General features: G+C 37.0%; 2 protein-coding genes across 13 annotated transcripts; one reads left to right on the top strand and one right to left on the bottom strand.

Moving 5' to 3' along the window:
- Window positions 1–40,355: 40,355 nt before the first annotated feature.
- LOC110890142 lies at window positions 40,356–46,734 on the bottom strand. Of its 12 annotated transcripts, none has more exons than XR_002564269.2 (12): window positions 46,379–46,734; window positions 46,195–46,294; window positions 45,482–45,610; window positions 44,498–45,382; window positions 44,153–44,280; window positions 43,970–44,087; window positions 43,724–43,809; window positions 43,532–43,641; window positions 43,372–43,451; window positions 42,577–42,702; window positions 41,776–41,873; window positions 40,356–40,999 (listed from the first exon to the last, which is right to left on the bottom strand). XR_002564269.2 is itself a non-coding variant. In XM_022137711.2 (4 exons), the coding sequence occupies exons 1-4, from the start codon at window positions 46,504–46,506 to the stop codon at window positions 45,275–45,277; spliced, it is 465 nt and encodes a 154-aa protein (XP_021993403.1). In that variant the 5' UTR covers window positions 46,507–46,725; the 3' UTR covers window positions 45,175–45,274. The 12 variants fall into 12 exon arrangements, 1 of the variants encoding a protein (XP_021993403.1); XR_002564270.2 differs by having other exon boundaries at window positions 41,776–41,864; window positions 42,577–42,695; XR_004871576.1 differs by having other exon boundaries at window positions 40,356–40,996; window positions 41,776–41,864; window positions 42,577–42,695.
- Window positions 46,735–53,447: 6,713 nt separating this feature from the next.
- Window positions 53,448–54,011, top strand: LOC118484008 (ADP-ribosylation factor-like protein 6-interacting protein 4). Its single transcript, XM_035979871.1, has 2 exons — window positions 53,448–53,706; window positions 53,749–54,011. The coding sequence occupies exons 1-2, from the start codon at window positions 53,448–53,450 to the stop codon at window positions 54,009–54,011; spliced, it is 522 nt and encodes a 173-aa protein (XP_035835764.1).
- The last annotated feature ends 18,078 nt before the right edge of the window (window positions 54,012–72,089 follow it).

Genomic DNA, 72,089 nt, shown 5'->3' with positions numbered 1-72,089 from the left:
AATCAGATGATCCCATTAAATTGGGTGATGGTTTAAAGTACCAGGAATTGACGGAAAGAGTTGAAAAACTGGATACATCTGTTGTAGAAATCAAAGAAATGCTGCAACAGTTGTTAACAGTTCAAATGGTACCATCCACTGCTGTTCCACCTCAAGCACCTGCTCCACCATCAGCAGATGTTACAAATGAGCTCTGGAATCTTTTTCAACCATTTCTCCACCAACAACAACAGATGGCTGAGCAGCAGCATGAAAAACATGTTCAAGAGCTCAGAGAAGCAATGGAGTCCAGTTTCAAAACAACACAAGCAGACATCAAGGCTCTGAAAACGCATCTGTTGGCAACCACTGGCACTGCTCCTCCAATAGTTCTGTTCATCGATGAAATCCCCTCAGATAATGCCAAAAAGGGGGAGAAAATGAAGGAGTGGATAAAGAAAGGGATTGATAATGGGGTGTATCTTGAACCAGAAAAGGATGCAATGCTTAGAAAAATTCCCTTGCCAGATGGTAGCAAGAAGGTTGATGTTACCCAAAATGCACTTGATGATGGTGTCATAAGTGTAAAAAGGGATAGAGCGGCAAAGGATTTGTCAAGGTGGAATGAGGAGAAAAGAGCTTTCATGAAGCTGAATGAGCAGGGTTGTTCTGGTGAAAAGGATGATCAAAATCCTGTTCCAAAAAGAAATCTTACTAGAAAAGTAAGGAAACCCAAGTCCATACCATCCAGTCTTCCAAAGCATACTTCAAAACCACCATCCAAAAGCCACCAACATCAAACCTCCATCCAAACAGTTGCTGAAACTCCTGTTGTATCAACATCTGCTGGTACCTCAGTTGTTACAACAACTGCTCTCACTTCAACACACACCACTACCACTGCCTTACCACCACCAAAAACAATATCTCCACCATCAGTTCCTGCCTTAAAGCAGAAGACAGCAGATGTTAAAACATCTGTTGTAATGACAACAGTGGTTGAAACACCAGTTGTTTCAACAACTGTTAGTCAGTCACAAACCATTACCATTCAAACCACCTCCACTATTCCACCCAAAACATCATCTGCCTCTCCTAAAATAAGAAGGAGAAGGGTTATCATATCAGATGATGATTCTCCATCACCACCACCAACAGCTTCAAAATCCCAAGCACTTGTCACAATTTCAAAACCCATTCCTCTCTCTTCAACTCAAATTCAAAAGCCATTACCTCCTGCATGTGTTGTGTTTCCTTTAGAACTCATAGCAGTTAGAGATGAAATCAAATCTTTTTACTATGAGGATAACCCTGGCAAAAGGAGCTTGCCCTCAGTTAGAGGATATCCTAGGCCAAACATCATTGAAAAATATTTAGAAATCAAAGCCAAGCAAGCAGAGGATATCGCTAACAAAAACAAACAAGGGAAATCTGATAGGGAATTTCAACAAAACTATCAGTTTCTTCTTACACGGGTCAGATCAATGGAACAATTTGCCAAAAATGTTAGTCAACAAATTTCAGAAAGGGCAGATGAGACCCTAAGAAAAGACTACATTGAAAATATCATGACCTACAAGAAATACAAGGGGGAGAAACACATGTACAAAAACTGGACCATTCCTGAGCTTGAAAAAGAAGTAGCCAGGATTCATGAAATGATCAAAGATAATGTCCAGCAAACTCCTCCTGAAAAATTCAAACAGTTTGAAGCTGACAAAGCCTTAGAGTTGAAGAGAATGAAAGAGGAGCTGATAGTTGCTGAATATGGGTCAAGGAATTCTGTGTCAAAGTGGGGAGAAGCTAGGGTCAGGGCCACCTATAAAAGGTTGGAGGAACTTAGGAAGAAAGATCCGACAGCTCCACAAAAGCCTGACTACTCCAAAGCAGAGGTCTCAAAAAGACCACCAAAGCTGCAAGTCAAAAGAACCACTGCTCCTACTGGTGCTGCCATCTACAAAAGAAGGAGTCAAAAACAGTTGGATGCTGAAACAACTCAAGAGTTAATTGCTGGTGATGACCTTGTGAAAGAAGGCATAAAAAGCTTGATCTCTAGGATTGGCATGCTAAACATGGAATAACAGGCAAAATCCTATTTTTCTATGAATAAAAGCATTAAAATGTTTTCAGAAAATCAAAAATCCATCCTTAAAAATAGCTAAAAATGAATTTTTCATTAAAATCCTAAAAGTCTGCCATAACCACTGATGGGTTCAAAAGTCTGTTCTACCTCAAAAATCTGTCCACTGCTGAAAGTCATCCCCTGTTCTCATTTTCCTTTGATAAACACTGATGTTCAAAATCAGTGTTGTATCCACTGCTGAGCTATCTACTGATAGTTAAAAGCATCCACTGTTCTCCACTACCATTACAACTACTGTCTTCACCAGTTGTTTTCACAAAATGTACTGTCCAAAAGTATTGTCCTTCATTTCACCAGGGGATGGCATGCGGACAGTACATAGTGGTCAGACCTTTTGTAACCGCTGCCACGTCAGCATTCACTTTTCCTCTATAAAACCCCCTTTCCAAAGCCCAAACAGGGTTTCACTGTCGAATTGAATTCTTAAAAATTCTCTTCTCAAAGCAGTTTCCACTCCATTCCATCAAATTTCTTCACAAACTCATTTTCGATCCTCATCTTTAAAATGACAAAATCAAAATCATCCGCAAAATCTTCCAAAGGGGCCTCTCAAAAGGCTACCTCCACAGAAATCCCACACAAACCATCTCATAATCTACTGGGTCTTCTCACAAAACCCGGCAACATCGATACATTTGATTCCATCCTCGATATGATCAACGCATCAAAGTACAAAAATTTGTTAACCGTTGATGCACCCATTTACCTGCAAACTCAGAGAGAGTTTTGGAAAAATTGTACCCTTGAAAAACAAGGTGAAAATGTCATAGCCATTAACTCTACTCTGCAGAAAAAGGCAGTTCAAATAACACCGCAATCCATATCTAAGGTCTTTCAGCTCGCTGATCAGGAAGGTAAAGATTCTTTCCCTAAAAACGAGTTAAAAATTGACTTTATTGAGAGAGGGTATGCAGACACAATGATGAAGAGGGATACCTTACAAAAAGGTTTCTTCCCTCTTGCAACAAGATTTTTATTCCATACCCTTCTCATGTATGTTTCAAATAAAACCACCTCTTTTAATGAAATACCAATGAAAATTCAAAACTTGGGATATGCTATTTTACAAAAAGAAAATTTTAACTATTCCAAGGTAATTTTCAATGATTTGGTTAAAAATGTTGAAACAAAATCATTCTTACTGTTTCCAAGATTTTTAAGTTATTATTTTGAGAAAAAAATCAGTAAGGATGGTATTGCGGTAATAAACCAAGGTGACTCTTTTCAGATAAACAGCTTAACTGCTGAAACATTTACAAGAATGTCAACACCTTGCAAAACACAAGCAGAGGTGCCTGAGCAGACTTTAGCAGCAAACACTGCTCCTCAGGTATCTGCTGCTGAGCCCACTGCTCAAGGTGATCAAGGTAGCCAACCAACTGCCTTGAAACCCACACCTAAAATCACCAAAAAGCCATAGAAAAGGAAAAATCAAAAGCCCCCCAAACCCATCAAAAAGGCAACTCTGGAGGATGAGATACCAGAGCAACTGCCTGTGACAGCACAAAAGTCACAACAAACCACTGCTGCTACTTCCTCACAGCAGTTGGTAAAAATATCTCAAACCCTAGCCGAAACTCCTCCTGTCTCTTCACAAAAAGAACAGGTTGTACAACAAGGGTCACTACATCATGATGCTCTGGAAGCACTTGTTTCCATCATCTACAGCCCAATACCCGGGGAAACATCTCTTTCTACACCCAAACTCACATCCCCAATTCCCCCAAACACCAAACTACTGTTGGATGCAATTGATTTGAACCTAGCACAAACCAGTCCTTCTCACTCACCTGTTCAGGAGAAAATACCTCAACATGAGACTGGGCTTGATGTATCAATCTTTGCTAACCCACCAACACAACCTGAGGAGGTTACACGCCTTGAGTTACAAGTAACTCTTGGTGGTATCCCAAATGAAGCAGCTACTACAAGTGTTGAACCTACAGGTTTACACTTGGACAGTGGTTACATCAATAAGACTTCCTTGGAGGCAATTCCTTCCATAACACCTCTGTTATCTGCTAGTGAGTTTGTATTAACCACTGGTTCCATCAAAAGATTATCAAGTGTTGAAGGAAGAAGACCCCAGTACCAAGAAAAAGGGGCATCAGTTGTTGATGTTTGGAGTACACTCCCTACCTCAACATCTGATAAAACCACTACTAGTGGGAAATCAGATGATCCCATTAAATTGGGTGATGGTTTAAAGTACCAGGAATTGACGGAAAGAGTTGAAAAACTGGATACATCTGTTGTAGAAATCAAAGAAATGCTGCAACAGTTGTTAACAGTTCAAATGGTACCATCCACTGCTGTTCCACCTCAAGCACCTGCTCCACCATCAGCAGATGTTACAAATGAGCTCTGGAATCTTTTTCAACCATTTCTCCACCAACAACAACAGATGGCTGAGCAGCAGCATGAAAAACATGTTCAAGAGCTCAGAGAAGCAATGGAGTCCAGTTTCAAAACAACACAAGCAGACATCAAGGCTCTGAAAACGCATCTGTTGGCAACCACTGGCACTGCTCCTCCAACAGTTCTGTTCATCGATGAAATCCCCTCAGATAATGCCAAAAAGGGGGAGAAAATGAAGGAGTGGATAAAGAAAGGGATTGATAATGGGGTGTATCTTGAACCAGAAAAGGATGCAATGCTTAGAAAAATTCCCTTGCCAGATGGTAGCAAGAAGGTTGATGTTACCCAAAATGCACTTGATGATGGTGTCATAAGTGTAAAAAGGGATAGAGCGGCAAAGGATTTGTCAAGGTGGAATGAGGAGAAAAGAGCTTTCATGAAGCTGAATGAGCAGGGTTGTTCTGGTGAAAAGGATGATCAAAATCCTGTTCCAAAAAGAAATCTTACTAGAAAAGTAAGGAAACCAAAGTCCATACCATCCAGTCTTCCAAAGCATACTTCAAAACCACCATCCAAAAGCCACCAACATCAAACCTCCATCCAAACAGTTGCTGAAACTCCTGTTGTATCAACATCTGCTGGTACCTCAGTTGTTACAACAACTGCTCTCACTTCAACACACACCACTACCACTGCCTTACCACCACCAAAAACAATATCTCCACCATCAGTTCCTGCCTTAAAGCAGAAGACAGCAGATGTTAAAACATCTGTTGTAATGACAACAGTGGTTGAAACACCAGTTGTTTCAACAACTGTTAGTCAGTCACAAACCATTACCAATCAAACCACCTCCACTATTCCACCCAAAACATCATCTGCCTCTCCTAAAATAAAAAGGAGAAGGGTTATCATATCAGATGATGATTCTCCATCACCACCACCAACAGCTTCAAAATCCCAAGCACTTGTCACAATTTCAAAACCCATTCCTCTCTCTTCAACTCAAATTCAAAAGCCATTACCTCCTGCATGTGTTGTGTTTCCTTTAGAACTCATAGCAGTTAGAGATGAAATCAAATCTTTTTACTATGAGGATAACCCTGCCAAAAGGAGCTTGCCCTCAGTTAGAGGATATCCTAGGCCAAACAACATTGAAGAATATTTAGAAATCAAAGCCAAGCAAACAGAGGATATCGCTAACAAAAACAAACAAGGGAAATCTGATAGGGAATTTCAACAAAACTATCAGTTCTTCTTACACAGGTCAGATTAATGGAACAATTTGCCAAAAATGTTAGTCAACAAATTTCAGAAAGGGCAGATGAGACCCTAAGAAAAGACTACATTGAAAATATCATGACCTACAAGAAATACAAGGGGGAGAAACACATGTACAAAAACTGGACCATTCCTGAGCTTGAAAAAGAAGTAGCCAGGATTCATGAAATGATCAAAGATAATGTCCAGCAAACTCCTCCTGAAAAATTCAAACAGTTTGAAGCTGACAAAGCCTTAGAGTTGAAGAGAATGAAAGAGTAGCTGATAGTTCCTGAATATGGGTCAAGGAATTCTGTGTCAAAGTGGGGAGAAGCTAGGGTCAGGGCCACCTATAAAAGGTTGGAGGAACTTAGGAAGAAAGATCCGACAGCTCCACAAAAGCCTGACTACTCCAAAGCAGAGGTCTCAAAAAGACCACCAAAGCTGCAAGTCAAAAGAACCACTGCTCCTACTGGTGCTGCCATCTACAAAAGAAGGAGTCAAAAACAGTTGGATGCTGAAACAACTCAAGAGTAAATTGCTGGTGATGACCTTGTGAAAGAAGGCATAGAAAGCTTGATCTCTAGGATTGGCATGCTAAACATGGAATAACAGGCAAAATCCTATTTTTCTATGAATAAAAGCATTAAAATGTTTTCAGAAAATCAAAAATCCATCCTTAAAAATAGCTAAAAATGAACTTTCATTAAAATCCTAAAAGTCTGCCATAACCACTGATGGGTTCAAAAGTCTGTTCTACCTCAAAAATCTGTCCACCGCTGAAAGTCATCCCCTGTTCTCATTTTCCTTTGATAAACACTGATGTTCAAAATCAGTGTTGTATCCGCTGCTGAGCTATCTACTGATAGTTAAAAGCATCCACTGTTCTCCACTACCATTACAACTACTGTCTTCACCAGTTGTTTTCACAAAATGTACTGTCCAAAAGTATTGTCCTTCATTTCACCAGGGGATGGCATGCGGACAGTACATAGTGGTCAGACCTTTTGTAACCGCTGCCACGTCAGCATTCACTTTTCCTCTATAAAACCCCCTTTTCAAAGCCCAAACAGGGTTTCACTGTCGAATTGAATTCTTAAAAATTCTCTTCTCAAAGCAGTTTCCACTCCATTCCATCAAATTTCTTCACAAACTCATTTTCGATCCTCATCTTTAAAATGACAAAATCGAAATCATCCGCAAAATCTTCCAAAGGGGCCTCTCAAAAGGCTACCTCCACAGAAATCCCACACAAACCATCTCATAATCTACTGGGTCTTCTCACAAAACCCGGCAACATCGATACATTTGATTCCATCCTCGATATGATCAACGCATCAAAGTACAAAAATTTGTTAACCGTTGATGCACCCATTTACCTGCAAACTCAGAGAGAGTTTTGGAAAAATTGTACCCTTGAAAAACAAGGTGAAAATGTCATAGCCATTAACTCTACTCTGCAGAAAAAGGCAGTTCAAATAACACCGCAATCCATATCTGAGGTCTTTCAGCTCGCTGATCAGGAAGGTAAAGATTCTTTCCCTAAAAACGAGTTAAAAATTGACTTTATTGAGAGAGGGTATGCAGACACAATGATGAAGAGGGATACCTTACAAAAAGGTTTCTTCCCTCCTGCAACAAGATTTTTATTCCATACCCTTCTCATGTGTGTTTCAAATAAAACCACCTCTTTTAATGAAATACCAATGAAAATTCAAAACTTGGGATATGCTATTTTACAAGAAGAAAATTTTAACTATTCCAAGGTAATTTTCAATGATTTGGTTAAAAATGTTGAAACAAAATCATTCTCACTGTTTCCAAGATTTTTAAGTTATTATTTTGAGAAAAAATTCAGTAAGGATGGTATTGCGGTAATAAACCAAGGTGACTCTTTTCAGATAAACAGCTTAACTGCTGAAACATTTACAAGAATGTCAACACCTTGCAAAACACAAGCAGAGGTGCCTGAGCAGACTTTAGCAGCAAACACTGCTCCTCAGGTATCTGCTGTTGAGCCCACTGCTCAAGGTGATCAAGGTAGCCAACCAACTGCCTTGAAACCCACACCTAAAATCACCAAAAAGCCACAGAAAAGGAAAAATCAAAAGCCCCCCAAACCCATCAAAAAGGCAACTCTGGAGGATGAGATACCAGAGCAACTGCCTGTGACAGCACAAAAGTCACAACAAACCACTGCTGCTACTTCCTCACAGCAGTTGGTAAAAATATCTCAAACCCTAGCCGAAACTCCTCCTGTCTCTTCACAAAAAGAACAGGTTGTACAACAAGGGTCACTACATCATGATGCTCTGGAAGCACTTGTTTCCATCATCCACAGCCCAATACCCGGGGCAACATCTCTTTCTACACCCAAACTCACATCCCCAATTCCCCCAAACACCAAACTACTGTTGGATGCAATTGATTTGAACCTAGCACAAACCAGTCCTTCTCACTCACCTGTTCAGGAGAAAATACCTCAACATGAGACTGGGCTTGATGTATCAATCTTTGCTAACCCACCAACACAACCTGAGGAGGTTACACCCCTTGAGTTACAAGTAACTCTTGGTGGTATCCCAAGTGAAGCAGCTACTACAAGTGTTGAACCTACAGGTTTACACTTGGACAGTGGTTACATCAATAAGACTTCCTTGGAGGCAATTCCTTCCATAACACCTCTGTTATCTGCTAGTGTGATTGTATTAACCACTGGTTCCATCAAAAGATTATCAAGTGTTGACGGAAGAAGACCCCAGTACCAAGAAAAAGGGGCATCAGTTGTTGATGTTTGGAGTACACTCCCTACCTCAACATCTGATAAAACCACTGCTAGTGGGAAATCAGATGATCCCATTAAATTGGGTGATGGTTTAAAGTACCAGGAATTGACGGAAAGAGTTGAAAAACTGGATACATCTGTTTTAGAAATCAAAGAAATGACAGTTCAAATGGTACCATCCACTGCTGTTCCACCTCAAGCACCTTCTCCACCATCAGCAGATGTTACAAATGAGCTCTGGAATCTTTTTCAACCATTTCTTCACCAACAACAACAGATGGCTGAGCAGCAGCATGAAAAACATGTTCAAGAGCTCAGAGAAGCAATGGAGTCCAGTTTCAAAACAACACAAGCAGACATCAAGGCTCTGAAAACGCATATGTTGGCAACCACTGGCACTGCTCCTCCAACAGTTCTGTTCATCGATGAAATCCCCTCAGATAATACCAAAAAGGGGGAGAAATGAAGGAGTGGATAAAGAAAGGGATTGATAATGGGGTGTATCTTGAACCAGAAAAGGATGCAATGCTTAGAAAAATTCCCTTGCCAGATGGTAGCAAGAAGGTTGATGTTACCCAAAATGCACTTGATGATGGTGTCATAAGTGTAAAAAGGGATAGAGCGGCAAAGGATTTGTCAAGGTGGAATGAGGAGAAAAGAGCTTTCATGAAGCTGAATGAGCAGGGTTGTTCTGGTGAAAAGGATGATCAAAATCCTGTTCCAAAAAGAAATCTTACTAGAAAAGTAAGGAAACCCAAGTCCATACCATCCAGTCTTCCAAAGCATACTTCAAAACCACCATCCAAAAGCCACCAACATCAAACCTCCATCCAAACAGTTGCTGAAACTCCTGTTGTATCAACATCTGCTGGTACCTCAGTTGTTACAACAACTGCTGTCACTTCAACACACACCACTACCACTGCCTTACCACCACCAAAAACAATATCTCCAGCATCAGTTCCTGCCTTAAAGCAGAAGACAGCAGATGTTAAAACATCTGTTGTAATGACAACAGTGGTTGAAACACCAGTTGTTTCAACAACTGTTAGTCAGTCACAAGCCATTGCCATTCAAACCACCTCTACTATTCCACCCAAAACATCATCTGCCTCTCCTAAAATAAAAAGGAGAAGGGTTATCATATCAGATGATGATTCTCCATCACCACCACCAACAGCTTCAAAATCCCAAGCACTTGTCACAATTTCAAAACCCATTCCTCTCTCGTCAACTCAAATTCAAAAGCCATTACCTCCTGCATGTGTTGTGTTTCCTTTAGAACTCATAGCAGTTAGAGATGAAATCAAATCTTTTTACTATGAGGATAACCCTGCCAAAAGGAGCTTGCCCTCAGTTAGAGGATATCCTAGGCCAAACAACATTGAAGAATATTTAGAAATCAAAGCCAAGCAAGCAGAGGATATCGCTAACAAAAACAAACAAGGGAAATCTGATAGGGAATTTCAACAAAACTATCAGTTTCTTCTTACACAGGTCAGATCAATGGAACAATTTGCCAAAAACGTTAGTCAACAAATTTCTGAAAGGGCAGATGAGACCCTAAGAAAAGACTACATTGAAAATATCATGACCTACAAGAAATACAAGGGGGAGAAACACATGTACAAAAACTGGACCATTCCTGAGCTTGAAAAAGAAGTAGCCAGGATTCATGAAATGATCAAAGATAATGTCCAACAAACTCCTCCTGAAAAATTCAAACAGTTTGAAGCTGACAGAGCCTTAGAGTTGAAGAGAATGAAAGAGGAGCTGATAGTTGCTGAATATGGGTGAAGGAATTCTGTGTCAAAGTGGGGAGAAGCTAGGGTCAGGGCCACCTATAAAAGGTTGGAGGAACTTAGGAAGAAAGATCCAACAGCTCCACAAAAGCCTGACTACTCCAAAGCAGAGGTCTCAAAAAGACCACCAAAGCTGCAAGTCAAAAGAACCACTGCTCCTACTGGTGCTGCCATCTACAAAAGAAGGAGTCAAAAACAGTTGGATGCTGAAACAACTCAAGAGTTAACTGCTGGCGATGACCTTGTGAAAGAAGGCATAAAAAGGATGATTGAAGAAACTCTTGAGTTGGACCAATCTGCAAGTACTGCTCAACCAGTCATGAATAGGCCAGCATCACCAAACTCCTCGTCAAATAAAAATCTCCCAAGAAACCCATCAGGCTCAAAAGTATTAAAGTAGAAAACTGATAAACAGACCCACGTATTGACTGTGTTCAGGTCTGATGGCGAAGTGAAGAAACTAACAAGGGAACAAGCTCTTGGCCTGAGTCTTGAAGATTTGCAGGATCTCCTTGATCTTCCACTTAGCAGGGATGATAATGATACAGATGCCTTAACCTTTGAATTACAACTCAAAGGGCAAATAAGGGAACTGCTGATGAGGCAATAAAGATCTACCAATAATGAAGAGTTTTGGCATTATCTGTTCCAGGGGGAGATTGTTGGGATTGAACCCTGCCAAAGGAACAGATAATGAAAGCCAAAACTGGATCAGAGCAGTGGATCCAGAATAAGCAGTTGTTTGGTTGCAAGTCTCTCCCCTTGAAAGTGATTTCAACATCTGCTGACCTCCTATCTGCTGATCATGCAAACTGCTGACCTACAACTACTGATCAAGACAAGGTCTGTTGAAGAACTAAAGCTCTGCTGCTCAATCTACTGCCATGGTTCAAGCACTGCTGATCATGACAAGTACTGCTGGGTTCACAGCAGTGGAAGGATGCAGCAGCAGTTTATGTTTGTTTTATGTATTGAAATGTAATATCAGTAGTTAGCATAGCAGTGTTTGTATAGATCAGAGGTTAGAGTTTGTTAGGAGGTTAGATGTCACTTTCATGGTGACGTCAGCTTAGATGCTCAGTGGTTTGCAAGTGCCTATAAATAGAACAGTATTCTGTACTGTTCTGTTTAGCTCTTTCACCATCTTCTTCCTGCACGAACAAACACTGAGCTCGGGCTGAGGGGGAGTTTGCGAATCATACATGCATTGTAATCAGAGTTTAAAAATAAATTTAATCATTTGATTCTGTGTTGAAAATGTATGATTGAAAGCATTTCTTCTGTTTGCTTGTGAAAAGTTTGCTTCCATTTAAATTCCGCTGTACTACTCTTTCATTTGTTCATCTAAATTCAAACACAAATCACAATCAATCCAAACTCAGATCCTAACACCCTCAAGTCTCTAAAGTTTCGAGCTAACACCTACATGTTACATTGAGATCATCAAATACGTTTAAACGCGTTTTTTATGTTTTTTACGCATTATGTAACGATTGGACTAATACATTCGATATTTGCGATGTACTCGCGCCGCAACGCGCGTGGGTCATATTTTTTCATATTCTTAGCGCATTACGTAACGATTGGACTAATACATTCGATATTTGCAATGTACCTGCGCCGCAATATTCTTTTGGACATACTAGGACTTTATTTTTTGGTTTCTTTTTTCGGTTGCTATAGTGAGTATCGGTACCATAATAAGGCATAACAATACCAATCGAATTCCTCTTTCGGTTGTTACATAAAATGTCGGTATCATACTAACTGAATTGATACCGATAGAAAACCCGCTGCGTAGCGCGGGTTATCCCTCTAGTTAGGTTAAATTTCACAACTGATAGTTAATTGAGCTTTAAATTTATTCAAGAACATAGAAAACTTGAGTAAGTTGAACCATGATATTGGACATGCAAATTATTAGTTACGAGATCTAGTTAAACTTAAATATGTAAAACATATACCAATCATATTATAACACGAAGGTTGGACGCAAAGGCTTGCATGTCACATGTCTCATTAACTTAAAGAAACCGATATGGTGATATGTTATTATTTCTAAAAGGAACTACCATTCGTTATCAATAACTATGTCTATGTTTTCAAGATGTTAACCGCTAGAGGCACATGTATGCCTAACGCACAGAAATCCAATTTTTCTACTTTTCTTTAGATCGAGTTGTGAAATTAAATATATTATTGTTATAGGGGAAGTTTTAAATGAAAACCACTAGTTATTGTGAAAACTGGAAAACTAATTAAAAAAGCCAAAAAAAATACCAAAAGTTATTTTTTATTATTTTTTTTTGCATACCAGTTTTCGCAGGTTTATGTATATAAAAAAATTTCAAAAAAAAAAAAATTTGTAGTGCACATGTGTAATATACTACACATGTGTATTATTACACATGTGTAATACAATTTTTTTTTTTGAAAAAAAGTTTTTTTTATATATAAAAACCAGCGATTTTTATAAAAAAAATTGAAAAAAAAAAATTTGGTGTGTTTTTAGGCTTTTTTTAGTTAGTTTTCGAGTTTTCACAATAAAAGTGGTTTTCATTTGAACCATCCCCTATTGTTATAATATTTAATCTTGTAGCCATTATAATCATTTATATTATATAGATCAAAATATATTAATAACCTATTAATAATTAGTTGGTAATTGTTGATAGACCATATTACCCTTATTAACTAATTAGGTTTCCTCTTGGGTGTATATATAAGGAGATTATTAGAGAGTTTAAGGGTTACACAAGTTAGACAATTACACAATTCACACAACCCTCATAACATCAATTTCGTCTCTCTCTCCATAGCCGAAACCTTCCCTTGTTTCGGTTCATCACTATCATAATCTTACACCCTAAGGAGGTACCAGATCATCCTGACAAGTATGTCAAACTCAATGGCTGCATCTCTGACTGGATTCTTTGCTGGCCTGTCTGCTATAACAGGTATGTTATTCATGTTTTCCATTATGTTTAAACAGAACTGATCAACATGTGGTATCAGAGCATATGTTGATAAATCAGTTCTGTTTTCGTATCCATTATTCTGGGATCAAAATCTGGAAAACAGAATTTTTTGAAGGTTTATAAAAATCAAGGCTGTTTCGAGTACCTTTGTGCCGAAATCACTGTTTTCGGAAGATGTTGTTCAATATATTGACTCGAAACCATAATGGGTAATTAACATCCGAAATCTGGTAATAGAAGTCTTAAATTTAAGGTTTCGGATCCCAGAATTATGCTTTATTTTTTTAGGGTTCATCACTTGTTCTAAGAAAACTCGAAAATTCCTTAAGTTTTGGAATATGATTTGGATTGGTGGATGTTTTTTTTTTACTGTTTTGATCTGAATTAAATCTCTTAAGATTTTCGGAATCTGTTTAAAGATAACCAGTTATAATTTTCGAAATCTTTGATAAGTTTAGATCAACAATAAAACAGGAAACATTATCCCACAATCCCTAAAATTTCGAGTTTTCAGTTATTATTACAATAACAGCTGTTAACAGTGGACTCGAGACCATCAGATTACGACTCGAGACCATCAGATTACGACTCGAGACCATCAGATTACGACTCGAGACCATCAGATCTCGACTTGAGATCACAAGGTCTCGACTCGAAATCATAAGGGTCCTCAAATCTTTACAACTCGAGACAAAGGTCTTGACTCGAGACCATAAAATTTCAACTCGAGACCACTGAGGTTTCGACTAAGGGCTTCAATCTTCGCAACTCGAGACCGTGGTTGCGACTCGAGACCTCATTATGAGTCGAGATCTCATAAAATACAGTAGTCGAGACCATGGTTCCGACTCGAAACAACAAGGTTGCGACTCGAGACCTCATAACTGACTCGAGATCTCATAACTCAGTCGAGACCTGACTAGAAACCTCATTATTTTAGGCTGTTTCATGTGAACTAAAATTTAGCGTTAACAGGTGGTTTGCTATTAAATACTTGGTTTTGTAAACACTTAATTAACTAATCAGAATCAGATAATTTTCACAAAACCAAAATAGCTTAACTTGAATGAGCTTCTGATGTATCATTTCTGGCCAAAGCTGATTTAATACATCTATTTATTGTTCAAGTATTATAGAAGCTATGTTGAGTATGCATTATAAACGTGAAATGTCTTAATTTCTGGCCAAAACTGATTTAATTCATTCATGTCTAGCATACTTGAGAAGTGCATAACTAAAGTGATTGTCTTATTTTTTGCCAAAGCTGATTTGTCACGATTACTTTGCACACATACTTAAATGATTACACTTCTGGCCAAAGCTGATTTGTTTTCGTTTAAGTAGAATTTTAACTAAGTCTATTATTTTGATGTTAGTAATAGACAATATCACAACTTCATAATTAAAATGGTCATTATTTATGCATGCCTTAGTATAACATGCACTTAGATCACATTAGGACTTCTTTCTTAATATCATAACTTGCTCATCTTATTTCCACTATCAGCACCCAATTGCGGGATTCCACCTTTGACTGGTGATAACTTTTCTGAATGGAAGGATGCCCTTATGCTTACACTTGGATTGCTGGAATTTGATTATGCTCTTAGAGAGAATAAGCCAGCGGACCTTACTACTCAAAGTACTGCTTCTGAGCAGATAGTTCATGAAAAATGGACTAGGTGTAACCGCATGTCTTTCATGTTCATGAAGCAGTCCATTCATAATGCAATTAGAGGAGCTATTCCTGATTCTGAGGATGCTAAAACCTACCTGACTTCTGTGGAGGCTCAATTCAAAGGAACATCAAAATCACACGCTAGCACTCTTATCCTCAAGCTGGTGACGACTAAGTATGATGGGAGGAGCGGCATTCACGAACACATCATGATGATGCATGACATGGCCAATAAGCTGAAAGGGCTAGAGATGGAAATCAGTGATGGTTTTTTTGTTCACTTCATCATCACTTCGCTTCCTTCATCCTATGAAGCATTCAAGATCAATTACAACACTCAGAAGGACAAATGGACGATGAGTGAGCTGGTCGCTATGTGCATACAGGAGGAAGAGCGTATGAAGATGGATCGCACTATTGATGTTGCTAACTTCACCACCTCTAGCTCTAAGAATAGGAAGAATAATTATCAAAGAAAGGATGCTTCCAAAGTCTAAAAGCCAAATCCTAATACAAGTACACCTTCCAGCTCTAAGAGCTCCTTAGGCAAACCCTACTGCTAGTTCTATAAGAAAACAGGACATAAGCAAAAGGAATGCCCTGACTTCAAGGAGTGGCTGGCTAAGAAAGGTAACAATTTTTTTATTATACTTGAGTCCTTTAATTTAAATGTTCCTGCTAATTCTTGGTGGTTTGATTCTGGTTCTATGGTTCATGTAACTAACTCTACTCTGGGATTCCTTTCAATCCGGAAGCTGGGAAGAAACCAAAGAACACTTAAAGTTGGGGATGATCGGGAATTAGAAGTGAAGGCCATAGGAACATTACAATTATTTTGGAAAACTGGTTTATGTATTAAACTTTATGATACCTTATATGTTCCTGAACCTTGTATCAGGACCAAAGTTAGACATGGACGGTTTTGTCGTTTCCCATGGTCATCGCAAACTCTCTATTCTCTATGATTCCGTTGTTTATGGTACTTGTCACACCCCCAAAATACCACATGTGGAAACCCCCGCGAGGCGTGTGATATACCAGGATCCAGCCGCCATTCACATTGAACTTACAAAGATATTTCAAATAAAACTTTCATTTATTAAAATAAGTGTTACAATACAAGATCTATTATCCAGCGGAAGCATATTACATTTTGTTGTAAGTTTCATAAAGCAGGTGTATTAAAAACCATCAGACTTGTATTGTGATTCCTTGCAAGTTGACCCATGACCACTCCAGCATCCCAGACAGCAAGTTCCAACAACATGTACCTAAAGGCCTGCAAACATGCAGAAAAACGTGTATCAGACAACGCTGGTGAGTTCATAGATTTGTTAAACCGTTCGTTACCGATTACCGATTCATGTTATGTTATGTTGTGTTATGTTGATAATAACTCGATACCGCAGACGACCCTTTTTGCCCTTCCCCAATGCTCTATCAAACATTGGTCATGATTTAAAGTTATTAGTTCATGCCCGTCCTATCCAGGTACGTCGTGAGGGTGTCAAACCTAATAGCGCTATCAACTAATAACGTCGTTGCCCTACAAGCAACAACCCGGTAGTATGATGGGACTTAAGTGATAGAGAGTGAGTGTATTATCCAACAATAATGTTTACTGAAAACCGTTGCATATCCCCTGCAAGGATAGCGTTGTGAAATCCGCCTCACATCCCCTACAAGGATGTGGGTATTTGAAAACTGCCTCATATCCCCTACAAGGATATGGGTTTACGAAAATCCATTTACAAGTTTTGTCTGTTTGATTATCCCCATCGGACGCATGCTTGTTTTGAGAGAAGTGGGCTCACCTTGGTTTGCTCGGTATGACCAGTTACTCGTTTACAGTTGGTCAACCAAATCCTAATATGGTTATCGATGACAGTCAGTTTCGTTAACACGTAATGCAAATTGCAACACATAATACACGAGTGACATACACACATCATCGTACAAGTTGTAACAATTGGTCATGAAATCCAATAATCCATATCATACAAATACAACATCATTGGATAGATGTTTGGCCCTCATACTAGTTCATTTACATGTTCACATTAGTTCTCATACCAATTCATTTACATGATACCATAGTTCATCAATTATTAATATCACTAACCATCACAAATATACAGCACAACTAAGTTAATCTCATATACCCTTACCTGAACATCTAGCAATCATTACAAGCCACAACGATTCAACCATATACAAAACACATACATACAAACATTAACGGCCATCATGTCAAACGAGTTCATCACCCTAGTATTATATCCAAGTTAATACATTGTTAACAGGACCGTAACACTGAATCTAGTTTCATTTAACACCATACACATCAGGTTTCCTATTCTTGATCAATGTTATTCAATCTTTACAAATCATGCAACTAATGTAAACATCATAACCTACTGTTCATGTGAAGTTCCTCGGCGAAAGATGCACTCGACGAAACATTCCCACTGTTCACCAACATCCTGTCGACGAAGGACCCATCTTTCGTCGACATGGGTGTTTTGTCGACATAAGTGTTTCGCCGACATAAGTGTTTCGCCGAAGCCTTACTGATTCATTATTTGTTCTAGCGGTTAACCCTAAATTCCCGTAACACATTCGTTTTTCGAAACGGATCAAGCTATGATATTCAATCAATTATAAATCATGATCACACACAGTTTAATAGCAACAGTTGTCCCTAAATTTTCATGCATTAATCATAAGTGACCCTAAACATTAACAGGTTCGTGACATCTCAATCCCGATTATTCAACAACCAACACAATACATCTAACCTAATACTATTTCAACAATCCAGAATTATCAAGCCGCATAGTGATCACGAACAACACAAACCCATCGAATTCTTATCATGCATCTTCTAGTTATCAGACATAGTTTCTAACATGACCCTAAATCCACAGTAAGTCATAATTAACACAAAATAATCAAACAGTGAAACAAGCAGATCTAATCGGATAATTAGATACTGACCGGTTACAAGATGAAGCTAGCAAGAGTTTCGGGAGGGATGGTGATTGTCGTCGGGTGCAAAGGAGAGAAAGAGAGCCTAGGGTTCGCCGGTTGTGATCTTACGTAAAGTTTTGCGAATAAAAGATAAATATAACTGATGTGTGTTTGGGCCTCACCTGGGCCACGAGCCCACACGACGAAATACCAACTTTCGTCATGGTGTGTGTGTGGCGAAACATCACTGTTTCGTCGAGTGAAGGAGATGGCGAAACTCATAAGTTTCGTCTTGCATGAATAATACACCAACAACTATCAAACAGTCCACAAGTTCATTATTTAATCCCAACTATAATACACTTCATTAAACATCTATCAACCATGAACAAGTTACAGTGCAACGAATCACGAAAACACAGTATGAAACAGGTAACGTGTCGAGGAAAAAGCCTTGAGAACTCGGGTTGTCACATCATCCCCAACTTGAAAGAAATTTTGTCCCGAAATTTGATAAGCAATCCCAAAAGTAGTGAGGTGATAGATCAGGATGACTGTGGATTTTCCGCGGGTACCACAGTACTGGCATTCTGGATGGTGGTCTCTATAGATTAGAACTAGATGATAATTTTTCCAAATCTTTGTTGTCATATAATATTAATGAACCACTCACAAAGATGAAACAGGGTTGAGACTTAGAGACTTCATCTATGTTGTGGCATCAACGTTTAGGCCACATCTCAAGAGAACGATTAAATCGTCTCGTAAAGGATGAAGTCTTACCTCCTCTCGATTTCACTGATTTTGGAACATGTGTCAAATGTCTTAAAGGCAAAATGACATTAGCGAATAAGAAAGGTGCCACTAGGAGCTCTAATCTATTAGAACTCATTCATACTGACATTAGTGGTCCCTACCAAATCGCTGGCATAACAGGACATACTTCATTTATCACTTTCATTGATGATTATTCTCGTTACATGTACTTGTATCTTATTAAGGAAAAGTCTGAATCTCTTACAACTTTTAAAGATTATAAAGCTGAAGTTGAAAAGCAATTGGATTGTCAGATTAAAGTTGTGAGATCAGATAGAGGTGGTGAATATTATGGAAGACATACTGATGTAGGTCAAGCTCCTGGTCCATTTTATGAGTTTTGTAAGGGCCAGGGGATTGTGAACCAATACACCATGCCTGGTACACCTCAGTAGAATGGAGTCGCTGAACGAAGAAATCGTACCCTTATGGACATGGTGCGCAGTATGTTAGCCAAGACTAATTTACCATTATTCCTCTGGACTGAAGCGTTAAAAGCAGCTGTTCATATACTCAATAGAATTCCTTCTAAGTCTGTCCCTAAAACTCCTTATGAACTTTGGACAGGAAGGAAACCAAGTCTTAAATATATGAAAGTATGGGGCTGCATTGCTGAAGCAAAACTCTATAATCCTTTCCTAAGGAAACTTGACCCTAAAACAGTTACCTGTTCCTTTATCGGGTATCCTGATCATTCGAAGGGTTATCGTTTCTATTGTCCTTCCCATGTCACCCGTATTGTTGAAACCAAGCGTGCTGCGTTCCTGGAGGATTTCAAGGTCAGTGGGAGCAGTACCAACCCTTACGAAGAATTGCAAGAAGTACAAGATGCGGGGGGGGGGGGGGGAGACTCGTCGCTTACCATTACTCCGTTTATTCCTCTTGTACCCAATGCAACAACTGCACCTATAGCTACTGCACAAATTCCATCTCCACAATCAGAACCCATTATACCTCATAACGAAGGCACATCAAATGCTTAAAACCAAGACAACGCTGAACCCGATAATCAACTCAGGAGGTCATCTAGGCAAAGAAGGCCTACTAATTGGGATGATTATGTTACCTACCTGATTGAAATGGATGCTGGAAAGCTCAATAATCCTACCTTTTATAATGAAGCCATTAGCAGTGATCAGTCTTCTGAATGGAACAAAGCAATGATTGATGAGCTTGAATCCATGAAGAAAAATGACGTTTAGGATTTGGTCGAATTACCCAACGGTGTTAAACCTGTAGGATGTAAATGGGTGTTCAAAACAAAACTGGATCCGAATGGGAACGTTGAACGCTATAAAGCGAGATTGGTTGCAAAGGGCTACACTCAGAAAGAGGGAATTGATTATCAAGAGACGTTTTCACCTGTCTCTCGTAAAGATTCATTAAGGATCGTTATGGCCCTAGTAGCTCATTTTGATTTGGAGCTGCATCAGATGGACGTCAAAACTGCTTTCCTTAACGGAGACTTAGACGAAGATGTTTACATGAAACAACCTGAAGACTTTAAACCTGACGGTCAGGAGCATCTAGTCTGTAAGTTGAAGAAATCCATTTATGGGTTAAAACAAGCATCACGTCAATGGTACCTCAAGTTTGATGAAGTCATGAAGAGACAAGGTTTTATGAAGAATCAAGTTGATCAATGCACCTACCTCAAGATGAGTGGGAGTAACTTTACTATACTTGTCCTTTACGTAGATGATATTCTATTGGCAAGTAATAGTTTAGACATGTTGCATGAGTCGAAGCGGTTACTCTCGCATAACTTCGACATGAAGGATCTCGGAGATGCTTCTTACGTCATTGGCATCGAAATTCACCGAGATAGACACAAAGGGATCTTAGGATTGTCTCAAAAGACTTACGTAGATCGTGTCCTTACGCGCTACAACATGCAACAGTGCAAACCCTCAGTCGCTCCAGTAGTTAAGGGAGATGTTTTCGTTTCATTCCAGTGTCCGACAACAGAGGTTGAAAAGGAGCAAATGAGCCAGATATCTTACGCGTCAGTAGTCGGGAGCCTGATGTATGCTCAAGTCTGTACTCGCCCAGATATCGTTTATGTTGCTACAATGCTAGGCCGTTATCAGACTAATCCTGGCCTAGATCACTTGAAAGCAGCTAAGAAGGTCCTTAGATATCTGCAAGAGACGAAAGACTATAAACTGACTTATAGAATAAGTGATCACTTAGAAGTGGTAGGTTATTCTGATTCTGACTTTGCCAAATGCAAAGATGACAAGAAATCCACTTCGGGCTTTATCTTTATGTTAGCAAGTGGACCTATCTCATGGAAGAGTCATAAACAACAGTTAACCACAACTTCCACAATGATGGCAGAATACATTGTTGTTTACAACGCAACCTATCATGGAATGTTGCTTAGAAATCTAATCACTGGACTCAAAATCGTTAATTCCATTTCTAGACCATTGAAGCTTTACTGTGATAACTCAGCTGCCGTTAGTTTCTCGAACAGTAACAGTTCGACTGGAGCTGGTTTATATCTTGATACAAAATATTTGTTCGTAGGTGAACGAGTTAAGGAAAATAATCTTTGCATTGAGTATATTAGTACTAAAGATATGCTTGCGGATCCGATGACCAAAGGTCTCCCACCTAAAGTTTTCGAAGAACATGTATCAAATATGGGACTTACTAAAGACCTTATTTAATGGCATATTGTACTAGCTTATGTTTTAATTAATAAGATTTCCTCAGTTTGATTTTGTATGTCTCTAACATATGTTCTGCCGGTGTAATGACATATAGATAAATATAAATACAAATCAGACGCTAAAGGGCTTATGCGTATTTTGATCATAACTGTTAGGTTTTAAATTGAGGCTATAGTATGACTAATGGGGGTCCTGAGTCGAATGATGATTCAACGGCTGTATTTCTCTGCTATAGTTCTTGGTTTAAGGCTAAAATGAGTGTTAACTCCTGGCCAGGCTCATCTAATGCTCATGATAAATGATTACTCGGCTAAGTGGGAGAATGTGAGAATAAATATATTATTGTTATAATATTTAATCTTGTAGCCATTATAATCATTTATATTATATAGATCAAAATATATTAATAACCTATTAATAATTAGTTGGTAATTATTGATGGACCATATTACCCTTATTAACTAATTAGGTTTCCTCTTGGGTGTATATATAAGGAGATTATTCACACAACCCTCATAACATCAATTTCGTCTCTCTCTCTCTCCATAGCCGAAACCTTCCCTTGTTTCGGTTCATCACCATCATAATCTTACACCCTAAGGAGGAACCAGATCATCCTGACAAGTATGTCAAACTCAATGGCAGCATCTCTGACTGGATTCTCTGCTGGCCTGTCTGCTGTAACAGGTATGTTATTCATGTTTTCCATTATGTTTAAACAGAACTGATCAACACGAGTTTAAATTTATATTGGTTTAGGGACAGTTTGGTAACATCTGAATGGTTAAGTGCTGTACCAGTAAGAGGTCTGAACCATTAAGTACTGAACCAGTAAGAGGTTTGAACAATTAAGAGCTTGTATAATTCTTAACCTTTCAAAGGCAAATGTCTGACCAATTCAGATTAGAAGTCTTAACCATTCAGACTCTGTATAAATCTTAACCATTCAGAGGCAAATGTCTAAACCATTCAGACATCTGCTCGTGAAACAAACAATCTGAACCATTAAGTGATGAACCAGTAAGATGTATGAACCATTAAAAGCCTCGGTAAACAAACAGCCCCTTAGTTATTAATGTATACAAATGCTTAATGTTTGGTTATCTTTGATTTGGTTGACTTTATTTATTTTATGAATTATCAATTTATATTAATTTTTGCAAGTCTTTGATTCTTTTCTAAATAGTTTTATAATTTGTGATCATTTTTTTAATTATGTAGAGATTTAAATTCATAAAATACTTTGATACAAGAAAAATAAATCATTAGTTAAATTCTTTATATACATATGAAAGTAATGCTAGAAAAATCACAATCGTTCTTGTATATATAACTAGGTTTATGTCCGCGCTTCGCGGCGAGTATGCGTTGTGAGAATTTCGTCGTTATCGTTCTGTGCGTACAAAGTCAAAACTTGGTATAGCAAACGGAAGAGAAAACTCAAATACGATAGCATTAGCAATCGAAAGAAAACAAAAAAAAATAATATAAAATGGTAGTGTAACAAAATCGTTATCAACTCGTGCTCGGGTTCTACTGGACGAAGATAATAAAAACAATTGTTTCGAGTTAGTAAAAACCGAATCACGTCAATGCACATACATAACGTACTTGATTTTAAAAACCTTTAATACTATATATAAGCTTTTATGTAATAGGGGAAAGTTCAAATGAAAACCACTATTTATTGTGAAAACTCGAAAACTAATTAAAAAAGCCAAAAAAACATACCAATTTTTATTTATTTTTTTTTTCATACCAATTTTCGCAGCTTTTTCTATATAAAAAAGATTTTCAAAAAAAAAAAAAAAATTTGTAGTGCACATGTGTATGTGTACTACACATGTGTATTATTACACATGTCTACTACAATTTTTTTTTTTTTTTGAAAAAAAGTTTTTTTTATATAAAAAACCTCCAATTTTTGTAAAAAAAAATTGAATTTTTTTTTTTTGTGTTTTTTAGGTTTTTTTTAGTTAGTTTTTGAATTTTCACAATAAAAGTGGTTTTCATTTGAACCATCCCCTTATGTAATATTATATAAATATAAGCTTTAATATTATACATAATATTTCATTTGATAACAAAAAAAATTAGAAAAGAAAGATAAAACATCGGCCAATGGTAGAGTGCTACATGTCCGAATTATACTAAAGTACTATTCACGTTAAGAAATGTTATATAGTGGAATGGAATGGAATTAGTTTTTGTCCCGTCCGCGTTGCGAGGCAATAAGGCAAATATTTCTCTCTCATAACATGTATGTCTGTACAGAGGGCAAAATCGGAATTATATTTGGAACAGGAGGCGAAATCATGATTTTAAACTGAGAGCAAAATCATAATTTTGAGCTAGGAGGGAAAACATAATTTTATTTTGAACTGTGGGAAAAAACGTAATTTTGAGCTGAGGGCAGAATCGTAATTTTGAGCTAGAGGAAAAAACAACATTTTATTTTTAACTGGGGGCAAAAGCGTAATTTTAAACGGAGGGCAAAACCGTAATTTTAAACTGGGAACAAAATTAAAAAAGAATTTTTGAACGAGTTAACTGCCATTTTCGTCCCTGTAGTTTGGTCACTTTGGCCATTTCAGTCCATTGTTCAAAAATGCGCCATTTTCGTCCCCCACGTTCTGGAAAGGTGCCATTTCAGTCCAAAAATCATAACCCAGTTAAGTCAGTTAGTAAATAAGGACTGATTGTGTAAATTTGTAACATAAAGGTCCATTTAAGTAAATATTAAACACCACCACCACTAGCCCTGCCACCACCACCACTCCGCTGCCACCACCACCACCACAGCCCTGCCACCACCACCACTCCGCTGCCACCACCACCACCACAGCCCTGCCACCACCACCACTCCGCTGCCACCACCACCACCGCCACCGCCACCACAGCCCTGCCACCACAGCCCTGCCACCACCACCACAGCCCTGCCACCACCGCCACCACAGCCCTGCCACCACCACCACTCCGCTGCCACCACCACTCTCACATATCGTAAACAAATCCCCACACTTTGTAATTGTTCAATAAGCATGCCCGACACCACGTGAAATCGGAGTTTTTATAAAAAATTCAAAGTGGAATTAATCCACAGAAGTTTGTCGATTAAGTGTCAAATTGTTGTGTTATTTAGAGTCCCTGAACCCATACGAAACTCTCACACCCTTCAAAATCCTTTACCCCTTCGAAAATACCCTCTGTTCATCGTCTGCAAGTCTCGCCGGAATACCCGTCGCCGGAGACTGTCACCACGCCGTTGCACGCGATACCGGATTGGTTTTAATCACCCAATCGGTATGTTTATACTTGTACAATGTTTCTGCAAGTTTAATTTGAATATTATCTGGTATTGATCGAGAATTAGGCCGTTTGACTTCTGTTGACCGTTTTGGGGAAGACGATGAACAGTAGCATGGTCACCACCGCCGCCGCCGGAACCACCACCATTAACGTCATCATCGTCATCATCTGGGGAAGGCAGCCCCACCGTCGCCGGTTCTCTCTCCCGCCTCGTTATCTCTCTCTCTATCTCTCTCTCTCCGACTTTCTCCCTCTCTCGTCTGATATGATGATGAACCGGCAGTGGTGGCGGTGGTGGCAGGGCTGTGGTGGTGGTGGCAGGGCTGTGGTGGTGGTGGTGGTGGCAGCGGAGTGGTGGTGGTGGCAGGGCTGTGGTGGCGGTGGTGGTGGCAGCGGAGTGGTGGTGGTGGCAGGGCTAGTGGTGGTGGTGTTTAATATTTACTTAAATGGTCCTTTATGTTACAAATTTACATAATCAGTCCTTATTTACTAACTGACTTAACTGGGTTATGATTTTTGGACTGAAATGGCACCTTTCCAGAACGTGGGGGACGAAAATGGCGCATTTTTGAAAAATCGACTAAAATGGCCAAAGTGACCAAACCACAGGGACGAAAATGGCAGTTAACTCGTTTTTGAACCAAGGGCAAAAGCGTATTTTGAGCTAGGGAAAAATTATAATTTTATTTTTAGCTGGGGCGAAAACGTAATTTTAGCTAGGGGCAAAATTATAATTTTATTTTTTAGTTGTGGGCAAAACCGTAACTTGAAAATGTATATATAGGTAATGGAATGGAATGGAATATATAGTATCCGGATTAAAGAAAATAATTGATGTTCACGTGCGATTGAAAACTAAATTTATATATGGTGATTATAATTAAAAGAGTAAACTGCCATTTTGGTTCCTGAGGTTTGGTTATTTTTGCCACTTTAGTCCAAAACTCAAACTTTTTGCATTTGGGTCCCTGTGGTTTCAGTTTTATTGCCATTTTAGTCCAAAAATGAAATCAGGTCATATTTGTCTTATAAAACCCTGCAATTTTGTCCTTTTCCTCAAGGGCAAATAAGATCATATTTGTCTTATAAAATCTTGTATTTATTTATAAATTTTTTTTACCATTTTACCCCTGAGGAAAAGGACAAAATGACAGGATTTTATAAGACAAATATGACCTGATTTCATTTTTGGACCAAAATGGTAATAAAACTGAAACCACAGGGACCCAGATGCAAAAAGTTTGAGTTTTGGACTAAAGTGGCAAAAGTGACCAAACCTCAGGGACCAAAATGACAGTTTACTCTAATTAAAAAGTTATGGTTCTATCAATAATTTTTAGTACCAAAGGTCACAACCACACAGGTTTTTCAATGACCTTATAAGTCATTATATTTAACTAGATTTGATTCCTCACGTTGTGATAGCTAGTTTTTTTAATGTGATTTGAGCATACCGTTGTTTTTTTTTTTTTTTTTTGCAATTGTCATTGAATAAAAATAATGGTGTGTTAATATAGTTGAACCTACATCTTACCGCAATTTTGTATTTGTTAGTCGTAGTTGGATCTCATGGGCTGCTTCAAATCGAACTTTTCAATTAATTATAGACTTCTAGTAAATATACACACGACACAGTTACTAAACTCATGTGACTTCATAAAAATTAATTCTATATGTTATTTCTTTTAATTTAATTTTAATTAAAATATAAGGATGCTATCTTAAAAAAATATAATTAACTAAATAAATATAGAAGTCATGAAAATTATGATAATATTAATTTAGCTTTTTCATGTAAAATATCTATAATTAATGAGATGACATCACATTACACATGATTGGATAAGATTATGTTTGTGAGTCACCTACATGTCAATATAATTTCACTGTAGCTAACAACTTCTTCAATTATATATACTAGTAGTAAAACTCGTGTGCAAACACGGGTGGTTTTTAGAAACCATGCATAATACATTTTATTAAACGACTAATGACTATACATTTTTTAAGGTTTAATTAAAAATAGATTATAAAATGAACATCTTTTAGATAACAAATAAAAGGTATACGTCAGAACGACCTTTGGCTAAATTAGGTTCAGTTCAAAACGGGTCGTTTCATGAAAAAAAATATATCGAACTAAAACTATTCTGGATTTATCACCCGCAGTGATGCGGCGGGATCTGTTATACATATTACAATGGATGAAAGCCTTGCTTGTTACATTAAGGCCATGGGGTATGGGGCTTGGGTTGGGGCGTGGGTTGGCTGAAAACGCCCAAGCCACCACCCCGGGGGCTTGGGTTGGGGCGTCGGTTTGGGGCGTGGCCCTATTGGCGTGGGTTTGAAGCCGGGCGTGGGGCGGGCTAGTAGGGCTAGTAAGGTGACATGGCGGGCTCTCAATGGCCAAACCAAACTCATGCCCCCAACCTAAGCCCTCAACCCAAGCCCCACCATACCCTATGGGCGTGGGTTTGAGTGGTGGGGGGGGCTCCCATTCCACGCGTCAACAAATGCTCCAACCCAAGCCCCACCATACCCCATGGTCTAAGTTCTTGGGTTTCATAAACAACACCTACCCTGTCTACCTCTACCTGGTGTATACAAAATATTATTGTATCAATTCGTAAACAACCTATCTTACTAACACCAGCTGCGTTACGAAGATAAGTTTTAGAAATGATGTTTCCCTATCGTATATATGGTACACGGTGGTGATAGGCGTTACAGCCTATGTCAGGCTTTACTTTCGGCTGCATAATGTTCCTAGGTTGTAGCCATCCAAAAAGCGGTTCCCAGTGTCATCATTCTTCATGCGCATGACTTGATCTCTTTGTAACCAGTTTTCAGCAATGTTTTGGTTTATTTTGTAATTTGTTGGTGTATTGTCTTTGGGTGATTTAAAACCTTCTTTTGATGTGTATTTTTGTGTTATTGTTAAATTTAAATTTACACCCTGAAGAAGAACACACAACCTTACTAGGAATCCATTTTAACCAACAAAAATTTGAGGTAGCATTTATAACAGCAGCCTTGCTTGCTGCACAACAAATACCTGGGATGGGTCAAGGGTCCATCTCAGTCAGGTCCAAAATTTCACCTTCCGTGATATGGCCAATAACCCTTTTCATCCAGTTTCAAGAGAATGAAAAAACACCATCGGCATTTAAAGAAACTCGCTGAAAGATAATAGCACTCCACAAATTCGGATCCCATATTGCATTGAAATTTGAAATCCCCCAAATTTATCTCTCACAACCCCTCTATTAAACTGGATCAAATTACTCCGCAAAAGTCTTCTATCAGTATGTCTTGTATAAGCAGCATAAATGAAAGAACAAACAAACACCTTCATACAGTTTCATCAGACGATGAATTAATTACCTGATCAGGTTTCCCAATAGTCTCAACATCCATAACCCTAGAATCCCAACCCACAACAATTCTAATCCGATCAGAATTAGAAATCCAGTTCCCGTTTCTCATGAATTTATCACACACATTTTGAAACCTGATTAACCTGGGTCTCAACCAAGCCATTATCTTAGTATTAAACACGACCTTCTTAACTTCTTATTCAACTGTACAGACCCCAAAACAGAAGTACGAGTGCCAACAGGTTTTAGCTTCTCAAAAACAACCAAATACTTCTTTGATATACACTGACTTCTAGCCTCTACTTCTTTACCTTTAATAAATTGCTTCATAGACGGCTTTACGGTTTTAGGCTTCTTGCCTTTTTTTAGTAGCACAACTATTAGAACCCAAGGGAGTACATTGGCCTTTGTCTTAATTGCCGAGTGTTATGTGCCTTATATCCAAGGTTTAATGCAAAACTACCATCGAGCCGGGGGTCTCAGCCTCTCTATTCCTACGGGGTAGAGGTAAGGCTGTCTACATCTTACCCTCCTAAGACCCTACCTTTGCTTTGTTATTGGTGGGATTTACCGAGTATGATGATGAACTATTAAAACCCATTTGTAAAACTTATTCAAGTTTTTCTCGTTGTGCACTTTAGACATTGACTTTTGACTATTCACACCCATTTGTAAAGCAGCATTCAACTGCATATGTAGCAACAGGGTCAAGATACACAAGGCAGTAAGAAAAACTAATAGCAGCTAGCTGATTCAGAAACAAATTTTTACTTGTATCAGTTTTCGAAGCAATACAACAAACTTGTTCCTTATCCTTAAGATTAGCATTACAACAACCAAAGCTTCATTTCCTTTTATCCATGACCTTATAAACATGAGAAATTTGGATCCAACTGAGGAAATAAACTTCTCCAATTAACCTTCAAACTAGATCCATAATTCATACATTGGTCAGCCACATACTGATTTCCATTAATGTTAGTACTATTAGCTTGATTAATATTATATTTATTCACAAAATTAGCAACCATAGCTAAGATGTGATCATTATGCTCAGAAAACTGAGTATTACTACCAGATTTATCCACATTCAATACCATCTCCTCATCATATTTATTCAAACCAGGCATAGAATCCTAACACGACCCATATATTTGTTTATCTACCTATTATACTAAAAGAATACACTTAATGCCACATGTCCTTTTCTTAAACAATTTTTAATTGATGTGGACACCCTCTTAGGCCAGAGAATTCCCTCTTGGGCGCCAATCTCTTTTCCTAATCTCCTTCTCACGTACGTTTCTTCCCACCTCTATCTCTCTCTTCTTTCCCCCATTTTTTCTTTAACCCTAATCATCCACCGCTACAATCCTTTCGATTTGAATCCGGATCTGATTAATCTCATACTGGTAAGTTTTTGAAGTTCATGTTTCATTCATAGATCTGTAGTCCCAGATTAGCGCTTAAAACTAAACCTTGCTGTTTGAATCCAGTTTTGATTTATCGCGACTTCATCTATGGCGACTTCATCTCTTGAATTCATCTATGTCGATTTCCTCTTATCCTGGTATGTTCAAGGAACCCTAGATTTTATCCACCTGCTCTTTTGTCTTCTTCATCTCACGTGCTCTTCTTTGTCTCCCGGTGACGATCCGATTTCGATTTTGAATCTATTTTAACTGGTATGTGAATCTGTTATAACCCTAATTGTTTAGCACTGGATCGATTTGTTTTATTTTTGTTCTATCATTTTTGTGAATGTTTTTCAAGTTACGGATTACTGTTTTACTCTGTATTGTCTCTCGATGCTTCATATTTCTAAAGCCTTTAGGGCTGTCGGTGTGCCTTCGAAAACCATTGTTACAATTGGATTATTTGTTTTGGGATTTAGAGAATATGTAACTGCTTGATGTTTTGTTACAAATATATTATTTGTTTTCAGATTAAAAGAATTTGTAACTGTTAAATGTTTAGGTTAGGTTTAATTTTGGTGAAATGAATTTTTATGATTGTGATTGTAAGTTTTTATCGATGATGTTTTATGCAGTACCTAAATGAGAGTGTTTTACCCATGATTGGTAAACGGTCATATAACATCTACGAGGTCTTATAAGTAATTGAGAAAGGTTAGTTTGATTTCGATTAAGAGTGGAAGTCTCTAGTATGATGATATAATGTGAACGTGTTTCAGTTAATAAATCAGATGTGAAGTTCATGGGCAAGAGATTCATTAGACCGATTAAATTGATAGGTAGCATTTCGTAAGGTTTGGAAATTCGTGTAGTAAAACGGTAAAGACATGATTAAGAATCTCGTGTATATGATTTGAGTGAAAATGGATGGTAGAATAAGAAGTACGTTTGATAAACAATGTATTTTGAAATCGGTATAAGTAGGTATTTTGAATAATGATAAATGATTTAGGTATAAAACATGATCGGGTTTGCATAATAAAATATTTTGAAAGATGTTTTGGGTAACGGTCACCTAAGTAAGGGAATCACCCCTAACTCGTTGGTGAAGTCGTTTTAAGGGAAGAGGGGTGGAGTCAATCGTCAAGGTAAGGAAGTCACTCCAATCTCGATGATACATCTCCACTAGTTGTTACAAGGAATATGAATTTAAATTATATGAAAATCATACGTATATAAGTGTATCGAAAAGGTTCGATATGTTGTGCGTGTGAAAAGAGAAATCAAGGTAAACTCGAGGTTGAAAGAATGCATCGTATAAAATGAACAATAGAAACACATGTTTGACCAAAGTTTGGAGTGTTCCAAAACGGAACTTTGACTAACCAAAGTGGTCGAAAAGTCTTTTGAATTTGAGGAGCATGTTTTGGCCTAATAGGTAAAATACTCTCGCCGACAAGTCGGTTAACGGTATTTACCCTTCCGGTTACTACATGTCCCAAATCAATCGAAATTTCGAGACTTGGCAGTATTTATGAAAAAAAATGCCAAGGAGTGGAACTAGTCGACAAGGTGCGGGTTTCACCCCTAACTTGACGATTTCGTATCCTAAGTGTGGTTGGTACTCGTCGGGTCAAAATTTAACTTCGACGTGTTGACGAGGGTCCACTAGAACTTGAAATTTGAGATTTACCATTAAGATGTGGATTTCACTCCTAGCTTAATCGCGATATCTCGTGTAAAAAAAAGAATAGGTAGATTGAGAGTCGTTCACCAAATTGTGGGTTTCACGCCTATTTTGGTGAATTCGTCTCATTTGTACAATATGAGTGTTGTCGGATTTAGAATAATCGAGTAAAATGCATGAGGGAAGTGTATGTCGAAGGAGATACACAAACAAGTATAAACACATAAGAAAGCATATCAAGGATGATACTTAAATAATGAAATAAAACAAGTATTAACACATAGAGAAATATGTCAAGAATAACACATAAAGAATCGAACAACGAAACAAGTGTTAACACATAATAAAACAAGCATTAATGCGTAAGAATAACATGTCGAATATTACACATGAGTAACATACATGTTTAAAAGAGCATAAATAAGTAACAAATAAAGTATCATGTAGTAGTCCAAGCAAAGCATACGAATAAGGTTCTAAAACTATAGACTAGGCTAAAGCATTCCTACTTTTCCTAATTCCCTATAGTTATGGCTCTGATACCAATCTGTCACACCCCAACCAATGGCGGAAACATCGGGATGAGACGAAGTGTGAAGATTGCTAGAGACATCATAACGCTATTTGTGACAATATTTAGAAATTCCAAATTTCATTTCATTTCATAACTTCAAATAGTCAACATTACAAGAAATTCAAATACAACAAGTTTAACATAACAACATGATAACATAACAAAATTTGATACAACATATTAAACCCTAACGTCTATATGTGTATCTAGGCATCAACGCTACTTCTTTTCTTAGCATCGTCCTCATAAACCTGTAACATGTTTAAAATAATTCAATGCAAAAGCAAAGGCGAGTATACAAGTTTGGTACATACATAGCATAAGATAAAAATGTGAACAATTCCTCATAGCAAGCATGCGATTCAAGATAAACATTAAATATGGCATGTGTATAACATATCAAACCAAGAAAACGCAACTTTCTCATGACATAACCAAAGTTTCAGTAGAGGCGGGTCGTTAATCCTATAGCGCTACATATGTCAAGGTTTGGCTCGTACGAAGTTAATGATAAGTTCAACACATAAGAATCACCCAAATTTAAAGTATCAAGCCATCACATATACAAGCATTGTTATAGGAATGTTCGTGTGTTTAGACAAAAGTTCATGTGTAAGTTTCAATAGGTAAACATGTTACACCCCAAAAGTGGTAAAAGTAAAAGGGGAAAAGTACGAGTATACTCACAAAGTTTGCATATGTTTTCCGATTATCCAGTTGTTGACGAGTAGAGATTTAGAGTCCGAATGTATAAGGGTTAAGGTTCAAGTATGTTTAGAGTCGAGATTCGGTGTTTAAAACAACATAAAAATAAGATATGAGAATAACATGGAAAATAATCATTTAGTACATATGATGCTTGTTCTTGACACTAGGAAACTCGAAGGAGTTTAGATGTTTTCATGGAACAAGGTTCCATTAGAATCGTGACAAGTTATCATAGTCTAGGATGATGTAATCTAGTACCCCGACATATGAACACTAGTTCATCATCAAAGATTCGATTATTCGAATAATATATTTAGGTTATATAATATATGTCCAATAGTTCAAGCATGAGGTAGAAGATTAAAATCTTCATTTTGGTACCTCTAAATGTCATAGAAGTCATGTAGGAGGTAGGAAGATCAAGTCTTCCATTTAGGCACCTCTATGTGTTCACCACTACACTTGATGTAAAAAAAACAACCAAGGAGGGTCATGAACATACAATAAAGAATAAGAAATATACACACTAACTAAGAGAAATCATCAAATCATGTGAGGATTGTATGTTTGGACAACCCAAGTTGTTCCATAATCACTCATGTATCAAAGACAAAGTTTGACATGACTTGTGGGTTAAAAACCCTAAACAAAACACCAAGTTTATGAGGTTTAATCCTCTGATTTTAAATGTCTCAACCTTGTTTTTAAGCTTAACCAACCATGGGATAAGTTGTAAGCATTAGGACATAGGTATGAGATGTGTTAGACACAAGTTGCATAGGTTTAAACAAGTTTTTGATGAACATAAAAACAAACAGAAAGTTTATGGACTATTTCGGGGCATTTCCAGGTCTGATTTCTCCAAGGAGAAGTCTAGGAATCGAACCCCATGATTATACAAGCAAGTAGGAAAAAGAATCGAGTGAATCGGATAAGAATTGAGTGAGTTATGCTCATTTTCGTGAAGGGGTGTCAATCTACTCGAACCCTTACTTTCAGCTACGGTTTGGTGGATGTTTTGTGAGTTTTTAGGGTTGCAAAAGTGGTATGGAGGCTGGTTATAAGTGGTATTTATAGGGGGAAGGATTAGGGTTTCAATGGGTTGGGCTTTGGAAGTGTTTAGAAGGGGTTACACCTTGAAACTAGCCCACAAAACCCAACTATATGGGGCTGAATTTTGCTGAATTGGGCTGCCATATTTCTTTATTTTTTTTATTTTTTTAAAACATTATAATGAGTAATTTTGTTAATTAAGTTGTGTAATAATATGCAACAATGTTTCCCCTAACTTGTAACAAGGTGAAATATGAAATAAAACATGATTTAACTAGGTAAAAAGTGTAATGTACAAGTTTTATTTACGAAGCAAGTTCCGTATTTTACAACGATTACGATGAAAGAATGGTTATAAGAACACAAGATTTCCAAAGATAGAATTTCACGTAAGGTTTCTAAATGTAGGATGTTTGAAAAAGCAGGGCGTTACAACAGGTCCTGTCAATGAATCAGGAAATCAGCTCGCATATATTCTTTTTGTCATCCAAGTTTGTCTATTTTTCACTTCTAAACAGAAGTAGTTCTGTTCTAGCTTCGTATTTAGTTATATGTATGGTGGTTCCTCATTTGTTGCACATGTATGTCTTGAAGGAAATATCTCAAAAGCTTCTGTCATGACAACTTTAAGTGTTGGCCGGTCATCAGCCATCTAGAGACCAAAATCCATGAAAATTTGGTGAACGTTTCCAAAATAAAGCCTTCCCAAGTCTCTCTGGTGCCATGATCGTAAGCATTGCTACACATCCTAATGCAATGAAGGTATCTCAACCCACTTCACTTCCTTTTTATCTTTTACTAATTTTTTTTGAAAAAAAAATATTAGTTGCAACATTAACGATTGTGATCTCAATTCTATGGAATCCTTTGTTTAAGGTGGGCTTCCGATCTCAACTCAAATACAAAGGTACATCGCCTTTAACTTATCATGTTGAACTATGTTAATTTATGCATTTTTGACAAACTGAGTTATGATAGTAATCTATTATTCAAATGGATATTGACCCAACCCGTATCAATCGAATGCATATATTATGCATATTTGGCTTTAAGGATCGAAGATCTCCTAAGATACGAATTCAAACTCGCAAACACGGGAATCTTCTTGACAAAAGAATTATTGTTGCTGTCATACATGGGATTGCCAATCTAAATACCCTTCCGGTCATTATGTTTGCACAATAGGAGATATTGGTGATTGAGAAACTAAAACAAAGGTATGTTATATTTGTAATGTATTTGCTTATTAAATATATATGGGTTTTCTTTTCGGGAATTCTAATTTAACTGACCAAATGGTATAGGTTGTGAGGTTGTGCTAATAGAAAATGATATAGATGCAAGACCATTTTCTTCACAAAGCCTTGGCATGCCTGCCACCATTACCCTGGTTAGTGTTCTCAGAATATTTGTCAAATCCTATATGGTTGCGTCATTTACGCGTATTTAGTGTGGGCCCACCAGGTTAAAAAAAGGTAATATTTTTAAGGTGAATTAAGCTATGGTCATTTAAGCATATTTATTGTGGACCCTTTGGTGTTTCTATTCCTTTGGGTTTTCGTGCTTATATGGTATATGAAGAAGAGAAAACAAACACAAGAAGGTGGGGAACTGTATTATGTTTAAGCACATGTGCTGGTTTAGCATACGCATATTGCCTTCAGGTAACATTGCCTTTCACATTGCGGCTAGAGGCGACAATTTGAACCCTTGGTTATACAAATGGGCTATCTTTAAATGAGTGCCAAGTCCAGCTCAATATACTGAAGTTATTATTTACCCAATCCAACCCATTTTGCTCCTCTTCCGGTCAAGATTGTCAGGTTTAAATGAAATTATATTATCATTTAGTTTGACCTGTAGTTTTTTTATTATTTATGGTTTTACTAATTGTTGAAGAGTGGGTTGATTCTGGTGATCCATGTAGACAAGATAATTAAGATTGTAAGGCTTTTAAATAAAAATGTTCTCATCACGATGCAAGTAGCTGACACCCATATTTTTAACTCCTCACTGCTATGGACTGACTAACGGGTCAAGTCAAGGTGGGTGGAGTTGGTTCACGAACGAACAGAGTGACTTGGTTTTTTTGTATAAATTACATACATAGTTAGCATATTAATTTGTTAATACATTATAAAGGAAAATGGTCAGATGAGTCTTTCATAAATATTTATAAATGCTACAACTTCCTGAAACCTTTTGTATAACAGACTTAGTCCTTAAATTGAGGGTTCATATGTTATATTACCATATATCACCTACATGGCTACATGAAATGTAAACAAATTCATGTGAGAAAGGTTTAGAACTCACAATGATATCTAGGGATGAGCAAATGGTACCAAGTACCGGTACCGAATTTACTGAACCCGATACATTTTTGGTACCGACTTTTGACATTTTCGGTACCAAGTTTTGACATTTTCGGTATGGTTCCGGTAGGTTACCGGTTTTTACCTTCAAATACCGGTACCGAACCGTACCATACCGGGTATATTCGGTACCGGTACCCACTTTTGGAGATTTTCGGTACCGGTTGGTACCGAGCTCATCCCTGATGATATCTATGATATGTCTTTTAGGCTTGGAACTTAAACATTCATATCTTTTAGCATTGCTTTATTTGCATGGAAACATGTTTGTTAAGATAATTTCATCGATTCAGTACCAAGTAATAAAGCAAAGTGCTGATGATGCATTCTACGAGTTGCAGAACCCTGCATAACAAATTCAACCTTATATTTTTGATGGTAAATACTTACTTCTTTTCCAACTCCTATATCACAAGACATGGAAAGATAACTCGATCACGTTGGATAATAGATCAAAACATGTCTGACCGTGTTCCCAAAACACACATTGTTCAAAATTGTCAAATCTTTAATTAAAAAAATTAGTGTTTTAAATGATAAAATTTGTTGCAGCTGTCGAGCACAGGTTCCAAGAATGACTTTGGATCAACTCTTTGAGCAGAAGAATGAAGTTGCAAAAACTGTATTGGAGGAACTTGAGAAGGTATACTTTAGAAATCATATATGTTCATGGTTTATGGGCATACAAAATTACGATTTTGTCGCTCATCGATCAAGGTTACCCTAAACTTTGAGATATTTTCAGGCTGTGCTATTATATGTCAGTTGATGGTAGAATATGGGTGCACAATAAAGCACATACTGATGGTCGACATCATACTTGATCCCTCTGTGCGTGGAGCAATGAATGAGATCAATGCAGGTAATTGTTTGTTTTGCCTATCTGGACAACAACTTTTGTGTTTTCAAACATCGCATGGTTATATAATTTAAGACTTAAAATGATGAATGAGTCTTAGTAATAATATTATTTGTAGCCAGTTTACAGGATGTGTTTATTGAACATATATTGCAGTAAATAGTTAGTGAGACCTTTGTTTTTCATCCTCTTTGATGTGGTTGAATATGATTGTGACCTTCGTGTTATTTCTAACGGGTTAGTTGGTAAATCAAGAGATCCTCTCTCTGTCCAAAGATTATTGTCCACAAAAATACAGACAAATGTTTATTGCAGATTTTTTTTAGTAGAATGACAAGTTTACCCTCAATGCATTTAGGATACCAATTCTGGTGAGAAGCTTGCAAGATTCAAAAAGTAATAATGATTAAGGTTATAATATGACAATTAGTTGATGGTTATTATCTACAAATGTGTGATGGTTGGTTTTTTTAATATGTGATAGTTGGTTGATTTTTATTAATCTGATTGGTCTGTGCTTCATCCATATTTCTGATGTTATTGATCTGATAAATTTTGGCAAAGGAATCAAGTTGTTTAAAGTAAAATATATTATATAAAATGATCTGTAATTTTTCTTAATTATTTGTTAATGAGAAGCAACTTCGTGTTAAAGAGTATGGGGTGTTAAAATCTGTTAATAATCGTAATACGGGAACCAATTGCGAGTATAGTAGCATCTATATTTATGTGTAATTTATCAAATAAATAGATTTATAAGAAGTATTTTCTTTATACAACCCGTGTAATACACGGGATCTTAAACTAGTGTTAATTATACTAATACAGATACACTTAAAATAATGCAACCCAAACCCTACCCGTGTAATGTTGACAGGTTGTTAACGTATTTTAATCAAGTTATAAACATCTCAGGTTGTAAATGTATCATAAATGGACGAGAGGTTGTCGTTGAATTGTAATAGATGGGTTACGGGTCATAAACTAGTGGACGGTTTGATCTTATATAATATCTATTTCTTAGTTACTAGTTGGAACCCGCGTGATGCGGCGGCAACGGAAATTTAGAGCATCGTTGTTTTCTGTTATATTATAAATCATATCGTGACATATTGTGTAGTACGTTTGTTAGTTTTCTCACTCGCAGCATCGGTGTGGTCAATCTATGTCATTAGCCTTACAAATCGCAATTAGATAGTAAGGAACACACGAATAAGTGTATTTATTTTTTATTTTTTTGTGTTTCTTGGCTAATGAATTTTGAAGCCAGCCTATATAGAGTACAAGGTGTTATTGACGTGACTAATATACGTCATTAGCTTTAAAGTCATAAAGTGTTATATAAGCATCTAAAATTCGCAATACAAAAAGTAATGTCTGAACTGTTGTTTATATAGGTAGAGGATCCTGTACATTAATCCAGAAGTGTGAGAAGTGTATTATAACACTATATAACACCATATAAACACCGTATAACACTATGTAACACCATATAACACTATGTAACACTATATAATAAATATAACACTATATTTTGTCTGATAGCATGTCTATGATAGATGTATAGTGTTATATATTGTTATATAGTGTTACATAGAGTTATATGGTGTTACATTGTGTTATACGGTGTTTATATGGTGTTATATAGTGTTATATATAGTGTTATAATACACTTCTCACACTTCTGAATTAATATACACTATCCCTACCCTAATTAACTATTTACACACCATTCTCCTTGTTGAACACAATGCGCATACTCACTCATTGATGGTGGCGCCACCTAATCCTCCAACCCTTGTTGACATTTGAATAAAATTCATGAAAAGATAATTAGGTTTGGAAAACAATTACAGATTCCCAAAGAGTGAAATGTCTAAAAATAGTGGTGGCAAGCTTGGAGAGTCGGACGGGTTGGGTAATGGTTTAAAACAGATGGGCCCAGTCAGATGGGTTGGCAAGCTTGTAAATGTTCATGTGACACATGTACTTAAGGAACCCTATTTATCAAAATTCTACCTTAAACTACGTTTATATGGTTATTATGGTAAAGGTGGTATTTTAGGGTTATAAATGGACTCGAGTCCCGAAATGTACTTTTACAATTTACTGCATGCAAGCTCCATAATCATGTGATTAAAAAATTAGATTACTAAAATATGTTTTTGTACTCATACTAAACAAACTATCTATTTGAAAAAGCTCATGAATAAAAAAAAAAGTCTAATCTGCTCAAGATTAATTGACCTCTCAATTTCATCAAGCATACAAATATATATTTTTTACTCAATTAGAGATGTGAATAACTCTTCCCTCAGCCATACCCAGATTACATCTCTCTTTAATTATTTTTAATAAAAAGTAGATTAATATAGACACCATAATTTATAAAAAAAAAAATATATGGTCGAAAAAAGTTTTTAAGAACCTTGCCCTGTAAAGCGAATAGAAGACTGATTGTTTCCTAGGTGTGTTGATTGAATGGCTCAACACAATCTCCTAGAAGACTGTTTCCTAGGTGTGTTCAGGGTCGGCCCAAGCCCAAGTATTTTGAGCCTTGGGCATTGGGTCACCAAATCTATAGGGCCTCAAGATTTAAAAAAAAAATTATAAATTATATGGGTATGAGCCTTGTCATTAAAAGGTTGTAACCCAGTTGGCGTGCATGTGATCTGTGTACCTTAAGGGGGCGGGTCGAATATCGTTTAGGCCGATCGACCGTCTTTTATTCTTTTTGGATAAGAAAAAAATAGGCAAGAAGGGCCTCAATTTTGAAACTTACTTTAGGCCTCTAAAATAGTTGAGCCGGTCTGAGGTGTGTTGATTGAACGGCTCAACAAAATCTCCTAAGAAGAGATAGACCATACATATATTTGACGGATGAAGCATATAGATTAGCATGGCCAATTATTAAAGGTTGATATGTTCATATATACACAATCATCTTGAAAACATCAAAACTCAGACCCTTTCCCAGTCAGCCACAATAGTCAAACGTATAAAACCTAAATCACTTGAACAATAAAGGTTTAGACAATGTTTTAAAAACCGGTTTTTAAATTAAACCGAATTAGGCTAAAAAATGGTTCAACCGGTTAAACCAGGTTATACCGAGCAGTTCAACTAGGTTGACTGGTTAACTCTATAATTTCATAAATTACAACATCAACTCAAAAGTAACCCAAAAACGCATGATTACATATTAAAAGATAATCCAAAAGCTAATCCATAATAAAAAATAATCCAAAAGATAATTGAAAATCATTCAATTTTCAAACAAGCTCATGAAAGTGTACAATATTTTTAAGCCATTTGAGTGTTGAGTCTCTATTTGGATGAGCTTATTTCATCTCCTTATGACTTATTGATTTTCCAGTTTTTGTGAAATGGTGTTTGGGTTATAAGGTGAAAAAGAGCTTTTTAGGCATTGAAAAAGAGAAATGAAAAAATCACTTGGTTGTGACTATTCCAAAATGGAGATAAGGATGTTAAAAAGTCAATAAGGAGAAATGGAAAGCTCATCCAAACATGCCCTGAATATGTCAAGTTCATTATCGCATAAAAGATGAAATTCACTGTTATCACCATCCTCATCAACTAGAGGATAACTATTTTCGTTTCATACAATATTCAATAAGAAGTTTTAGTTACGAATAATTACAATATATAAAATTACGCAAGATAAATAACATATATAATAAAAATAAGTAACAACCCAAACTAGAATAACCTTGGGCCGGTACCAGTATTACGTTTCAAACCGATATACCGGATTTTACCGCCGGTACAAACCTTATGCCGTTTCACTTATTTACCGCGGTGTTTCGTACCGGATTTACACCTGGAAACGGTAATACTGGTATAACCGGCCGGTATTTACCGGTTTTTAAAACACTGGGTTTAGATTGGTATTGTAACTATAAAAAAGTGTGCAGATCGACCAAACACAAACACAGCGAGTTTTGATGAAAGTGACCATTAACGTCACCATGTCCAGTTCCGCAGTATCGAATTAAAGACCACCACTTTGGGTTGCTCGTCTACCAAACCACATAGTGCTGGTTTAGAATCCATTGCATCTGAAAAATGCAAGTGTCTTTCATTGGAAGCTTATAGAAGCAAAATGAAGTTACATTGCCCAGTTGTGTTAAGTTCCCACGCTCATGCACTTTCGAATACCATCTTGATCCACCTGCTGAGGAAAATTAACAGAGAATTATGAATATATCAACAAACTAAAACCATCATAAAATGTTAAAGTAAAAAAAGACTAATTATAAACTCAATACCAAGATATTTGACTAAAACATTATTTTAAACGACGATGATTACAAATAAGTTATGTATTAAACATGATTACAAATAATGATTTAATAGCGCTATTTAGAACGTTGTAACCATTAAAACACAGTTTGGGCTTTTCACCCTTTCGACCCACTTCATTTATAGTCAACTTTTTTACCCGTTTGGGAAAGAAGATGACCCAAATCGACCCCTTTCATAGAAATGGGCAATCCTTGCCATCTCTACATTTCACTAAAAAAAATTGCATGCTTGTTCTTAGTTAGAAAATTAGGAATAGCAAACGATCAAAAATCCGGAAAAAAAAAAAAAAAAACTAAATTGAGAACCTAAGTAACAAAGTCTAATATTTAACCAAGCACATTAAATGCATTATATCAACATATGCATCCACACTACCTCAAATTCTTCATTGATAATAAGATCAACATTTTCATAATTATATGTAAAGTCTGATCTGTGGTTAATTCACTATGGTTAACCAGACTCCACGGTATATACAGTTTACAAAACACAATATGCAGCTGCCGACATATGTTTTTTAGAAGGAATATGCAAGTTAACCAAATACTTAATTAATCATCCATTTTTCTTAGAATTGGTTAAGTAAAAACTCATAACAATTAACTCATCCATTTTCTTAGGCATCATAGGGGTTGAAAGTCATACCTCTTGCAAAATTAAAGCAAACGAGAAAACATCCACTTTGGTGTCGTAGTCTTCATTTTTGAACACCTCTGAAGCAACATATCGCCTTGCTGTCAATGCTACACATAACCCAAATTAATAAACTTCTTATACAACTACTAATCTACAATAGTTATAATTTTTAATAAAACAAACTGCAAGACAATGCAATGTACTTTTCCCTTTTTTCAATGTATGCAACAAACTTCTATTAAACAATTTTAATAAAAATATGCGACTTTTACCATTAAATCCAACAAACTGACTACTTTTGTAACGAATGGTTACTATGTTACACAACCTGAACCTGGTGAAATTGTATATTGCATACTTCTGTAATAAGTAAATATTCATAGTTGTTAGCGCGCATAGCGAGCGCTATAGCGAATAGCATAGCGAAGCGCTCATGTGTCGCTATCTGATTTTGGCGCCACCATAGCAGGTAAATAGCGGGGTTTTAGGTTCTGTTGTTTTTTTCTGCTTTAATATAAATAGCGGGATTTTAGTTTTTTGTTAAGTATACATATAAAAAGGCGTATAATTTGGATTTGATATACATATAAAATATTTCCAATTTATTTAGTGTGTCGCTGAACATAAAATAGCGCCCGCTATATCATCGCTGTAGCTAGGTGGCGTATAGGTAGCTTGCCGCTATTGTCCGCTATTCACTACTAACAACTATGAGTAAATAATACAATACGGTGTTTGCATTTTCCACTTTCTACGTTAAATGGTAGAAACAATAGTTTCTGGTTTTTGATAACCGCAAACAAGACTCACAGGTAGTATCTTGATAGTTCATAAGCATTTTATGTTTGGCTGCATTTGTTCCTTTCAGTAACTCGCTGACTCCAAAGTCTGCAACTTTCAGATGCCCAGAGTCGTCCAGCAAAATATTTCTGTTCACTTAATCACACACAATAAGAAGCTATCTAAGAAATTCATTACTCATGATCGATCTTTTTAATATCAAAATTTAAAAGAAGGTTCAAGATCTCTGTGAATGATTGGTTCTGGCTTAATCTCATGCAAATAACTCATCCCCCTAAACATTCATCCAAAAGTTCGCATTTTATTAACCAGTTAAATTCCTAACAATAAAGAGTAAAATCCCAACTTTGTCCCTGAGGTTTGGCCAGTTTTGCGACTTTCGTCCAGAGGTTATTTTTCCGCATCTGGATCCAAAAGGTTTGAAATCTTGCCATTTTTCATCCGGCTCGTTAACTCCATCCATTTTTCTCCGTAAAGTCAGAGGTATCTCCGTCTTTTTTGCTAACTTAAAGGGCAATTCGGTCTTTTTCCCTTTATGTAAAAAGAACGAACACCTCTGAAAAAGACCGAATTGCCCTTTAAGTTAGCAAAAAAGACGGAAATACCTCTGACTCAACGGAGAAAAACGGGTGAAGTTAACGAACCGGATGAAAAATGGGAAGATTTCAAACCTTTTGGATCCAGATGCGGAAAAACAAACCTCTGGACGAAAGTCGCAAAACTGGCCAAACCTCAAGGGACGAAAATAGCATTTTAATCCAACAATAAATCAATTGTATGATTAAACTCGGAAAATCTAAGTACCTGGCAATATCCATTGCAAATTTTAACGCAATTAACGGCTTTAGTGCTCCTTTTCTTTTCAAATATGCCTTAAGATCACCCTGAAATATAATAGCATAAGTTTACGACAAATTAAAATGGTGAAAAATGGCAATGGTTTATGAAATAATGAAATGCACACCTTTGGTAAAATATTCTATCACAATCATCATTGGACTACTTTGAGTTACAGCCCCGAGAAACTGAACCACATTCGGGTGCCGTATCTTTTTAAGTAATTCAAGTTCATCCCTGCACGAAACCAGAAATAATTTCATAAAAAGTTTTAACCAAAGAGGGCATTTGAAAAGATCATTTGTTTACAACAACTCACACTTTGTCCTCATCGGTAAATAGTTCATCCCCAAGCTTTTTAACAGCAACTTGTGTTCCACGCCATGAAGCCATGGAAAACGTTCCCTGATAAAGTCAAACATATATAATAAGCTTTACATACACACATATATACATGGGAAATATTCAAACGAGAACCACAAAAACGTTCCCTCCCTGATGAAGTAATTTTGAAAGGGCATTCAAACAATTGATTAATACATCTGTCATTAAAACTGGCTGATACCTGGCCAACATCAGTGTCAAATCGTGCTTGAACTTCATCAAGTAAAGTAGGCCACAATTCAATTCCATCTTTTGCCATGAGAACACCAGAGCAATAATTGGATCCAACACATCTGCAACTTTAGAAAAATCAAAATAAACCTTTCGTTGGTCTCCATGTAACTGGACAATGTAAAAACTTTACCAGAAAGCAAAAACTTTGAAACCAATAAACCCTTCAGCATCTCCGACAGAAGAGAAATGCAGGAATTGTTGATGATGTTATCGATTGAGGATCCCAGTACTCGTCTCATATGTCGCAGCAAAAACACCCTAAAAAATAGAAGGAAATAATTCAAATGATGACGGTTAATTCTTGTTAAGCCAGTGGACCACAACTGGTAAACCCTAATGAAATTACCTATTAAGAGCCCAACGGGACTTCTCCCTCAAGTTAGACGAACAACAAAAGGGAAGAAAGATGAATATAATGAAAATAACCAGTCTATTTTTCTCGTAATATTTAGACATTTTAGGGTTTGAAGGTTACCTTTGTGGAACAACAACGATTATTTTCTCGTCAGATCTAAACAACTACAAAAGAAGCCATCCAATTTCCGCCACTCTATATGCCATCCACCAGCGGCCAGAACCCACCGATTTTCTCCCTCTTTCTAACATTTGCTCGCTCTCTCTTTGCAAACCCATATTTGTTCCAGATCTAGCATCCAATTTCCATTCTACTATGACACTATTTTGTGATTTTAGGGTTTTTTCTTGAACAAGATGAAAGAGAAGTCAGAGCAGAGAGAGAGAGAGAGAGAAATGAGAGCAGGATGTGAATTTCAAAATTTAAAAGAACAAAAGGTTGGAGCCATATTAACGAATTTCAAAATTCAAAAGAACAAAATGTTGGAGCCCAAATGATCAGCAAGAGATTTCAAGGTTTTAGCTTTAAATTTATGCTTTGAAGTATTGTACATAAAGCTTCAAGTGTTGTACTTGTTGAAAAGGTGGCAAATGACCATTCTTGCCCTTGCAATATGCATTATATATATAGTATAGATTATTTTAACTTTAAACATGTTGATAGGTCAACATGTTTAATTAAACAGATCAACCCTAACACAACCCGTTTATTGATCGGGTTAGAAAAAACCCAAAACCTGATTAATATCATGGTCATCACCACTATTGACACTCTTTAAAGATATATAAAATACTCGATGGAGAACAAACGTTATAACTTATAGATTAAAGAAGGCTTATAAATGTATATTTACTGTCAGATAAAGAACAAATTAACAAAACAGATTAGAACGATGAATCAAACTTGATCTGCATCCGGACTCGCATTGATTTCCTCCCGAAAGTCGTACTCCACCACAAGATTTAGATTGTCAACAAGTTTGTGATACTGTTCACATCCTGTACACTGGATAAAAATGTAAACAATTGTCATTGAAATCATCATAATACATAAAAAGAAATTAAAAACATATTCATATAATAACATGCCACAAAGGTGAAATACCTGAACAAAAACCATCCCTTTTTCATAAGCTAGTCTGTTTATGAGCTTTTGTGATCTTACACCGCAAGCATTGCAGGTAAACTGCACTAACAAGTTTCTTCCTGGGAGTTTGAGGTCAATAGTTGCTCCCTATATATTTCCATCGTTGAAAAAAGAACAACTTTGGTTAAGCAAATCTTGTTTTGGTGACCATGAGAACTTGTTACCATGCAACCAAACAATAATACCCTTGAAAGTTATAGTCAAAGATATTGAATCAATCCGACTAATAAAAGAAAAATATGTACATAAAGACGTCTTTTTTTGTTTATTTCTTTTTAGCTTGTTTAGATCTTAATTCTAATAACTTTCTTAGTTCCTCCAAAGAAGAATTTTGGATATAAATCACAAATGATTTCTAAGGTTGGCAATGTAATTTAAAGTTAATGAATTTGCATCTAATTCCGAGTTCTCATGATTACACAAGTCAGTCATGCATCCACTTTTGGTCCATTCATTGTATTTTAAGAATGACCAAATTGAAATATTAACAAACTAACAAATCGTATAATTCCCCTTCAGTCTAAACAAATATCAGCCACTAACTCTCAATTCAGCAGAAATTACAAAAGATTGTTGAAAATTAACGGCCTAATTCATCAACAAAGTTGCAAACTTTCATAACGAAAGAATGAAAAGATCATACCAACAATGATTAAAAAAGATATACTTACAGGGTTTGACTCTGATCCTTGAGCTGTCGAATAATCTTCAACCAAGCAAGAAATCACAACCTGTTTTGACCCCTTTCTATTTGTGTAAGAAATCCCCAATCTGCAAACCAAAACAATTACTTAACTGGAGAAATGAATACAACAAACCCTAGAAAACAATTAGCAAAAAAGAAGAGAGTCATACCTGGAGAATTCGAGGGTCAAGTTGGGTTGAAGGAAATTAGGGCATGGAAGAAGAGTTGTTGTTCTGTGAGTTTTATTTGTTGCACGCAGGGAAGGCAGAGAAAAGAGGGAAGAAGCTATGGTGGCCATGGTGTTCAACGGGTAGGGCTAGAAACCCGGTTCGGTTCGAAGAAGATGATGAAGCCTGAAGTGAAGACGCAGAGTAGAGAGAGCGTGTGTTTGTGATCGGTTCGAAGAAGATGATGAAGCCTGAAGTGAAGACGCAGAGGGTGTTTGGCTTTCCTTTTGAAGGCAAAATCCTTTGCAAAAGCTAGAAGTCAGGTTTTTCTGACTTATTTTTTCCAAAAGGACTTTTAGAAAAGTTGAAAATAAGTTAAGCCAAACATGCCCGCAGAGTAGAGAGAGCGTGTGTTTGTGAGAGGGTATATGTGCCATTTCATATTCTTTTCCTTTAACAAATTTATTATAAACCAAAATCTTACTTTTTTCTTTCTTTTTTTCTATTAACTCTAACTCTAATTCCTTTAACAAATTTATAAACCAAAATCTTACTTTTTTTTTCTTTTTTTAATTGTTTACTTTTTTTCTTTTAACTCTAAATCCCTTTAACAAATTTATAACCAAAATCTTGCTTTTTTTCTTTTTTAATTGTTTACCTTTTTTTTCCTCCTTATTCCCTTGCCACAGACTTATCTTGGTTATATAAATTTTTACATCTTTTCCATGATATGAAGTCTTTCCTTTATATTTTCATGAACTTTTATTCAAGGAATTATATTTTCATGAACTTTTATTCAAAGAAACTTGAGATATGAAGGTATGCCGCATCGTTCTTGTATCAAATTGCTTAATGTGTAACTTGTGACTTGTGAGATTTTAGTGACCCATTAAAGTTTGAAGGGACAAAGTAGACAAGCCGTTTGACTCTTCTAGACAAACTTCAAAGTATCTTCTCTACTATCTTTCGGTCTTGGATCGATTTCACGGGTCAGTGCATCTTATTCACAACTGAGACCATGGCCGGCCCTGAGGGTGGGCGGGGAGTACCACCGGCCAGGGCCCGATATTTTGAAGGGCTGGTTATTTAAAAAAAAAACTGATAGTTATATGTAAAAAAATAAATTAATCGGGTATACCCATATAAACACGCAGGGCCGGCCCAAGGGTAAGCCAAATGAGGCTTGGGCCTTGGGCCACCAAAACTATAAGGCCTCCATAATTTGATAAAACCACAATCCATTTATAAAAGATTTATGGTGTGGATTATCAACAGATTGATGGTTGTAGTGTAGTGGTTTTGTGTATGTATGGATGTTGGTGAGACCTGGGTTTGAATCCTTGGTTCACATTTTTTTTCTTGTTTTTAAATTTTAACACAATCTTTCAAATAATTACACTTGGGCCCTTCAAGTTTAACTTTCAATCACATACATTTTTTTTGGGAAAAAGGCCACAAGATTTTACTTCGCCTTAGGCCACCAAAATGGTTGAGCCGGCCCTGTAAACACGAACATAGGCTCACTTACAAAACTATATTTATGGTTTAGATTAGTTATTAGCCCATTGTCATTAGGTTTAGACCGCCTAATACCCAATTTCTTTAAGGCCTAAGGGCACTTTTTCGAGTTCGAACATGGTACACGAATTCTTGGGATCGGCCCTGTGAGACCACCTGATTGAAGAATATATTCTTCTGTTGATTCGGTATCCTTCATTCTTAGCAGTCACTCTGTGATACCACTGTTAAATATTGAAGAAATCTAATCTGCACAATATTAAAAATACTGGACAAAGTTATTAACAGGAATCTTATATAAAATAGAGCTCACATATTACACTGTTATGCATAGATTAATGAAGCTGCATAAAATTCAGGGGCTTGATACACGTATAGTGTACTTGTACATTTTATTTTGAACAACAATTTTTTACTTCTAAACAAATACCAATAGTGTACTTGTACATTTTATTTTGAACAACAATTTTTTACTTCTAAACAAATACCATTTTGTTGTAGTAGTAGTCCATCGTAAAGAGGCCATTTAATATTTAACTATAGCCCAAGATATGTACAGCCCACTTATGTTTTCATCACAGCCCATCTAATTCTTAAATGAATCCTAACTGCTACTTTTTATCTATTCCTAAAATCATATATTTCTAGTTAAGTCTAAATGTCATTTAATTAAACTTAACTAGATGTAGCTTAATAAAATTTTGAGACTTGTTACTATACACACACACACCATTTTAATACATAATTGTCTTGAAACCTATACACTATAAAAACCAGTTAAAGGGATCTTCTATACATATAATAAAGTAAACCAATTTGAGACACATGACAATCACTATGACTCTAGAATTCTATTTTTCCGCCTAAAACATCTATACTTTCTATAAAAGGAGAAATCCAAGTGACATAAGAAAAACTGATGTGTCAGCTTGAGAGCATGTCCAATAACGTTTTTCTTATGTCATTATTACATCATAATGCCTAATATTAAAAGAGTTTAAAATTCAAAGTTGGCCCACATCCACATTTTCAAAGGTCTGCCCTCATTCATAATTTAAAGTACTGATGTTTATTGAAAATTCAAAAAACTTCTTCTCACGTTCAAAATTCAAAATTCTGGCTCCACATTCAAAATTCAAACCATATATATTCTAATCCTATAAATAAGATATAATTATTTGGCTCCACATTCAAATCTCTCTCGCTCATATCTACATATGAATTTGGCTCCACATTCAAATTTCAATTTATCTCTCTCCTTTATATTTGCGATCATATCTCTCATGATTGAGCCGGTTAATCTTCATATATACAGTTCTTTGTTCCAATATCATTGTTCCAACATCGTTGTTTCATGGAAGCTCTGTTTCACATACTCACCTTTGACCTTGGCTTTGCGGATTATTTTAGGTTTGTGGATTCTTTTAAACTGTTGATATATGTTGATAATATTTATTTTAAGGTGTTGATATATTTCAGCTTTTTACCGAGCGAGCAGTGGGGAGTTCTTCTGCACTGTTTTTGAAATCTGAAGTGCAGAAAGTGGAGTACCTCTTTATGATAAATGAAGAAGTTAATGGTAATTTTGAGCACCTGTTTTTTTGTAATTTTATTTTTGTTCTTTCAGTTTATTGATATTTAATTTTTTACTACGATTATTATATCCTTCTTTTACATGAGACTTGAAGAAATATACAAGTTAAATAACATATATGAATTTCGCTCCACATTCAAGAGTTAAAGATGTCAGCATACCCTTCTGTAGGTTCTTATGATTTAAAGTATCGGTTTATCAAGCAAGTTGAGGATCAAGTATATGAGGATAGGGCTACTGTTCAAGAGCTGAAGAGCTGAAGAGGTGTTTTGGTGATGTCTTTCTGCACTTCGAAATTCAAAAACAGTGCAGAAGCTTTCTCAATACGTTTTACTACCATTATATCCTTCTTTTACATCGGAGTTGAAGAAATATACAAGTTAAAAATGTAATCATATCTTTCTGTAGGTTCTTATGATTTAAAGTATCGCTTTATCAAGGAAGTTGAGGATCAAGTATATGAGGATAGGGCTACTGTTCAAGAGCTGAAGATTATTAAATTTTGTTGTTCAGTTCTTAATGTAATCGTTGATCTATCATCATATGTGATATGTAAATTTTAATTCTATTAATTTTTGTAGAGCATTTTATTTTTACTGATTTGAGCATCAAGAGTTGTTAGTGTTGATACCTGTTATTGTAAATGTTGAGTTGCTATTGTTGCCAGCATCTGTTCAGCAAAAGATTTATCCACTGTTTAAAGGTACTGTCTGTTCTCATAATTCCTGTTTTTTGTAAGGACTGTTGAGTTGCTACTGTTGCCAACATCTGTTATTCCCAACAGCGGTTTCTAAAGGATTGTCAACCATCAAACCAATAGAAGTTCTGAACATTCTTAAAAAATAGGTATTTAGAAAAAAAATTGACAAAAAATCTTTAAAAGTCTGTTGAAAACAGCTGTTTTTAAAACATCTGTTTGGCAAAAGATTCATCCATTGTTTAAAGGTATTGTCTCTTCTCTTAATTCCTGTTTTTTTGTAACGACTGTTGAGTTGCTACTGGTGCGAACATCTGTTATTCCCAACAGCAGTTTCCAAAGAATTGTCAATGATTAACACAATAGAAGTTCTAAACATCTGTTATTGCTCAACGTCTTTAAATGAAGAGGTTTTTTACTGTTGTTGATTTACCACTGCTCAACAGTTCTGAACATCTGTTATTGCTCAACTGTTATTGCTCAACTGTTATTGCTCAACAATTCCTTTTTTTTGTAACGACTGTTGAGTTGCTACTAGTGCGAACATATGTTATTCCCAACAGCAGTTTCCAAAAAATTGTCAATGATTAACACAATAGAAGTTATGAACATCTGTTATTGCTCAACGTCTTTAAATAAAGAGGTTTTTTATTGCTGTTGATTTACCACTGTTCAACAGTTCTGAACATCTGTTATTGCTCCACTGTTGATTTACCACTGTTTACAACATTTGTGTCCGATGAAGTGGTAGTAGCCTTTGTTTGCCATGTAGATTATTGTTGGTCTTTAAATGAAGAGGTTTTTTTTATATTTTTTTTTTGGCAAAGGTTTAAAATTTGTCCTTTCAGTTTCTTGATATTTAATTTTATAGCTTTCCCATGAAAATTTATTTTTTAAATGTTTTGCATTAAATGGCTGCTGATATTTAATATCAATTTATTCCTTTATATTAAAAGTCTGTTGAAAGGACTGCTAACTTACTATTGTTGTATAAAATCTGTTGTTGCCCAACAGTGGTTTCCAAATATTGCTGAAGGGTATTGTCTGTTCTCATAGGTTCTGTTTAATCTGAGGACTGCTGAGTTACTAAGGTTGCCTAACATCTGTTGTTGGCCAATAATGGTTTTCTCAACAACTGCCATCCATTATCAGAGCAGAGGTTGTGACGTGGACAGTTGTTAGCCATCAGATCTTTCTAACTTCTAACACGTCAGCATTCACCTTTTCACTTTATAAACCGCTATTTCATCCCCAAACAGAGGTTTTACTTTCGTCTGGAGTTTATTATTCAGCAAAGCGGTTTCCACCTTCTTCTTCAACACTTCTTCGTCAACCTCTCGCAACTTTCAATTCCGATCATGACTTTGGTGATGAAAAAATCGCATAACTACGTTGCTATTTTTGAGAAAACCGAGAACAATACTCTCTATCATTCGATGATTGGTGTTCTTACATCATCAAAATATAAGGTCATTCTTACCGCCGATGCTCCCATTTTCCAAGAGACGCTTCGCGATTTTTGGGCTAATGCGATATTGAAGAACAAAACAATGTGGCCGTAAGTATAACTTCAAAAGTCGGAGGTGAATCGGTTGCTATTACCCCCAGTACCATATCAACAACATTTGAGGTATACGACTTGGCAGGTAAGACCTCTTTGCCAAAAATGAGATTCAAACATACTTGAAGGGGAGGGGATATGATGGAGAGTTGAATAAGGCAACTATGTTTAAAGGTAATTTTCCACCGCCGACGAAATTCCTGTTCCATACTCTCTTAATATGTCTCTCAAATAAAACTACTTCTTTTAATGAAATACCTTTGAAAATTCAGTCATTGGGGTATGCAATTTTGACAAATACTGATTTTAACTACTCCCAAGCACTGTTTGCTGATTTGGTTGCAAATTTAAATAACATTAAAAAGGGCAAAATTGCTGCTATTAAAAAGGGCAAAACTGCTGCTATTAAAAAAGGGAAAGTTGTTGCTATTAAAAAGGGGAAAACTGCTGGTTTTCTTTTGTTTCCTAGACTATTAAGCTACTACCAGCAAAAACATGTTTCTCAAAAAGCTTTTGAAAAGGTGAAGGTATTAAAATGAATAGTCTAACTTTTACTCGTTTTATGGCTAAAGAGTCAGATGTTTTCAAAACTGAAGCAAAGGGGAATGAGGAAATTTTAGATGAGTCTACAACTGCTCCTCAAACGTCTGTTGCTGAGCCCATTTCTCTTGGTGATCACAGCACTACAACCACTGTTGTGAGACCCCCACCAACAAAACTCAAAAAGACCAAAACAAAATCCAAAAAGCCCATCGAAACCAGCAAAACGGGTCCTCTGGAAGATGAGATCCCAGAGGTTAACCCCGTGACAACACAGATGTCACTACAAACCACTGTTGCTACTTCCTCACAACATGTGGAAAGATCTCAACCCATAAACCAAACTCCTCAGGATTCCTCACAAAAGGAACATGTTGTATTCACAGAGACACCACAATATGATGTCATACCCTCATATGAGAGTATACTTAAAAGCCCTTCTCCCGCGGCAATGTGTCTTTCGACAGCAATCCCTTCATCTTCCATTCCACCAAAGTTTGTAACACTGTTTCAAGCTATAGACATTCAGAGTGATAGCAATCCCTCTCACGAACACTTTACTGAGAGTTTAACTTCAACAATAGCTATGTCTGAACCTTTTCAATTACCTAACCCAGAAATAGTTAAGGAGGCTACACCTCTTGAATTTCAGCAAATTCTTGATGGTATTTCAAGTGGAGCAGCTACTATAAATGTCAAATCCACTGATTTACATTTGGATAGTAGTTTCATCAGTTAGACTCCCTTGAAGGCAACCACTGCTGTGTCTATCAAGGTATCCACTGGTGAGTTCAAGTTAACCACGGGTGAGATCACTAAGGTAACCACTGATGCAGAGGGAAGTCCCCAGAACCAAGAACAAGGGGCATCTGCTAATGAAAATTTGGAGATACCTCCTCTTTCAAAAGCAGATACAACCACCTCTGGTGGGAATTCAGATGATCCTATTAAGTTAGGTGATGGATTAAAATACCAGGATTTGACGGACATGATATCTAACTTGGAAACAACTGTTGCTGATATGAAAGATCAATTGAAGCAGTTGGTGGATGCTTTCAAAAGTCGACCTTCTCATCAGCAGTTATGCCAAGAGCTTTAGAATTCGGTACAACCCATTCTTGCAGCTCAAAGGGAACTGGCTGAGATTCAACTTAATTCCCACATGAAGCTAATAAGAGTTATGGTTGAAGCAAGATACAAAGACACACAGGCTGACATCAAGGGCATAAAAGAATGCATTGCAAAGTTAACTAGTACTACCCCTACACCTGTGTTTGAAAAGAACGATGAAGATGATGCTGAAAAGAGGGAAAAGGATTCCATGAAAAACTTTGGCAAACCAACACCAAGGAATCAGCCAAAACAAAATCCAAAGCCTGCCAAGCAAACTTCTGCAAAATCTCCTAGAAAATCTGATACTGGTAAGAAAAAGGGAATTGATGATTCCGTTAACAAATAGACAGATAAGAAGATTGAACGAAAACAGAAGAGGAAGCATACAAAAGAGGAAGATGAAGTGCTTAACATTCGAACTTCAAATAGTAGAAAATCACAGATAGATAACGAATCACCACCAGAAAAACCAACCACTGCTGCGAAACTCAAAACCACTGCTGAACCTAAGAAGTCAGATTCTAATACACCTAAAACAAAACTCTCACCAGAAAAACCACCTGCTAAAAAGCAGAATACAAAATCCTCATCACCATTGTCAACCTCGACTTAAACAATTGTTGATGCAACAAATGTTTCAGCATATGTTAAGACAACAGCGGTTGAGACACCAGTTGTTTCAACAGTTGTTAGTCAATCCACTGATTCTACCCAATTTCAATTTCCATCACAATCAACCGTTACAGTCATGGCACCTTTTTCTTCCGTAACTCCTCCTTCTCCAAAACATGTTTACACAAGAAAGAGAAAATTCATGGTGCATGAAGAAGAGAAGGAAGAAAAAGATATACCCGCACCAATTCCGTTATCAGCTACTCCGTTCATTCAAACTTCACCCAAACCATTCGTCCCACCTCCATCAACAAAGATCAACCCATTGGCAGTAACTTTCCCTCTGGAACTGCTTGCAGTTCAAGATGAAATGACTCAATTTTACACAGAGGATGATCCATCTAAAAGAATTTTCCCATCTCTTCAGGGATTTGAAACTCCAAAGAATATTTATGAATATCTTAAACTAGGGCAAGCAAGCAGAAGATAAGGAAAATGAAGAGTGTAAAGGGCTAGGAGACATTAATTTATCAGCTCGCATGCAACATTGGCTTGGTGAAGTCAAGAAGTTGGAAGATTTTGCTAGAGACCTGAGTAAGAATATGTCAAATCTGTCACCAAATGCTGAGCTAGAAAAGACATTAAGAAATGATTTCTTAAACACTATCATGGAAACCAAGCCCTACGAAGCCTACAGATCTGATTTCAAAGACTGGCCCCTTGAGGCCCTTAATGAGGAAGTTAATAGAATTGAAAAGATGAATAAAGATCCTCAAATGCCAAAATCTGCTCTCAACTGGAAATAATACAAAAAGGTTGAAGTGGATGAAGTGTTGAAGTATAAGAGAATGAAGGCAGAACTTGTAGCAGCTAAGGTTGGGACTGCTAGACAAATTGGAAAATGGACTAAGCAGTCTATTGATCGAGCGTACAGTAGGTTAGAAGAGCGAAGAAAGACAGATCCATCCCTTCCTAAAAAGCCAGTATACAAAGATGAAAGGACTGTTATACGTCGGCAGACCGTTACATCTAAAAAGTTTTTCTCATCAGCAGATGTATCCATCGCTGCCTTGAACCAAAGAAAAAGACAACAACTGATGGATGAGGAAGATGAAAATAGGTATGCTGAGCACAGAAAAGAGTCTATCAGAAATCAGTTACGATATGGATTGGATGATGCTTCGTTGCAATTACAAGCTCAAGTTGCTCAAACACTTCAGAAGTTGGCAAGCAGGCCTCAATCGCCAAACTCCTCTCAAATAAAACTTCTCCCAAGAAACCCATCAGACCCAAAAATACTAAAGTGGAAGTCTGACAAACAGACCCATGAATGACTTTGATCAAGTCTGATGGTAGTGTTGAAAAGATATCAAGGGAGAATGCACTTGGTCTGAATCCAGTTGACCTCCCAGATCTTTTTAGCCTTCAACTTGATAGGGATGAAGATGATACTGATTCCTTGGATTTTGAGCTCCAATTCAAAGGGCAAATCTGGGAAATGTTGATGAGAGAATAAAGATCTGCTGATTTCTAAAATCTGCTGATTCCTTGATTTAGTTTTGCTGAAAGTTGTTGAGGCAGGTGATTGTGTGTTTGTAGTTAACGTTTGTTGAACTTTAAGTTGTATTCAAATTCTATGAAATACGTATGTGTATAAACAGTTTATATTGTCTTTTTGGGTAAACAGTTAAATTGTATGTAACTGATATATTAACCGATAATCTATGTTTATAGTTGTCTTTTAGCTATAATAGATAACACGTTTTGGTACAATATCTATGCACGTATCTATATAATGGATAACATTTTATAAGAAAGTCTGTTGGAAAGCAACAAAAGTTTTTAACAGTTAATAGACAACAGTAGTTTGCTATCAACATAATGGAATTCTTGTTGAATAAACCTATTGACCATTAGTGTATATCAATTTTGTAATTCTGCACTAATTATTTTTTTACTCTCTGTCAATATGGGCTATGCATGGTTTTCTAAGAAACGACCTGTGTTTGCACACGGGTCTTACCGCTAGTATACATATAATAAAGTAAATCAATTTGAGACACATGGCAATCATTGTGGCTATTTAGAATTCTATTTTCCCGCCTAAAAATAATCCTTTTAGTTTCATTAGTTAATCCTAGATTCAAAAAAAAAATCCAAATTGGCATTTTATTTATTTATTTTGTCCTTATCTCTTATTTTATAGAAGAAATATCGTATTATAGCTAAATCTTCCGATCAAATGGGACAGAAGTAAATATGGTGGGCTTCACATTTGTAATTAGTTATCTTTTATAAACTTCATAAAAAATCAATATTTATTTGAATCATTTTGGAAGTTTCAAAATACCGATTACGTCACTGAGGATTATTAGGAAAATGGTAGATTAAATCAAACAAAACATCTAAAGAACAAAGTCAGCAACTATAATCGAAGCATTTTAACTATTACTTAAATATCAAATGCTTAAATGGCTTACTGTATAGATCGACAAACATTAAGAAGTGGCCAATGCGATTCTGGACGAGAAGGTTTGAGAGAGAACATGGTATAACAGAAAAGGGATATAATAGTCATATAGTCATTATATAAAAATTTACTAGAATTAGGTATATATGTTATTTTTATGAAGTTTGATTATATATATATATAGTGTGAGGTTCATTGGAGAACACTAAAAAAGTGGGGAACAGCGGGGAACCGACTCAAACGAACTCCGATTAGACTCATTCCAGCGGCGTTGGAACCGGCTCGTCGAACCTTAACTAAGATCTCTTAACCCTAAACCCTAAATCATAACCCCTAAACCCTAAATATATTAGGGTTTGGCTTTTAGGGTTTAACTTTAGGGTTTAGCTTTAGGGTTTAGCTTTAGGGTTTAGGGTTTAGCTTTAGGGTTTAGCTTCAGGTTTAGCCTTTAGGGTTTAGCTTTTAGGGTTTATAATTTAGATTTTACGGTTTAGCTTAGGTTTTAGCCTTATTTTTTAGCTTTAGGGTTTAGAGTTTAGGAGTTAGGATTTAGGGTTTAGGGTTAAGAGATCTTAGTTAGGGTTCGACGAGCCAGTTCCAACGCAGCTGGAATGAGTCCAATCGGAGTTCATTTGAGTCGGTTCCCTGTTGTCCCATTTTTTTAGTGTTCCCCAATGAACCTTTATATATATATATATATATATATATGATATTTTAAATGTTTGTAATGGTATATATGAAATTAATACTTCAATAATCACATTACTTGTCTAAAAAATGACGATGATCAATTTTGTTTTTTCTCAAAACCTACTCAAGATCTATTTGAATTATCACACGTGTATATTTTTCTTGTGAATAATTTTTACAGGCTTATCTTTTTTATTATTTTATATATTAAGCCCTATAACACATCTAATCTAAGTTATATATTAAGTCCCATGTCCATTTAATCAATCTAAATATGTGTTAACTAATTAAGTTATATTTTATTCAACTAATGTAAGACACGGTTTTATTTAACTAAATACACGAGTTTTTTTAAAGATATAAAAATTTTTATTATAAGGAGTAAAATGCCATTTCCGTCACTGAAGTTTGATCACTTTTGCGACTTCCGTCCATGAGGTGCCATTTTCATCAAAAAAGTTTGAAATCTTGCTGTTTTCATCCCCAAGAGCAACTTTTCGATGAACGAAAGTTGCAATAAATTGCAAATCTCAAGTATGAAAAAAAACCCCAAAGGTGAAGGATTGTAATGCACAAAAAAACCATCTTTATTTTAGTCTCATTATGATACGTGCCATGTAAACCACCCACGTTAACTTATCAGCATGCATATTCACGTTTCCCATTTGCCCATGTTTACATGTTTAGTAGGTTAATTAGCAATCAATTAGGCTGCAAGTTTCCGTTATTCCATGTTTACAGTTATTTCCTTTTTGCATCTTGTATTTAAGCATCTTTGAATTGAATGAAAAGTAAGAAGAATTTAGTCGAATCTTTATCCCAGTTCTATCTAGCATCTCTCCTAATTTCTGGCCATTAGATTGCAAGCTCGGTTCATACCATTTGGTATCATAGTATCGATCCTATGGATACCCGCAAGCGTACCAGTGCCGAGTTCCAACAAGAAACCGATGATCGTTTTACCCGACATGACACCTTGATCGAGCGGATTCTGACCGAGTTGCAAACTCTTAATGTCTCTATGCAATCTTTGCGTGATCAGAAGTCCTCCGGTTCCTCAAATGACACCGGCTTGAAAGCTAAATCTGATAAAAAAAACCTTACTTGAAGCTGCAATTTCCCTGTTTCAGTGGGGGCAAGCCGACCGGTTGGCTCTATCAAGCCGAGCAATGAGTTCCAACGTGTCGATGATAACAACAAGGTTCACCTCGCCTCGTTTCATTTGGATGGGATAATATTATAGGGACATCGTTGGCTTACAAAGGCTAAGGGCCTGATGTCTTGGGTCGAATTCTTCCGGGATGATCAAGCCCGTTTTGGCCCAACTGATTACGAAGACCATGCAGAGGCCTTACCCGTTTGAAACAGCTGACCACCGTGGTAGCATACCAAGAATAATTTGAACGGCTCTCTCACCATGTTGATGGTCTTCTGGAACCCTTCCTCATTGGTGGTTTTGTCTAAGGACTAAAGGATGAAATCCGGTTGGAGGTTAAATTGCAAAGCCCTCGATCTATTTCGGACGCTATTGGTGTGGCAAGATTGGTGGAAGAGAAGTTGAAGCTGGATCCCATCCTTGACCCAGTCGTTACCCAGCCTGCTACGGGTCTCTTAGGTACGTCGCCTCACTAGCGCCGAAATACGTGACCGCCATGCTAAAGGCTTATGCTACTATTGTGATGAAACGTATAAGTCGGGTCACCGATGTTCTAAACCGTAACTTACGATGATCACGGACCCTGGAGACGATCCCGGTCTTCATCTTGAGGCCAAGGTGAATTCAAGTGGGGTGGATTGATACGTGGCACGTAACCACCCACGTTAACTTATCAGCATGCATATTCACGTTTCCTATTTGCCCACGTTTACATGTTCAGTAGGTTAATTAGCAATCAATTAGGCTGCAGTTTCCATTATTCCATATTTACAGTTATTTCCTTTTTTTTTGCATCTTGTATTTAAGCATCTTTGAATTGAATGAAAAGTAAGAAGAATTTAGTCGAATCTTTATCCCGGTTCTATCTAGCATCTCTCCTAATTTCTGGCCATTAGATTGCAAGCTCGGTTTAACCACACTGTTTCACATTATTTATAGCATCTCAATACCCAATGTTATTGTAAATTCATGTTTTTAATTTCTAAATAAATGTCTCTGTATTTGATCTGCATTTACAAGGTTTAGGAAATAGGTTCACTTTTTATAAAATACAATTACAAAATATATAATAACGAGACTATCGTTCTTGGTAGGAAATATCATAGTACAATACCGGTTGTAATAACTAAATAAAAAGAATATAAAATATAATTTTATATACCAATCTTGATTCAAGCCGCATCTCTGGTGGGTCCTTCACGCGCATTTGATAGCAAGACTCGAGCATTCATCATCTCGAGTCTTGAAAAATACTCATTGACTGCAAAAAAGAGCACACTAAAACGTTGACGATTTTGGTTAAGGCACGTGTTCAACACGCTTCCCTTAAAACAGATTTCGCGCCTCTACTAAAGACGACGCGACTGTTTCCCAGGGTACAACAGCCGAAGCAGTATGTACTGCCGAAGATGGCTCACGCGCCCGAGGTTACACCGGGTAATTGTAGTGTTTGAACTTATGGAACAAATAAGGATGTGATGGTGGTGGAAAACAAGTAGAGAGTACTCCTCTCTCTAGTTGGTCTTCAAGTGTTTATCCTCCTTCTTGTATTCTACATGTATCAAGCAATACAGTATTCTTGTTATAACAAAAGAGCACATAGCCTACTATTTGTACAAGAGTTAAGGATTAGTGAAGTGTTTCACTTAATTAGTGTAGGATCGGTTTTCGACTCCGAAACGATTGCGAACCGACTCGTGTAACGTGCGGAATCCGTACACAAACGTGACCGAATACACCCGGCGTACTTATATCTGTGATTCTATGTAAGAACCAGTTTATAATACTAGATTTGACAACATAGAACCTTGCATTTAACGCCAAAATGACGACTTAACAAAAACTTTCAATAGTTTGAACCATAACTAGACACAACAACATGTATTATACTTACGAAACCGTAATAAAAGGATAACTACAATTGTTTACATAGTTTTTAAAACAAAAGATCATGTGTGGAAGCGTTTGTAAGTGTGTTCGGTTCAGATGCATGCACTTGATCATCATCCTTCACTTGAGTACCTGAAAACTAATGTTTTAAACAAGCATTAGAGTTATTAATGATGGGAATTCATGTATTCGGATTAGGTCCGAAAACTTATTCAAGAAAATGAAATAAAATTTTCATCAAGCTGGGTTCCACCGTAATTTACGGTGTCACCGTAAATTACGGTGGGTTCTGGGCACTTTGGATCCTACCGTAAAGCAGTAGATCCCTACCGTAGCATTTTGTTGGCCACCGTAAATTACGGTGTCACCGTAATTTACGGTGGGCCCTGCACTTGTTTTCTTGCTTATTGATCTTGAGCATTCAAGTTCCGTTTTGTAGAGAAATGACCTTGAACAGATTTATCACCCACCCAAGGCTAATTACCCATATTTGAGACTATTACCCGTTATCACTTTTTGCTATCCCATAAGGGATCGCTCACGTATCGATCTATATGATTAAATCCAAGCTTTCGTATTTGTCATCTATACTACTAGTCACAATTATCAAATCTAGTTCACAACTCCTATACAAGGAGTTTAAACTTCACAACTAACATGGCATGTCAAATCTACAACTTACGCAATGGTTATAACCATGCATTAAGTGATGGTGTCTAGCTTCATGTTTATTACAAGACTTGTTTTGACCCGTTTGGGTGCTGAATTAAGCACCATCCAGGGCATGCAAGTATCCATGTTTGTCACTTGTTTTGATCCAATTCACTTGTTTAAGACACTAGTCATTTTCGTGACATATTGGTAATTCTTGGTTATCATGTTTCAGAATTGACTACATAAAACTAACAATTAGGTATAGTGTAACGAAACAATAAATTTCGTACCTTTAGAGCGCGTCTTTTCCTCGTGAATTCCCTCCGGCTTGTCCGCTAGATGAACCGGACTCTTTGCCTAGAAAATTCAGTTTTTACAACATGTTTAGAACTCTTTTTATGACCACAATCACATCATTATGGACCATTATCAAATCTGCGTTTTTATCCAAATTTCACATTTAAATCCCCACTTAGGCATTTCTACAAACACCTAGTGGGTCAGATTTTTCTACCTTCATAAACAAGTTCATGACTTGCGATTCAACATCAAATTTCACTATAATAGTAATTTTTGCATACATCTTAGTATCAATATCACAGGAGTTACCTCCTATAATGAAATTTATACTAGGATTAACATTCAAAATCCTAATGTTCATCATCAACATATAAAACCCATAACCTAGCTTCCATGAATTCATGGAATTTTTCCTGAATTGGAGCATTTTTCATATATAGTTGTCTAGGTTTTACTCCTAGACACTATATCATCTTTAATCTAACTAATTACTGTCATGCATCAACAAATTTCAGATTGCTTAAATTCATGAGGATTTCAAGTAGTGAATTCTCATCAAATTTTACATACCTCTTAATCCTCTTGCGATGAGGATCACAGTTCTAAGCTCGGATTTCGTTTTGGTTAGGATTTGGACCTCCAATTGAAAGAAATTGTGAACTTTAGGGTTTTGGAGGATGGGGATCGCCCCTTTCTTGCTTCTGTCGACCAGACACACCAAGAATGGTGTGTTTGGTGAGTTTTGTCACAATTAGTAATTCACTTTTGATTTTTGTCAAGTTTAGCCCGTTAACTATGATTTTCTCTAGTCTTAATTATTTTAACCATAACATGCATTAATTCAAGACTTGAATTCAACTAGGTTAAATTCCTAGTTGGTAAACTCTTGTTTATAAATTCTTTGAACTTTATAATATAAGGGTTTATATTTTTGGGGTGTTACAAGTCCACCCCCCTTGAAAAGGGTTTCGTCCCCGAAACCAAATTACGTACCAAATAAGGTAGGGTGGAGACGTCGCATCTCCTCTTCGGATTCCCAAGTAGTGTCTGACCCTTTTCTGTGCTCCCATTTGACCTTGACTTGGTTTATCACTTTGTTCCTCAAACTTTTCTCCTTACGATCTAAAATCGCAATCGGTTTTACTGCATAGTTGAGGCTGTTATCCACTTCGATATCATCGTAGTGGATATGAGCAGTTTCATCGGCCAAACATTTTCGGAGATGTGATACGTGGAATGTGCTGTGAATTCCACTCAACTCTTCGGGTAATTCAAGTCGATAAGCTACCTTACCAACCCGTTCAGTGATTCTAAATGGCCCAATAAATCTTGGGCTTAACTTTCCCCTTTTTCTGAATCTAATAATACCCTTCCAGGGAGAAACCTTTAGCATGACCATATCGCCAACCTGAAATTCGATTGGCCTATTTCTTTTATCTGCGTAGGCCTTTTGCCGGTCTTGAGCCGCTTTCAAGTGTGCCCGAACTATGTCAATTTTCGCTTTTGTAGCTCGGATTATATCAGCAGGTGCTAGCCCTCGCGGACCCACTTCTCCCCAACATACAGGAGTCCGACATTTTCTGCCATATAATAGCTCATACGGGGCCATTTTAATGCTCGCGTGATAGCTATTGTTATATGCGAATTCGACCAAGGGTAAATGGACATCCCAACTACCTCCAAAGTCAATAATGCAAGCCCGTAGCATATCACCCAACGTTTGTATTGTTCTTTCGCTCTGCCCATCCGTTTGTGGATGGTAAGCAGTGCTAAGGAACAATTTAGTTCCCATCTGTTCTTGGAATTCACGCCAGAATTTCGAAGTAAACCGAGTATCTCTGTCTGACACAATGGATATCGGTACTCCATGCCTTGCTATGATTTCATTGGTGTAAACCTCCGACATTTTCTCAGATGTATAAGTCTCACGAATCGGGATAAAGTGAGCGCTCTTAGTTAACCTATCCACGACTACCCAAATAGCATCAAAACCACGACTTGTTTTAGGCAGTTTGGTCAATAGGTCCATCGTAATTTGCTCCCATTTCCAAACCGGGATTTCTAACGGTTGAAGTTTACCATATGGCTTTTGGTGTTCCGCTTTGACTTTTAGGCATGTCAAACACTTTTCCACGTATTTCACGGTGTCCCGCTTCATTCCGGGCCACCAATAGTTTTGCTTCAAGTCATGATACATTTTAGTCGCTCCCGGGTGAATGGAGTAACGGGATTTATGAGCTTCATCAAGTAGAAGCTTCTTAACCCCACATGTGTTAGGGACCCAGATTCTATTAAAACGAGTCTTTAGGCCTTGACTGCCCACCTCAAGGTCTTTAACTTGGCCGATAATTCTTTCCTTTTTCCAGTTTTCCGCCTTTACAGCTTCATCCTGTGCTTCTCGAATTCGTTCTAGTAAACTTGAAGTCACAACCAGTTGCATTGATCGTACCCGTATCGGGGTATAATCTGTTTTGCGACTCAGCGCATCGGCCACTACATTGGCCTTACCGGGGTGGTAATGTATTTCGCAATCGAAGTCTTTGACGGTTTCCAACCACCGTCTTTGCCGCATGTTTAATTCCTTCTGGTCAAAGAAATATTTCAAACTTTTATGGTCGGTAAAGATTGTAAACTTTACTCCGTACAAGTAATGTCTCCATGTCTTTAAGGCAAACACCACCGCCGCTAATTCTAAGTCGTGAACCGGATATTTATTTTCATGAATCTTCAATTGCCTCGAGGCATAGGCGATGACCTTGCTTCGTTGCATTAACACACACCCGAGCCCCAATTGAGAAGCGTCCGAGTAAACCACCATGTCGTCAGTCCCTTCCAGTAATGTCAGTACCGGAGTGTGGGTCAACTTTTCCTTGAGTGTTTGGAAAGCTTCCTCTTGCTTAATGCCCCATACGAACTTTTCCTCCTTACGAGTTAATTTGGTCAATGGTAAGGCAATTTTGGAGAAATCCTGTATGAATCTCCGATAATATCCCGCAAGCCCTAAAAAGCTTCGGATTTCCGAGGGATTTCTTGGAGGGCTCCATTTCGACACAACTTCTATCTTGGACGGATCTACTAGTACTCCATCAGCACTAATAAGATGCCCAAGAAACTGTACCTCCCGTAACCAGAAAGCACACTTCGCGAATTTTGCATACAACTTCTCTCGTCTGAGTGTGTCTAATATTTCCCGCAAATGACACACGTGCTCGGCTTCACTCTTTGAATATACCAAAATGTCGTCGATAAATACAATTACCGACTTATCTAGCGTGGGTTTGCAAACCCGGTTCATGAGGTCCATGAAAGCCGCGGGTGCATTAGTCAATCCGAAGGGCATTACAAGGAATTCATAATGCCCGTACCTCGTACGAAAAGCCGTCTTTGGTACGTCCTCCTCCTTGACTTTCAATTGGTGATAACCAGATCGGAGATCGATTTTGGAGAACCAACTTGCTCCTTGTAGTTGGTCAAATAAATCATCAATTCTTGCAAGTGGGTATCGATTCTTCACCGTGAGTTTGGTTAACTCCCGGTAATCGATACACATGCGCATACTGCCATCCTTCTTTTTCACGAATAAGACTGGTGCGCCCCACGGGGACACACTCGGTCGGATAAACCCCTTGTCAAGAAATTCCTGAATTTGAGACATTAATTCTTGTAACTCCGATGGCGCAAGCCGGTATGGCGCCTTTGCCACGGGTTTCGCGCCCGGAATCAACTCGATTCCGAACTCTACCTCCCGTTCTGGCGGTATCCCCGGTAGTTCTTCCGGGAACACGTCTTCATAATCTCGCACAACCGGTACATCCCCAATTTTGAGGAGCTCTTTTTCCGTTTCGCTTGCATATACCATAAAGGCCTTGCATCCGTGTTTCATGAGTTTATGGGCTTCTAGCATTGTGCATATCACCGGGTTACCTCCCTTTTCTCCATATATCGTAACTTGCTTTCCGCTAGGAGACGTTAGTTTTATTTCCTTTCGGAAACAAACCACCTTTGCGTGGTAACGGGATAGCCAATCCATTCCCACTACCACTTGAAATTCTCCCATCGACATCGGGATCAAGTCTATTGTGTATTCCTCGTCATCAATGTTCATCGTACAGTTTTCACATACATCGCAAACAATAAAGCTTTTGTTATTACCTATCTCTACTTCTAAAGGCATAGGTAATTTTGTTAGAACAAATGAAGGGTGTCGAATAAACCCATATGAAACAAAGGATTTATTCGCACCAGTATCAAATAACACACGTGCGGGAATTGAATTTACAGTGAATATACCTGAGACCACGTCAGGTTCGACCTTTGCTTCAGCAGCGGTCAATTGAAAAGATCTTGCTTTGGCTTTTGAGGCTTCACCTTTCGAGTCTTGCCCTTCTTTCTTCCCAACCAATTCCGGGCATTCCGATCTTTTGTGACCCGTTCGGTAACAGTTGTAACAAACGGTCACTTTCTCCGGGCATGATATAGCCATATGTCCCGTTTTTCGACATATGGGACAAGGCTTATCTTTGAAGCGACATTCGCCCTTATGATTCTTGCCGCAGATTTTGCAACTCGGCGTACCGCCCTTTGCATCTGATTTCTTCGTTGTTTCATTCGTTCTTGCTTTCTTGGTAGGGCTTGGATTTATGTCTTGTGCCCTTCGTTCACCCCGCTCTATGCTCTTTTTCAGCTCAATCTCCCTTTCCCGAGCGGCAATGACAATCTCGGTAAGGGTCTCGTACTTTGAAGGGGTTATGAACTCCCTATATTCTGCGCTTAGCATGTTATGGTAGTAATAAACCTTTTGCTCTTCGTTCGTTATCAGATCGTCACAGAACTTCATTTTGTCCATAAACATCCCCGTGATCTTGTCTATGGATTCACCCTTATGTCTGAGTTGCATGAACTCTTCCTTGATCTTGTTTATAACCGCTTTGGGACTATGGTGTTTAAGAAACGGCATCTTAAACTCCTCCCATGTCATGGCCTTGGCCGCTTCGCTTCCAATCTCCTTCTTTTTATTATCCCACCAGTCTTTTGCTTGACCTCTTAATTGACCCGTACCATAAGCTACGTAGTCATTCTCATCGCAATGAGTTCTCTCGAATACTCACTCGATATCGCCTATCCATCGTTGACACACGATTGGATCAACCTCCCCATTATATGTAGGTGGTTTACAAGCTATGAATTCCTTGTATGAACAAGGCTTTCGTTCCCCAGATTTTTCCTTTGCTAGATTCGAATTATCTTCTAGCTTCTTGATTCTCTCTTCTACTACTGATAAAACCGTATTTTGGATTTTATCAATGAAGTTCGATAAACTGTTTTCGATCGCCTTCCCAACCTCCTCGGCAATCATTATTCTCATTTGTTCGGTGACTCTTGGCACCGCATCACTATCACCTCCGCCCGCCATCTTTGATACTGAAATGTTTACATACATTGTTAAACATTTCATTTGTAACACATGTTTTACTTGTTTTGATTTGATCAAGTTCGTGACTTGACTCAATCATTCTTGTTTCATGCCTTTCTTGTGTTTGAGTGTGTTTACACACTCTTGATTCTATCGTTCTTGTTTCATGCTTTTCTTGTGTTTGAGTGTGTTTACACACTCTTTTCCATGCATATTTGTTCGTGAATTATTTCTATACTTCTTTAATTTTACTTAAGCAATTACTCTTACCGGATGTTGATCAAGCTTGAACCGAACACTTATTGGCAACCTTAAGTTCTGATTACCAACTTGTAAGAACCAGTTTATAATACTAGATTTGACAACATAGAACCTTGCATTTAACGCCAAAATGACGACTTAACAAAAACTTTCAATAATTTGAACCATAACTAGACACAACAACATGTATTATACTTACGAAACCGTAATAAAAGGATAACTACAATTGTTTACATAGTTTTTAAAACAAAAGATCATGTGCGGAAGCGTTTGTAAGTGTGTTCGGTTCAGATGCATGCACTTGATCATCATCCTTCACTTGAGTACCTGAAAACTAATGTTTTAAACAAGCATTAGAGTTATTAATGATGGGAATTCATGTATTCGGATTAGGTCCGAAAACTTATTCAAGAAAATGAAATAAAATTTTCATCAAGCTGGGTTCCACCGTAATTTACGGTGTCACCGTAAATTACGGTGGGTTCTGGGCACTTTGGATCCTACCGTAAAGCAGTAGATCCCTACCGTAGCATTTTGTTGGCCACCGTAAATTACGGTGTCACCGTAATTTACGGTGGGCCCTGCACTTGTTTTCTTGCTTATTGATCTTGAGCATTCAAGTTCCGTTTTGTAGAGAAATGACCTTGAACAGATTTATCACCCACCCAAGGCTAATTACCCATATTTGAGACTATTACCCGTTATCACTTTTTGCTATCCCATAAGGGATCGCTCACGTATCGATCTATATGATTAAATCCAGCTTTCGTATTTGTCATCTATACTACTAGTCACAATTATCAAATCTAGTTCACAACTCCTATACAAGGAGTTTAAACTTCACAACTAACATGGCATGTCAAATCTACAACTTACGCAATGGTTATAACCATGCATTAAGTGATGGTGTCTAGCTTCATGTTTATTACAAGACTTGTTTTGACCCGTTTGGGTGCTTAATTAAGCACCATCCAGGGCATGCAAGTATCCATGTTTGTCACTTGTTTTGACCCAATTCACTTGTTTAAGACACTAGTCATTTTCGTGACATATTGGTAATTCTTGGTTATCATGTTTCAGAATTGACTACATAAAACTAACAATTAGGTATAGTGTAACGAAACAATAAATTTCGTACCTTTAGAGCGCGTCTTTTCCTCGTGAATTCCCTCCGGCTTGTCCGCTAGATGAACCGGACTCTTTGCCTAGAAAATTCAGTTTTTACAACATGTTTAGAACTCTTTTTATGACCACAATCACATCATTATGGACCATTATCAAATCTGCGTTTTTATCCAAATTTCACATTTAAATCCCCACTTAGGCATTTCTACAAACACCTAGTGGGTCAGATTTTTCTACCTTCATAAACAAGTTCATGACTTGCGATTCAACATCAAATTTCACTATAATAGTAATTTTTGCATACATCTTAGTATCAATATCACAGGAGTTACCTCCTATAATGAAATTTATACTAGGATTAACATTCAAAATCCTAATGTTCATCATCAACATATAAAACCCATAACCTAGCTTCCATGGATTCATGGAATTTTTCCTGAATTGGAGCATAATTTCATATATAGTTGTCTAGGTTTTACTCCTAGACACTATATCATCTTTAATCTAACTAATTACTGTCATGCATCAACAAATTTCAGATTGCTTAAATTCATGAGGATTTCAAGTAGTGAATTCTCATCAAATTTTACATACCTCTTAATCCTCTTGCGATGAGGATCACAGTTCTAAGCTCGGATTTCGTTTTGGTTAGGATTTGGACCTCCAATTGAAAGAAATTGTGAACTTTAGGGTTTTGGAGGATGGGGATCGCCCCTTTCTTGCTTCTGTCGACCAGACACACCAAGAATGGTGTGTTTGGTGAGTTTTGTCACAATTAGTAATTCACTTTTGATTTTTGTCAAGTTTAGCCCTTTAACTATGATTTTCTCTAGTCTTAATTATTTTAACCATAACATGCATTAATTCAAGACTTGAATTCAACTAGGTTAAATTCCTAGTTGGTAAACTCTTGTTTATAAATTCTTTCAACTTTATAATATAAGGGTTTATATTTTTGGGGTGTTACATTCTATTGAATGATCTAAAAACGTACAGCACCTGAATCAAGTACACAGCACTTTCTTTCTCTAGCTTCTCTCTCTAACACTATAGCTCTCCAAAGTGCAAAATGGCAAAGGTTCCTAAAGCTAACCCTAAGGGTTCTATTTATAGGCCAAGGGGCTTAATGAAATTTCTCATTAATTACATAAATGCCACCTTTCCTTTTCTTTACATATTACAATATAAGGCTTGTAATCTTTAGTTTCTGCTACGAATCGGATTGACGGAGGCGATAAACATTACTGCACTAACAGACTCCGCCTTGGATATTGCCGCAGTCAATCTCGTAGCGTCTTGTCTTTCTCTCTCTCTCTCTTGAGTCTTCTTGAAGCTTTATCATCCTCAGAAACACAGACTCCCTCTTTCTCGAACAGAATCCCCGTGGATCTGTCTTCAGCTTCAGCTCCCCCTTTCGGTAGACTCTTCCTTCAGGCTCCCCCTTTTGGTAGACTCTTCCTTCAGGCTCCCCCTTTCGTCAAGCTTCCATGCTTTTGGGATCGACACCTGGCTTTCCGGATACAAGCTCCTCCAGGATAGTTACCTGGCTCCTTGAATGCACGCTCCCCCTTGCGTTGAGCTCGTCTTCAGACTCCCCCTTAGACTCGGCTATCGGGATCGTAATCTGGAACTTTTATCTGCAATTTCTCAAACATTTTTAAGTAGAAATGTTTTAAACATCCAGGATTGAAAACCTGGTTCTCTTAGCATAAGCTGGAATATTTCAAGTATGCAGCAGTAAAAGTTTTTTCGATTGTCCAGGAATCGTGACCTGGCTCTTTTAAAACTTTTAATCAAGATCCTGGCTCTACGATATAATAATATGAAAATATCCAGGATTAAACTTGATTCTCTCTCTATCTATCAACAAACTTCAAAGATTTGGCAGTATTTAAGTATCCAAAATCGAAAACTGGCTCTTTTCAACAGATTTTCACAGTTTAAGAATCCAAATCCCTCATAGTTAATCATCCAAGTCCAAATTAATGACCTTGGAGATATCACAAACTGTTTTTGATTTTTGATTTTAAAAACTTTAAGTTTTAAATTAATGAACTAGTTTTATTTTCAGAAACATGTTCAGCATACTCAGATTTTGAAACTCAGCTCTCAGACATCGAGTGTCGAAAATAAAGCAGAAATCAAAATCTTTTTGTATTTTTCTGAAACATAAAGTAGTAAATAAATATTTACAAACATATTTACAGACTATATTTTTGTTTGAGTTCGCGTCAGAGGATCATATCAGTTTATGACAAATCACTAGTACCGTTGAGCTTTAAACACTTTAAGTTCTAAACGATTTACTTAGATTGTCAGTATACTGATTAAATTTTCACACAAATTTCAATTGATTCGAGATACGAGATTAGTGTTTTAAGGACTTAACTTATTCGCGTGTCCCACCTCAGAATATACTCCTGTGTCAAAATTCCCTAGATTTAGTCTTACAGGTGAGTATACCAATTTGATATCTGTATCTGGGTTAGTGCGAGACCTTTGAGAGCTCAGGTATGAACTTCCGTTCAGTCAAAGAGATGAAGGCTCGACTTTAGGTGTGTTCCCTTTAGGGAATCTTTTCTTCAACTGCAATTGATTCATATCTTTCGATATTTTTCAATTTTTATGCAGAGGGTAAGCTTTTACAGCGCGAAAAGTATTATACGAGGTCTAGGACATTGCTTCCGCAATATCAGAAGACCAGGTATAATACCCCAGATATCAAACAGTATAAAGACCTAGTATCTCAGAATCAGGCAATCTCTCAAACAAGATTTCGAGGGTTACCCATATATTCGAGAGATGTTCCCCACGAGATAAGCAAGTATTTGATATTTAGGTTTATATCTCGAAATCAATCTACTAAGCGTGTAAAAACCTACTGGCATATCATCAGTGAGACCGTTTATCACATTTTAACTTTCCAATTCTTTAGCGTACCGTGATTGTCTAACTGATGTACTATCATTTCCTCTTTTTACACAAAAACTCATTTTTGAATTTTATCATGTTTTTTGCTTTTTCAAATTTTCAAATGTTTTTTGATTTTCTGACAACAATTCTTACTCCCCCTAAAATTCAAAATATTTACAGAAAATTTGACAACCTGACACTCATAGCTTTGTCTCGCCATCCATTTTCTGCATCTCATGCTCTGTTTTGCAGAAAATATACCCCCATGATTTACAACACATTGATATTTTACATTTTGAAAACCGTTTTTCAATCTTGTGAAATTAATCATTTTTGTTCAGCCGTGAGGGTTTCGGCGTATTCAAGCAACATATTTTTGAAATTTTTGAATTTTTGACAAAATTTAAAAACAAAATTTTTGGTTTTTCATTTTTGACAAAATAAAAACATATTTTTGTTTTTTAAATTTTCAGTTTTTAGGGTTTTTAGAAATCTGGTTTATTTATTTAAAAATCAAATAAACTCCCTGTTTCTCAGTCGCAGGGACCAGCAGCCTCTTCCTCTCGTGCCAGGCTGCTCCGACACTCCTCTTGATGACATTCAGTTTTCTTCGGAAGCACCTGCACATTCAACTTAATTCAATCACTTGAACAAGTTAGCCCAGGTCTGCTTGACCTTAGGCAATTCAACACAATAAGTTTCATTCAATCTAGGAAAATCTTTATCATTATTCACAAGTGTATTTTCAATTTTGATTTCAACTTTTTCGTTATTCACCGAAGACATTTGTTTCTTAAATGTCCATGTTTGACCTTTTGGAGCACCTCTTTTGTAAAAATGTGAATCTTTTTGAACATTTTGATTTTCAACAACTTTTGTTTTCCAAAACTGATTTGGTTTCGTAGCACTGACAGTTGTTTTCCAATTTTGTGCTGTTCTAAATCTGGGTATATGAGAATTCCAGGTTTGTCTTGAATCAAACCTATTCGGGTTTGATTTCCAAGTTTGATTCGAAGCAAACTTGTTTGTGTTGTACCTCCAAGTTTGTTTTGAATCAAATATGGTTGACCTTTGTTTCACATCCTCAGATTTCTGTTTCTCAACATCATCATACTTCTTTTTCGTCTCAACACCAACAAGTTTCAGATTTGGACACTTGCGTGCGAGATGTCCAGTTTGATCACATTTAAGACATGTTCTTTTTTAG

This window comes from Helianthus annuus, chromosome 11 (assembly GCF_002127325.2).
Source record: "Helianthus annuus cultivar XRQ/B chromosome 11, HanXRQr2.0-SUNRISE, whole genome shotgun sequence".
In the NCBI taxonomy this organism is placed as follows: domain Eukaryota; kingdom Viridiplantae; phylum Streptophyta; class Magnoliopsida; order Asterales; family Asteraceae; genus Helianthus; species Helianthus annuus.
The sequence above is the reverse complement of the archived record's forward strand: the minus strand, read 5'-3'. Positions and strand labels throughout refer to the sequence as shown.

What these genes read in the sequence shown, in the direction of transcription:
- LOC118484008 (XM_035979871.1), top strand. Translation starts at nt 53,448, where the DNA reads ATGAAGCTAATAAGAGTTATGGTTGAAGCAAGATACAAAGACACACAG. An exon ending in TCCTAGAAAATCTGATACTG is followed by an intron (nt 53,707 to 53,748) that starts GTAAGAAAAAGG and finishes ACAAATAGACAG; the next exon opens with ATAAGAAGATTGAACGAAAA.
- LOC110890142 (XM_022137711.2), bottom strand. Translation starts at nt 46,506, where the DNA reads ATGGCCACCATAGCTTCTTCCCTCTTTTCTCTGCCTTCCCTGCGTGCA. An exon ending in TTGACCCTCGAATTCTCCAG is followed by an intron (nt 46,295 to 46,378) that starts GTATGACTCTCT and finishes TTTGGTTTGCAG; the next exon opens with ATTGGGGATTTCTTACACAA. An exon ending in AAGGGATGGTTTTTGTTCAG is followed by an intron (nt 45,383 to 45,481) that starts GTATTTCACCTT and finishes ATTTTTATCCAG; the next exon opens with TGTACAGGATGTGAACAGTA.